The 70,466-nt window shown below is 43.5% G+C and overlaps 5 protein-coding genes and 1 pseudogene across 10 annotated transcripts; 2 read left to right on the top strand and 4 right to left on the bottom strand.

Annotated features, from left to right (window-relative positions):
- Positions 1–26,571: 26,571 nt before the first annotated feature.
- Positions 26,572–32,213, bottom strand: LOC136513321 (FACT complex subunit SSRP1-B). Of its 2 annotated transcripts, none has more exons than XM_066507311.1 (16): positions 31,830–32,213; positions 30,866–31,051; positions 30,557–30,662; positions 30,338–30,474; positions 29,857–29,940; positions 29,657–29,751; positions 29,443–29,551; positions 29,272–29,358; positions 29,099–29,191; positions 28,540–28,737; positions 28,313–28,464; positions 28,070–28,220; positions 27,884–27,982; positions 27,602–27,787; positions 27,203–27,281; positions 26,572–27,046 (listed from the first exon to the last, which is right to left on the bottom strand). In XM_066507311.1, the coding sequence occupies exons 1-16, from the start codon at positions 31,881–31,883 to the stop codon at positions 26,928–26,930; spliced, it is 1,935 nt and encodes a 644-aa protein (XP_066363408.1). In that variant the 5' UTR covers positions 31,884–32,213; the 3' UTR covers positions 26,572–26,927. The 2 variants fall into 2 exon arrangements, with proteins under 2 accessions (XP_066363408.1, XP_066363409.1); XM_066507312.1 differs by having other exon boundaries at positions 30,365–30,474.
- A 323-nt stretch (positions 32,214–32,536) lies between these two features.
- On the bottom strand, positions 32,537–38,011 carry LOC136511663 (protein SLOW GREEN 1, chloroplastic-like). 2 transcript variants are annotated; one of them, XM_066505709.1, is made up of 7 exons: positions 37,329–38,011; positions 36,301–36,447; positions 36,142–36,222; positions 34,315–36,044; positions 33,611–33,774; positions 33,283–33,386; positions 32,539–33,181 (listed from the first exon to the last, which is right to left on the bottom strand). In XM_066505709.1, the coding sequence occupies exons 1-4, from the start codon at positions 37,938–37,940 to the stop codon at positions 35,859–35,861; spliced, it is 1,026 nt and encodes a 341-aa protein (XP_066361806.1). In that variant the 5' UTR covers positions 37,941–38,011; the 3' UTR covers positions 32,539–33,181; positions 33,283–33,386; positions 33,611–33,774; positions 34,315–35,858. The 2 variants fall into 2 exon arrangements, with proteins under 2 accessions (XP_066361805.1, XP_066361806.1); XM_066505708.1 differs by having other exon boundaries at positions 32,537–33,181; positions 33,611–36,044.
- Positions 38,012–38,939: 928 nt separating this feature from the next.
- LOC136511664 (uncharacterized) lies at positions 38,940–41,760 on the bottom strand. Of its 2 annotated transcripts, XR_010772792.1 has the most exons (4): positions 40,818–41,760; positions 39,727–39,891; positions 39,261–39,449; positions 38,940–39,178 (listed from the first exon to the last, which is right to left on the bottom strand). XR_010772792.1 is itself a non-coding variant. In XM_066505710.1 (3 exons), exons 1-3 carry the CDS (start codon positions 41,334–41,336, stop codon positions 39,336–39,338), a joined length of 798 nt encoding a protein of 265 aa, XP_066361807.1. In that variant the 5' UTR covers positions 41,337–41,760; the 3' UTR covers positions 38,940–39,335. The 2 variants fall into 2 exon arrangements, 1 of the variants encoding a protein (XP_066361807.1); XM_066505710.1 differs by having other exon boundaries at positions 38,940–39,449.
- Positions 41,761–42,326: 566 nt separating this feature from the next.
- LOC136513200 (uncharacterized) lies at positions 42,327–46,070 on the top strand. 2 transcript variants are annotated; one of them, XM_066507188.1, is made up of 5 exons: positions 42,327–42,485; positions 44,689–44,746; positions 44,825–44,897; positions 44,984–45,049; positions 45,741–46,070. In XM_066507188.1, exons 1-5 carry the CDS (start codon positions 42,404–42,406, stop codon positions 45,813–45,815), a joined length of 354 nt encoding a protein of 117 aa, XP_066363285.1. In that variant the 5' UTR covers positions 42,327–42,403; the 3' UTR covers positions 45,816–46,070. The 2 variants fall into 2 exon arrangements, with proteins under 2 accessions (XP_066363285.1, XP_066363286.1); XM_066507189.1 differs by lacking the exon at positions 44,825–44,897 and having other exon boundaries at positions 42,328–42,485.
- A 3,310-nt stretch (positions 46,071–49,380) lies between these two features.
- Positions 49,381–52,229, top strand: LOC136512874 (embryogenesis-like protein). Of its 2 annotated transcripts, none has more exons than XM_066506886.1 (2): positions 49,381–49,896; positions 50,416–50,434. In XM_066506886.1, the coding sequence occupies exon 1, from the start codon at positions 49,454–49,456 to the stop codon at positions 49,883–49,885; it is 432 nt and encodes a 143-aa protein (XP_066362983.1). In that variant the 5' UTR covers positions 49,381–49,453; the 3' UTR covers positions 49,886–49,896; positions 50,416–50,434. The 2 variants fall into 2 exon arrangements, with proteins under 2 accessions (XP_066362983.1, XP_066362982.1); XM_066506885.1 differs by lacking the exon at positions 50,416–50,434 and adding an exon at positions 51,833–52,229 and having other exon boundaries at positions 49,382–49,896.
- Positions 52,230–52,476: 247 nt separating this feature from the next.
- On the bottom strand, positions 52,477–54,043 carry LOC136512873 (tyrosine decarboxylase-like; annotated as a pseudogene).
- Between the last annotated feature and the right edge of the window lie 16,423 nt (positions 54,044–70,466).

The raw sequence follows: 70,466 nt of genomic DNA, 5'->3' as shown, positions 1-70,466 counted from the left end.
TTCCAAACTGGTACTGACAAAGGTTGCAACATTCCTGTGGGTCTCATGTGAAGAGCTTTCACTCTACAACACATGTCGCAATGAGCAACATACGCTGCAATCTCCTTCTTCATCTTCGTCCACCAATAACGAGGTCTCAATTCTTGGTACATTTTGTTACTTCTAGGATGGATAGACAACTTAGAGCGATGAGCTTCATCCATCAATTTGTTCTTGAGCTCTCGATCCTTAGGTACAACCAGACGGTCCTTAAACCATAACACTCCTTGTTCATCCACTCTAAAGTGCTTGGTCGGTTCTTTCTTCATTTTCTCCTTGATATGGAATATTCCCTTATCTATTTTCTGACCCTCAATGATCTTGCTCTCCAAGGTACAACTAACCTGGATATTATGCAACATAGCAGGATGCAACAAATTGAACCCATCTTCAAACAATGGTTGCACAGCAAGAGAATGTGACTTCCTGCTTAAGGCATCTGCTACCACATTTGCCTTTCCCGGATGATAGTGCACATTCAGATTATAATCCTTTATCAGCTCTAACCATCTTCTTTGTCGCATATTCAACTCAGACTGAGTAAATATGTACTTGAGACTCTTATGATCTGTAAAGATATTGCACACATTCCCAAGCAAGTAGTGTCTCCAAATCTTTAGAGCATGCACAACGGCCGCAAGCTCTAAATCGTGCGTAGGATAGTTAACCTCATGCTTCCTCAACTGACATGAGGCATAAGTAATGACCCTTCCATCTTGCATTAGAACACATCCTAAACCATTCTTTGATGCATCGCAAAACACATCAAACAGCTTTTCTATATCCGATTGCGCCAGAACAGGAGCAGTGGTTAGCAAATTCCGCAAGGTGCAGAAAGCTGCCTCACACTCCTCTATCTAAACAAACTTATGATCCTTCTATAGCAAACTTATCATTAGCTTGGCAATCTTCGAGAAGTCTGGTATAAAACGATGATAGTAACCGACTAATCCAAGAAAACTCTGAACCTCATGAACTGTGCTTGGTGCCTTCTAGTCTATAACCTCTTGTACCTTACTAGGATCCACTAAGATTCCATTCTCAGAAAACACATGACCGAGAAAAGGAACTGTCTTCAGCTAGAACTCACATTTACTAAACTTAGCATACAGCTGGTGATCTCTGAGTCTAGTCAAGACAATTCTTAGATGCTCTTCATGATCCTGTTCGTTCTCTGAGTATACTAGAATGTCATCAATGAACACAATCACAAACTTATCCAACTCCAACATAAAGACCGAATTCATCAGATACATAAAGTATGCAGGAGCATTTGTCAAACCAAAGGGCATGACAAGATACTCGTACAAACCATATCTAGTGGAGAACATGGTTTTGGGTATATCTTGTGGTCTAATCTTGATCTAATGGTACCCTGATCTCAAATCTATCTTGGAGAACACCTTGGCTTTTGACAATTGATCAAACAAGATATCAATCCGAGGTAGAGGATACTTGTTTTTAATTGTCACTGCATTCAGTGGCTGGTAGTCCATGCACATCCATAAGGAGTTATCCTTCTTCTTCTTTACGAACAGGGCGGGACATCCCCATTCCGATGAACTTGGGCAAATTAAACCCTTAGTCAACAGATCTTGGAGTTGTTTCTTCAACTCGGCTAATTCATTGGAAGGCATCTGATAAGGCCTTCTTGAGATCGGTGGTGTTCCAGGGATTAACTCAATGGCAAACTCAACATTTCGGTCCGGTGGAAGACCGGGCAACTCATCTGGAAACACGTTCGGAAACTCGCACACTACTAGAATCTTGGCTAGAAGAGTAGTTTGGACTGCACATGTTGTACTAGCTAGATCTATTCTCTGAGGTAAGGTTACTTGAAATGTACCTTCTCCAACAGGTTCCTTGAGAGAAATGCTTCTTCCTCCAACATCAATTACTACTCCCATCTTATTCATCTAGTTCATTCCTATAATCACATCCAGAACTAGCCCTGGCATAACTATCAAGTTAAGCTTATACTGCATGTTTGCTATACATAGGGTTACCCCCTGGATTATCTGATTAGTTAACATATCAGCCCTAGCTGAACTTATCCGATAAGCACATTCCAATTCAATTATCTTTTGCTCATACTTTCTTGCAAATGCTTGACTTATGAATGAATGAGATGATCTAGAATCAAACAAAACGACTGCAGGATGATTGTTGATAGAAAACATACCGGCTATCACGGGCTCTCCTTCTGGGATGTCATCAATGGTGGTGTGGTGCACACAAGCTTGGTACTGATTCTGGTGCTTCTTAGGATATGGGCAAAACTTCGCAAAGTGCCTAGGTTGATTGTAGTTGAAACACAGTCCTCCTACTTGAGTAGTAGCTCTAGATGAACTGCCTTGGGCAAAACTTCGCAAAGTGCCCAGGTTGATTGTAGTCGAAACACGGTCCTCTTACTTGAGTAGTAGCTCCAAATGAACTACCTTGTCCAGTCTTGGCTTGTGGCACCGCCATCTTGAATGGCTTCTGATTCCTCTGAGGTTGCTGGGCATTCTGATTCCTCCACTAGGGTGGCCTGAACCTTGCACCAGGGGCAGGCGGACAATACGCCGAACAATTTGCCACCGGGGCCCTTGGCTGGACGGACCTGACTCAAAAACCCTCTTGCGAGTCTTGGATGTAGCATATACATTGTTGTTCTTTTCTTGCTTTAAGCAGTCACAAACAAAGTCATTGAAACCAGTTCTGGTGTTAGTACCCACGTGCTTCATCATCTTAGGATTCAGACCTCTCTTGAAACTAGCAATCTTTTTGGCATCAGTATTCACCATGTTAGGGCCATAGCGACTTAGATTATTGAATGCATGTAGATACTGTGTCATAGTCTTGGTGCCTTGATTCAGTGCTAGAAATTCTCCAAACTTCATTTCTATCAAACCAGGTGGAATGTAAATGTAACAGAACCGACCAATTATACGAAATTAAGTAAGAAAATCATCCGCTAGAGCAGATGATTTAGCAAACTTAAGCCCGTATAACCCGGTAGTCCGTGAAATCACGAAGGATTTCAAACCAACTTCCATTCTAGCCAAGATCGTAATAAGTTTAGTGTTCACCATCACATATTACATAAAAGTTTGCATCTCAGATACATCAGAGTTTAAACATAGTTATTACAAAACAAGTTCGAATAAAAGTAGCGGAAGCCAATTGTTCAAACCACACACACACTCACACGGAGTTCAAATATAGTGCCAACGAATGATCATCTCCAAGAAAAGCATCAGACGAGATGTAAGGAATGACCATGCCCATGGTCCTAAGCATCACCCATCGTAGGATAAAGGCAGTTGATACAGTAGCCGTAATACATCTGCCCATCTGCAACAAGTGGGAATAAAATCCTGAGTACAAGAAGGTACTCAGCTAGACTTACCCGACATAACCGAAAATAAGCGACACCAAGGATTATGAAGGGCTTTATAGTAGGGTAGCTGACTCATTTGCAAAAAGAAGCATTTTTAGCATTTCAAGACCCTTTTCAAAAGCATTATTGTTAAGTTAATTGTTATTAACCTGTCGACTAGATTTGCACCTATACTAGAGCAAACACATGATTAAGCAGATAATGATAACCAATGATCATTAAACAACTTCCATACTGTCACATTCATTATAACTGTCCAAGTGTTCCATAAACATTTACTATGATGAAGTCACTCAAGTCAAGTGCTCACTGTCCAGGAGCGATGGCGATTCGAATCGATTCCTAACCAGCTAGTGATTTATTCCTTACACAAACCTCACTCACCCGCTAAAGTGAGATATTGATCACCGAGTCAACTATCCAGGAATCTCGAGTTTGCTAGGAACCACATGTACCCGGGGGCCGACCGACTGCACTTTGGTCTTATCATCTCGCCCCCGTGTCCTATAACACCTACTCCGGCACAGTGCGTTGCGGGCAATCTACTTGGCCCGAATAATCTCCTAGCTTCACGGTCGGAAGGTACTTTATCCGGCCAGCTAAATGTAAGGCATGCGTTCAACATGACTCGAGGCCCAACAATGGTCGGTCCTTAATCGACACAGATGGAAAGCACTACAGTCCAAAACTCTGGTCTCAACTTCATTTAACACTTAGTTATACCATGACTTCATAGTCATCCAAGCAGATCCAGGTAACCACCTATAGCTCACAGGTGACAGGAAATCACCTGACTTCTACCGGTCTAAGCCACCTAAGCATTGACTCGACTACGGATACCAGGGTAACAAGGATATAGTATAACAAATATAACCAAGGTATAATGCAGCAATGGTTGCAAACAACTCCTGAACATAATGCATCAATTAAAGTAAAGCATTGAATTAATAATTGCAAACCAGGAGAAAATGCTCCGGGGCTTGCCTCTCTCGAAGGAGCTCGGGCGGTGATCAGGGCACTCCAGAAGTTCCTCAACGTCCTCCTCGTCGGCTTCGGGCACTTCCTGCGGCTGCACCTCGAGCTGCTCCTCGGGCTCCTCAGGTATGACGACTGGGTTCTAGGTTTGCGATCCTGTATGATGCAATGTGCATAAGCGCGTATGCAAACGGTGCATTGAATGAGATGAATACAATGGATATGTTTGAATGCAAGGTAGTCAACATCATCCAAGAACATATACTACAAGCACATGTCATTTACTGCATTCTCTGCTACTCCTAATATGCTAAATCAACACATCTTATTAACTGCTTCAAAGATACACCAAAGCTTTACTAATTTCTTAATCACAAAAAAAGCAACACTTAATTAAACCCTAATTAATAATAGGTTTGAATAGTAACATCTATTTTTATTGCTTAGAAAAATCTTAGAAAATTACTACAGCATAGTACTACCCTAAGTAGTCTACTATCAGATTTTCATGGTATTTGAATGAGTGGATTAGTCTACACAAAAATAACAAGCTATGGCATGATTATGAACATAAAAATACTTTGTACTGTGAAAAGTGTCAAACAACAGAGTTAGTATTTTTCCTATGTTCTTTATAGCATACAATTACTATACAAAAATTATCACATGCATGTTTTATACAAAGTTTGCTCTCTAGCTGAAATAACAAAAATCAGCCATTAAAGGTACTTGAACTACACCTCAAAATTTTTCTACAGTACATGCATGACACATATTTTTCCTAGGAAGTACATTACATAAGAAGATTAACAAACTTGAAATCATATTTTTATGAAGCCCATAGATTTTTCTACACATTTTTCAAGTTCTCAGCAATATCCATGATTAAATAAAGTCCTACAGAAAAGTATCCCAAAAATGACATGCAATAATTTTCCCAAGTAGATCTGGTGATAAGGAACCTAGAAAATTTATTTCAACAGATTTGGAGCAAATTTGAGTATCCAAACATTTTCCAAACCATTTCTATTTTCAAATAATAAAGAAAAAAATTGAAAACGAATCCTCCTATTGCTACTGGGCCGGCCCACGGGAATCAGTCGGCCCACGGCCACACTTGGCCTACGTGGCCCGAGCGAAGGGAAGGGGGAGGCGGCCCGGTAGGGCGTCGACCCATGGCCTCATTGGCCCAGCTTCGGCCGAGGCGAAGCCACGCCGGCGCTGTGACACCGCGGCGGCGCGGCTCGGCCAACGAGACCGGCGGCCATTGCCGGCCGTGACAGGGCAAGCTAGCGGGCGCATGCGGTTCGCGAGAAGCTGGCGAAGGTGGGAAGGTAGCTAGGCAGGGTGGAGAAGAGCAGGAAGGGTGCCTTCCACGGCGGCCGAGCACAGCGGCGCCATGGCCGACGGTGGCGAGGCGCGAGAAGGCGCTACCTGAGCTCGACAGTCAGCACAAGCGCGAGCACCATGTGTCGGAGAGCAAGGCGGAGCTACAGGCGCATGATTGCTGGTCGAGGTGGAGGAGAAGCACCGAATTTGGCCAGCGGGTGCGGTGGCGTGGCGAGGGGGAGAGTGGGTGAGCTCGGCGCTGGCGGAGAGGAGAGGCAGCGCGGGAGAGTGCAAGCGAGCGCAGTGGCTTCAGCAGAAGTAGGCGGGCGCGTGGGCGCGGGCCGGCTGCGACACGCGGCGGCGTCGACGGCGCATGGCTACCATGCGACGGGCGTGCTCTGCCGTGGTCGGTGCGTGTGCGAGCGGCGAGCAGGGGAACGGCGCGGGGCCGGGCCGAGGCGAGACGCGCACGGGATGGCGTGGCGCGTGGGCCGGCGCGCGGCAGGCGAGGACGCGGGCCAGGCCGGCTTCGGCCGTGGGCCGGGAAGCTGAGCGGCGGCCTATTAAGCGAAATGAAATTCTTTTCTTTTTATTTCTCAAATAAATAGAATTAAATTCCCAATTTTGAGCCATTTAAAAACATTTTCACAAATTGGTGCAAAAATGAAATTTGTTCCATTTTTCAATATCTACAACTTTGATTTTATGACCAAAGACAAATTCTTGATAGATTTTGAATGCTAAAATTAAAGTCAATTTTAACTCAAAACCTTAATTTTGGAGAATTATTTTTAAAGCAAAATTTTGAAATAATTTGAATACAACTTCGCTCCAAGAATTGAACTAAATAATCCTAGATGATTTACAAGCATAACCAAACAAGTTCTACTAACCTAGTAAGCAAAATCAGGGCAAAACAACTCTAACAAGTGTATGCAACATTCAGGTTTCACAACATGTTTCATATGTTTCGAAGTAGTGTTTTAGTTGTTCTTTACATGATTAGGCATGTATGATTAGGATGCTTGATGATGCATGATATGCATGATTTGCAGTGCCTAAATGCTAGCATAACACTAGGGTGTTATAGCCCTCCCCCCTTATAAAAATCTTGTCCCGAGATTTGGGTTACGAATCAATTGTTATAAAAATCTTCATAAGCTTTTTGTAGATACTCTCCCATTTCCCAAGTTGCATCTCCTTCATCATGATGATCCCACTGTATCTTGTATGTTTTTACCACACTATTCTGAGTAGCACGTTCTTTAGTGTCTAACACCCGGACTGGTTGCTCACGATACACCAAATCTGATTTGAGTTGGATACCTCGAGGTTCTATTCTTTCCTCCAGAACACGCAAACATTTCTTGAGATGTGATACATGGAAAACTGGGAAAACGGTACTCATTGTCTCAGGTAACTCTAACTTATAGGCTACTGGACCTCTTCGTTCTAGAATCTTGTATGGTCCTAGGAATCTCACGGCAAGCTTTCTTCGGACTCCGAACCTTTTCTTCTTCATTAGCGTGACCTTCAGATAAACATAGTCACCAACTTCAAACACAAGGGGTCTCCTTCTGTCTGCATAACTTTTCTGATGTGATTGGGCCGCTTTCATATTCTGCTGAATAATATGAACTTTCTTCTCGGCTTCTTCTACAAAGTCAATGCCATAATACCTTCTATCACCAGGCTCGACCCAATTCAATGGTGTTCTACATTTTCTGCCATACAAAGCTTCAAAGGGAGCCATCTTGATGCTTTCTTGATAACTATTATTATAAGAAAACTCAGCTAATGGTAACCATGACTCCCATGATCCCTTAGAAGACAATACACAGGCTCTTAACATATCTTCCAAAATAGCATTCACTCGTTCAGTCTGACCATCTGTCTGAGGATGATAAGCGGTACTACGAATCAAACTAGTTCCTAAGCGTTTGTGTAAATGTTCCCAAAAGTGAGACGTGAACTGTGAGCCTCTATCAGATACTATGGTCTTTGGTATACCATGCAACCTCACAATTTCTGTGATATACTTCCCGGCATATTGAGGTGGTCGATAAGTTGTCTTGACAGGTAGGAAATGAGCGGTCTTAGTAAGACGGTCCACAATTACCCAAATCGAATCATGTCCTTTTTGAGTAGTGGGCAAACCTGAGATAAAATCCATACTGATATCGTCCCACTTCCAACTAGGGACTAACAAGGGTTGCAACATACCAGCAGGTTTCATATGAATGGCTTTCACTCGACAACATGTGTCACATCTGGCAACATATGCTATAATTTCTTTCTTTATTTTGGTCCACCAGTGACGAGATCTTAGTTCTTGATACATCTTACTACTTTTGGGATGGATAGATAGCTTAGAAAGGTGAGCTTCATCCATGAGTTTATTCCTGAGCTCTCGATCCTTGGGAACCACAAGACGGTCGTCAAACCACAACACACCCTATTCATCCACTTTAAAGTGTTAAGATGACTTTTCTTTTATTTTCTCTTTGATGTGGAATATTCCCTTGTTGGTTTTTTGGCCTTCTATTATCTTACTCTCCAAAGAGCAACTAATCTGAATACTATGTAACATAGCAGGATGCATTAGATCAAACCCATCTTCAAGTAATGGCTGCACATTCAAGTAATGTGACTTTCTGCTCAAAGCATCTGCCACTACATTGGCTTTTCTAGGATGATATTGCACATTCAAGTTGTAATCCTTGATCAATTCCAACCATCTGTGCTGTCTCATGTTTAGCTCTGGTTGGGTAAAGATGTACTTAAGACTCTTGTGATCTATGAAAATGTTGCACACATTACCAAGTAGATAATGTCTCCAAATTTTTAGGGCATGCACAACTGCAGCAAGTTCAAGATCATGTGTTGGATAGTTGACCTCGTGCTTCCTCAATTGACGTGAGGCATAGGCAATGACTCTCCTTTCTTGCATAAGAACACAGCCCAATCTAGTCTTTGATGCGTCGCAAAACACATCAAATGGTTTCTCGATATCTGGTTGTGCTAGAATAGGAGCAGTGGTCAACAGTTTCCATAAAGTGTGGAAAGCTACTTCACACTCCTCTGTCCACACAAACTTATGATCCTTCTGTAGGAGACTTGTCATCGGTTTGGCAATCTTCAAAAAGTCTGGTATAAAGCGATGGTAATAACCGGCTAGTCCTAAGAAACTTCTAATCTCAAGAACTATGGTCGGTGCTTTCCAATTCATAACTTCTTGCACCTTACTTGGATCGACTGAAACTCCATTTTCTGATAGAATGTGACCAAGGAAAGGAACTTTCCTCAACCAGAATTCGCATTTGCTAAACTTAGCATACAGTTGATGATCCCTAAGTCTGGTCAAGACAGTTCTCAGATGCTCTTCATGATCTTTCTTGTTCTCGGAGTACACCAGAATGTCATCGATGAACACCACCACAAACTTATCCAATTCTGGCATGAAAACTGTATTCATTAAAAACATAAAGTATGCAGGAGCATTTGTCAAGCCAAAGGACATGACAAGATACTCATACAACCCGTATCTGGTGGAAAATGTAGTTTTTGGTATATCCTGTGGCTTAATCTTGATCTGATGATAACCGGATCTCAAATCTATTTTTGAGAACACCTTGGCCTTGGCTAACTGGTCAAACAGAACATCAATATGAGGCAAGGGATACTTATTCTTTATGGTTACAGCGTTGAGTGGCCTATAATCTACGCACATTCTCAACGTGCCCTCTTTCTTCTTCACAAACAAGGCGGGACATCCCCATTCAGACTTGCTTGGCCGAATAAACCCTTTTTTTGATAAATCTTCTAATTGCTTCTTCAGCTCAGCTAGTTCATCTGGAGGCATCCGATAGGGTCTCCTTGAAATCAGAGCTGTTTCGGGGATTAACTCAATTCCAAACTCAATCTCTCTATCCGGCGGAAGATCAGGTAGCTCATCCGGGAATACATCTGGAAATTCACACACTACCAGAATTTGATGAATAGGAATGACTGCCGTAGCACATGTAACACTTATAAGGTCTGTTCCTTGAGGCAATGGTACTTGGAAAGTACCCTCACCCAGGGGATCCTTAAGGGTAAGTACTCGACTTCCAGTATCTATGACTGCTCCCCAATCCTTCATCCAATTCATCCCTATAATGACATCCAAAACTAGTCTCACTCGGAACTTCCTGCTACCTAATTCAAGGGTTGCCCCTCGAACCATCTGGTTGGTCAAAACATCAGCCCCTGCTGAACTTATACGGTAACCATAACCCAATTCTGTGCATAGTTGTTCATGTTTCTGTGCAAATGCTTGACTCATAAAAGAATGCGATGATCCAAAATCAAATAGAACAACTATAGGGTTTTCGTTGATAGGAAACTTACCAGCAGTGACGGGCTCTCCCTCAGGAATTTCATCCACAGTCGTACTATGCACCCTAGCATTATAAGTCTGCTGCTTCTTCTTGGGCGGATACGGACAAAACCTCAAGAAATGGCCGGGTTGATCACAGTTATAGCAGGGTCCCCTCACTATCCTGGCAGATCCCACGGCTCCCTTGGAACTGCCTTGTACCACAGTTGCGGCTGCTTTGTTGGGCTATACTGTCATCTTGTAAGGCTTCAGGGGTCCATGGAAATTCTGACTTCTTTGCTGAGGTGGCCTGAACCTAGCGCCAGGTGCCGATGGGCGATATGGAGGACGACCTCCCATAGGTGCTCTAGCTTGAGATGGACCACCTTCAAGGGCTCTCTTACGTGTCTTGGCTACGGTGCTGGCATTGTTATTCTTCTCCTGCTTTAGACAGTCACTGATGAAGTCATTGAATCTGACGTGGTTGTTGGTACCAACATGCTTCATCATTTTTGGATTGAGTCCCCTCTTGAATCTGGCTATCCTCTTAGCATCTGTGTCAACCATGTTGGGAGCATAGCGACACAAGTTGTTGAAGGCATGCAGATATTGCGTCACGGTCTTGGTGCCCTGATTTAATGCCAAGAATTCTCCCAACTTTATCTCGGTCAGCCCAGGTGGAATATAGACTCCACGAAAGGCCTCAGCAAACTTTCTCCATGAAATCTGAGCATTTGGAGGGAAGGTGGTGCGATGGTGCTTCCACCACATTCTCGCTGGTCCTTGCAACTGAAGTGCAGCATACTCTGTTTTCAGCACCTCAGTCATCCTCAACACACGGAATTTATCTTCTATCGTGTTGATCCATTCTTCAGCATTGAGTGGCTCTATTGCTTCCTTGAATACTGGTGGCCTGGTGTCCATAAAATCTTTGAAGCTGCTATATTGGTTCACCCCAAGGCCACCACCCTGATTATTACCACGTTGAACGTTGTTGGCGATGGTGCGCAGAAAATCCTCCATGTTCTTCTGGGATTGTTCTGCGTTGCGCTGACTCCCGAGCAACTGTGTGAGAAACATCTTGGGGGTAAATGGGGGAGGAGGTGGCAAATGCGGTTCATGGGGAGGCTCATTGTTGTTGTTGTGGTTTCCACCACCACCACCACCGGTCCCCGCACCGTTAGCACCAGTCTTAGTGGCCTCATACGTGGTTCGGCGAGTGTTTGTCATCTGCATATTTTAGCAACAAGTAATGATTGAGTGAAGCTGTAATAATTGCGAATGAAGGAAAAATATGCCATACTGAATTTACTGGAGAGAATAAATTCATACAATAAAACAGAGGCACAACAATCGCATCCCAATTAAAACAACATCACTTAATCAAATTACTTCAACGGCAAACATCGCGTCCATACAACCAAATTGCCAGCATACATACACTGGACTTTTTTATGTGTTCAGATATCGCATTCGAAATCAAGTTCCAACCACATGCCAAGTGTCATACGTTCGAAGCAACATACAATAGGTTACATGCCAACAAAAGAAAGGTCATCGCGACAGGACCTAGATACTAGCGCAAGGCAACTAGCCTACTCCTTGGGGCCATCATCGGGATCGGAGATGTCATCATTGCCCCTAGGTGAAACTACAGGCTTGTCCTCGTTGTCATCATCGATGTCCATGCCAGCGATGTCTGGTGGAGCATATGGGTCCACCCCATTGTAGAGCGCATGAAACTCCTCGTGCAGGTTGCCATTGTATTCCTCTAGCTCATCGACCCTCTGCAGCAGAAGGTCCCTCTCATCCCAGGCTTCATTCCTTTCCTGAACCAACTGTCCTATCATGCGGTCTACATTGTTGTTGGCTTGAGTCAACGTATGCACCCGCTGCATAGCTCTATCACCTCTCTCAATCGCCTGGTCTCGCTGTAAGTTCATATCAGCCAACTGCTCCTACAAGCTAGCTATAGCACATGCCTGTCTCTTCTTCTGCTTTCTCCCCTTGAGCTTATCCTGACCACGCAAGCCAGTCAAAGTCTAGTAGGTACTCTCGAGACCCTCATACGCTCTGATGGTGGCGAACATAGCACTCATTGTTTGGTTGTCGCTAGCCTGTCCTTCAGCTGGACCTCTGACCAATGCACTTCCCTGAGGCTGAACCCAAATGGCATCACGAGGATCATCCCTAGGAAAAGTGCCAGCTAGAGCTACTACAAGCTCACTGGGAAATCTGCTCATAATATCCCTGATGACACAGAAGGCTGCTCCTTCTACACCCTTAGTAGGAGTGTGACCCTCAAACTCTAAGTGCCAACCATCCCAATCTGGAGCATCACCAAGAGCAGGAACCATGATTTCTACCACTGCGAGTCCATCTTCTACTAACTGGCTCTCATTCCAGGAGTACACTAGCTCTTGACCCTCTGGGTACCCCACATCATGGAGCACTCTCCAAAGCAAGGTCGGCATGCCAAACTCGCTCAAGAAGGTGTCTGTGGTGCGGTGCTCCCTCAGGGCCAACGGACGTCAAGGTGCTCTTCCTCTGGTGGACTTATGGGTGGTCTGCTTCGTGCGGGCTCTCTGTAGCAAAAGTTCTTTTATTACCCCGGGGAAAATATATTTTAGGTGATACAACTTTTATCAAAAGGAGATAATCAATTTATAAGGGGAGGAATGCATGACATGAATGAAATGCACAAGTAATATGATGTATGTACGCGCTGTACGTTCTCACAAACTTATGAAATGAATAATTTCTAACGACGAATTCGGTGGCATACACACGATCTCTCAAATACGTAGCTAATACGTTCTACACGATAGCGTTGTTATGTACCTGCAGAAGATTCATTTCAGCCCAATTCCTAATGAATGCATAAAAGCAGTAAATTTTATCTACACGCTCTACACGAATCCCCAGATATGTGTACAATGGTAGTAACTACCCGAACCATCATCCTATTGACGGCATCGCCTCAATAGACGGAAGACCCATACATGAGATACCTTTGTCAAACATGCAAAGAACATGTAATTACTCCAGCATCATATAAGCATTCACCCTAGATCGGTGGTGTATCCGATCATGCTCTCACAACTCACACTTACCGAGGCGTAGAGGCAATTGATCCATACATTACCACTCAAACAAGTGGCACTCATACCATAGCACGCCGTATGATCGATGAAAGAGAAAAATGATGCAAGAACCCCAAGTCAGTACTTAATTAAGCCACCTAGAGTCCTTAACTAGGCATAAAGGATATGACCACTGGCACACTTTATAGTTTGAAAATCACGTTTTCCAAATGCCTTTTTGTTTTAAATACACTTGTGAACAGTAACACACTAAACCATGCTCTGATGCCAGCTATAACAGAACCGACCAATTATACGAAATTAAGTAAGAAAATCATCCGCTAGAGCAGACGATTTAGCAAACTTAAGCCCGTATAACCCGGTAGTCCATGAAATCATGAAGGATTTCAAACCAACTTCCATTCCAGCCAAGATCGTAATAAGTTTAGCAGTCACCATCACATATTACACAAAAGTTTGCATCTCAGATACATCAGAGTTTAAACATAGTTATTACAAAACAAGTTCGAATAAAAGTAGCAGAAGCCATTTGTTCAAACCACACACACACTCACACGGAGTTCAAATACAGTGCCAGCGAATGATCATCTCCAAGAAAAGCATCAGACGAGATGTAAGGAATGACCATGCCCATGGTCCTAAGCATCACCCATCGTAGGATAAAGGCAGTTGATACAGTAGCCATAATACATCTGTCCATCTGCAACAAGTGGGAATAAAACCCTAAGTATGAGAAGGTACTCAGCTAGACTTACCTAACATAACCGAAAATAAGCGACACCAAGGATTATGAAGGGCTTTATAGTAGGGTAGCTGACTCATTTGCAAAAAGAAGCATTTTTAGCATTTCAAGACCCTTTTCAAAAGCATTATTGTCAAGTTAATTGTTATTAACCTGTCGACTAGATTTGCACCTATACTAGAGCAAACACGTGATTAAGCAGATAATGATAACCAATGATCATTAAACAACTTTCATACTATCATATTCATTATAACTGTCCAAGTGTTCCATAAACATTTACTACGATGAAGTCACTCAAGTCAAGTGCTCACTGTCCAGGAGCGATGGCGATTCGAATCGATTCCTAACCAGCTAGTGATTTATTCCTTACACAAACCTCACTCACCCGCTAAAGTGAGATATTGATCACCGAGTCAACTATCTAGGAATCTCGAGTTTGCTAGGAACCACATGTACCCGGGGGCCGACCGACTGCACTTTGGTCTTATCATCTCGCCCCCGTGTCCTACCACACCTGCTCCGGCACAGTGCGTTGCGGGCAATCTACTCGGCCCAAATAATCTCCCAGCTTCACGGTCGAAAGGTACTTTATCCGGCCAGCTAAATGTAAGGCATGTGTTCAACATGACTCGAGACCCAACAACTGTCGGTCCTTAATCGACACAAACGGAAAGCACTACAGTCCAAAACTCTACAAGTCTCCGTCCGGTCTCAACTTCATTTAACACTTAGTTATACCATGACTTCATAGTCATCCAAGCAGATCCAGGTAACCACCTATAGCTCGCAGGTGATAGGAAATCACCTGACTTCTACCGGTCTAAGCCAGCTAAGCATTGACTCGACTACGGATACCAGGGTAACAAGGATATAGTATAACAAATGTAACCAAGGTATAATGCAGCAACGGTTGCAAACAACTCCTGAACATAATGCATCAATTAAAGTAAAGCATTGAATTAATAATTGCAAACTAGGAGAAAATGCTCCAGGGCTTGCCTCTCTCGAAGGAGCTCGGGCGGTGATCGGGGCACTCCGGAAGTTCCTCAACGTCCTCCTCGTCGGCTTCGAGCACTTCCTACGGCTGCACCTCGAGCTGCTCCTCAGGCTCCTTAGGTATGACGACTGGGTTCTCGGTTTGCGATCCTGTATGATGCAATGTGCGTAAGCGTATATGCAAACAGTGCATCGAATGAGATGAATACAATGGATATGTTTGAATGTAAGGTAGTCAACATCATCCAAGAACATATACTACAAGCACATGTCATCTACTGCATTCTCTGCTACTCCTAATATGCTAAATCAACACAACTTATTAATTGCTTCAAAGATACACCAAAGCTTTACTAATTTCTTAATCACACAAAAAGCAACACTTAATTAAACCCTAATTAATAATAGGTTTGAATAGTAACATCTATTTTTATTGCTTAGAAAAATCTTAGAAAATTACTATAGCATAGTACTACCCTAAGTAGTCTACTATCAGATTTTCATGGTATTTGAATGAGTGGATTAGTCTACACAAAAATAACAAGCTATGGCATGATTATGAACATAAAAATACTTTGTACTGTGAAAAGTGTCAAACAACAGAGTTAGTATTTTTCCTATGTTCTTTATAGCATACAATTACTGTACAAAAATTATCACATGCATGTTTTATACAAAGTTTGCTCTCTAGCTAAAATAACAAAAATCAGCCATTAAAGGTACTTGAACTACACCTCAAAAATTTTCTACAGTACATGCATGACACATATTTTCCCTAGGAAGTACATTATATAATAAGATTAACAAACTTGAAATCATATTTTTCTGAAGCCCATAGATTTTTCTACACATTTTTCAAGTTATCAGCAATATCCATGATTAAATAAAGTCCTACAGAAAAGTATCCCAAAAATGACATGCAATAATTTTTCCAAGTAGATCTGGTGATAAGGAACCTAGAAAAATTTATTTCAATAGATTTGGAGCAAATTTGAGTATCCAAACATTTTCCAAACCATTTCTATTTTCAAATAATAAAGAAAAAAATTGAAAACGAATCCTCCTATTGCTACTGGGCCGGCCCGCGGGAATCAGTCGGCCCATGGCCACACTTGGCCTACGCGGCCCGAGCGAAGGGAAGGGGGAGGCGGCCCGGTAGGGCATCGGCCCATGGCCTCATTGGCCCAGCTTCGGCCGAGGCGAAGCCACGCCGGTGCTGTGACACCACGGCGGCGCAGCTCGGCCAATGAGACCGGCGGCCATTGCCGGCCGTGACAGGGTGAGCTAGCGGGCGCATGCGGTTCGCGAGAAGCTGGCAAAGGTGGGAAGGTAGCTAGGCAGGGTGGAGAAGAGCAGGAAGGGTGCCTTCCATGGTGGTCGAGCATGGCGGCGCCATGGCCGACGGTGGCGAGGCGCGAGAAGGCGCTACCTGAGCTCGACAGTCGGCACAAGCGCGAGCACCACATGCCGGAGAGCGAGGCAGACCTGCGAGCGCATGATTGCTGGCCGAGGTGGAGGAGAAGCAGCGAATTTGGCCGACGGGTGCGGTGGCGTGGCGAGGGGGAGAGTGGGTGAGCTCGGCGCTAGCGGAGAGGAGAGGCAGCGCGGGAGAGTGCAAGCGAGCGCAGTGGCTTCAGCAGAAGTAGGCGGGCATGTGGGTGCGGGCCGGCTGTGATGCGCGATGGCGTCGACGACGCATGACCGCCACGCGGTGGGCGTGCTCTGCTGCGGTCGGCGCGTGTGCGAGCGGCGAGCAGGGGAATGGCACGGGGCTGGGCCGAGGCAAGACGCATGCGGGATGGCGTGGCGCGTGGGCCGGCGCGCGAGGTGGGCTAGCACGCTGGGCTGGCGAGGTGCACGGCAGGCGGGGACGCAGGCCAGGCCGGCTTCGGCCGTGGGCCGGGAAGCTAAGCGGCGGCCTGTTAAGCGAAATGAAATTCTTTTCTTTTTATTTCTCAAATAAACAGAATTAAATTCCCATTTTTGAGCCATTTAAAAACATTCTCACAAATTGGTGCAAAAATGAAATTTGTTCCATTTTTCAATATCTACAACTTTGATTTTATGACCAAAGCCAAATTCTTGATAGATTTTGAATGCTAAAATTAAAGTCAATTTTAACTCAAAACCTTAATTTTGGAGAATTATTTTTAAAGCAAAATTTTGAAATAATTTGAATACAACTTCGCTCCAAGAATTGAACTAAATAATCCTAGATGATTTACAAGCATAACCAAACAAGTTCTACTAACCTAGTAAGCAAAATCAGGGCAAAACAACTCTAACAAGTGTATGCAATATTCAGGTTTCACAACATGTTTCATATATTTCGAAGCAGTGTTTTAGTTGTTCTTTACATGATTAGGAATGTATGATTAGGATGCTTGATGATGCATGATATGCATGATTTGCAGTGCCTAAATGCTAGCATAACACTGGGGTGTTACAGTAAACTCCACAAAAAGCCTCAGTGAATTCCCTCCAAGTAATGTGGGCATTGGGGGGGAAAGTGGTGAGGTGGTGCTTCCACCACATTCCTACAGGGCCTTATAACTGATGAGTTGCATACTCAGTTTTCAACACTTCTATCATCCTTAGAACACGAAACTTATCTTCCATGGTGTTTACCCACTCTTCTGCATCCAATGGCTCTGTTGCTTCTTTGAAAATTGGTGGTCTAGTGTCCATAAAGTCCTTGAAACTGCTATGCTGATTCGCTTCATGTCCACCTGGGTTTAACCCACGATGGGTGTTGTCAGCAATGTGGCGCAATGCAGCTTCCATGTTCTGCTGCATGCCCTCCATGTTGCGTTGACTTCCAAGGAACTGTGCGAAGAACTGTTCCGTGGTGTACGGTGGAGGAGGAGGTGGTGGTGGTGGATCATGGTTCTCATTCCCGATGGCACTGCCACCTACCTTAGTAGCGTCATACACGGTATGGCGAGTGTTCGGCATCTGCATATTTCAGCAATAGTAATTATTAGGCGATGTTGTAGAAATTATAGGTGAATGAAAAATTATGCCGTACTGAATTCACTGGAGAGAATAAATTCATACAATAAAATAGGGGCACAATAAGTCATTCCAATTAACACAACATCACTAATTAGATTACTTAAGCGCACACATCACGCCCATTACAACCAAATTGCCAGCATACATACACTGGACTTTTGACGTTCAGATATTGCCACAAACACATCCAAGTTTTCCAACATTACATCAAGGTCTTAGTCTTTCTACTAATGATTACATGCCAAACATGTCAACCATGCAAAAGGTCATCGCAAACGAAACCCTAGTAGCTAGCGCAACAACTACTAGCCTACTCATCGTGGTCGTTGTCTAAGTTGGAGATGTCGACATTGTCACTATCCACATCATCGTTGTCATCATCAGCTGGTGCCTCAGGCTCTTTGGGATCCTCATCCTCATCTAGATCCATCTCTGCTACTCCAGGCGGAATGTAAGGGTGGAGCTGGTTATTCAGCTAATGAACCTCCTCATGTAGGTTGTCGTTGTACTCTTCTGCATTGGCCAGCTGCTGCTCTAGCTCAACCTGTCGAGCTCTCAGAACATCTTCTACGGACCAGGCTTCATTCCTCTAGTGGAGCACATGGATCAACATGCGCTCAGCATTCCTATTGGTAGTGGTCAGACGCTCAACCTGCTCTCTCAGTGCACGTACATCTCCCTCATAGGCTCCAGTCCTCTAGGTTGCCTGATCCCTCTGACGAGTCAACTGAGCCATCTCTACACTAAGCCTCTCAATCTCAGCGTCGTGATCTCTCTGAAGCTGACGTCGGTCATCGCGGGCCTGACCAAGAGCACCAGACACACGTCTCAGGCTACCTTCTACTCCATCGAAAGCCTTCATCACTATGAACATGGCGCTCATAGTAGGGTTATCACTGCTCTATCCTTCTGCTGCACCGATCTCCAGAGATCTTCCTCTTGCTTGTTGCCATGAGTTAGTGGAGGGGTTGCCCCTCAGAAAGACTCCAACTAAAGCGGTTGCCAACTCCTGAGGAAAACGATCCATGATATCCCTCAGTATCTCAAAGGCTACCCTGTCCACTACTTCTTCAGCGGTCCTACCAGTTGACTCATAATGCCAACCAGTCCACTCAGAACCGTCACCTTGGGGATGAACAACGGCCTCTATAGTAACCAAGAGACCTTCCCCCAACTGCTCATTTGTCCAGAAATAGCGGGGCTCCATTCCATCAGGATAGCCTACATAGCTGAGCACTCTCCACAAAAGTGTAGGCATCCCAAACTCTCCAAGAAACGTGTGGTGCTGACGGGTACATGGAGCAAGTGGATGGCAGGGAGCTCTACCTCCGGTGGACTTGCGAGCGGTCTGCTTTGCGCGTTCCATCTGCAGCAAATTTTGTTTTATTACTCACGTGAGAACAAGGTTAAGTTGTCATTTTTATCAAAATGAGATAATCAACTTATAAGGGGAGGAACAATGCCATGAATGATATGTAACAACATGATGCATGCATGTTCCGTACGTTCTCACAAACTTAGGAAAAATAACAATTGCTAGCGGCATAGATGGTGGCATACAATGGTCTCTCATAACGTAGCTAATACGTACTACACGATAGCGCTGTTATGTACCTACAAAAGATCCACTTTAGCCCAAACCCTGACAGTATGAAAAATATGCACGAAAGCAGTAAGGTAATCTACTTGCTCTACACGCATCCCCAGATACGCGTACAACGGTAGCAACTACCCGAACCATCATCCTATCGACGGCATCATCACCACAGGATGGAATTCCCCACACATTGGATACCTTCATACAAACACACGTATGGCATGTAAATAATCTGGCATCATATAAGCACTTCCCTAGATCGGCAGTGTATCCGATCATGCTCTCACAACTCTCACTTACCGAGGTGTAGAGGCAATGGATCCATACATTACCACTCAAGTGAATGGCACTCACACAATAGCACGCCGTATGAGCAACGAAATAGAAATATGATGCAAAGACCCCCAAGTCAGTACTTAAATAAGCCACCTAGAGTTCTTAACTGGGCATACAGGATATGACCACCAGCACACTCTTAAGTTTTAAATTAGAGGTTGAAACACCTATATACTATAGTTTGCAACTAGTTTTGTAACACAAAACCCTTTTGTTTTAAATACACGCATGAACAGTAACCTACTAAACCTTGCTTTGATGCCAACTGTAACAGAACCGACCAATTATATGAGATTAAGTAAAGAAATCTTCTGCCGAAGCAGATAATTTAGCAAACTTAAGCCCGTATACCCCGGTAGTCCGTGAAACCACGAAGGATTTCAAACCAATCAACATACAAACCAAGATCGTACAAGTTTAGCAATTACCGTCACATGTTACATAAAGTTCACAATGACAGTTGGATACATCAGAGTTTAGAACATAAAGTTATTACAACCCAACTTCAAACTGAAATAGCGGAAGCAAATAGTTTTAAAGCCACACACACACTTTTGGTTCAGATACAGTGCCAGTAGGTAGTCATCTCCAACAAAAGCATCAGATGAGAAATACGGAGTGACCATTGCCCTTGGTCCTAGTTGTCACCCATAGCGGGGTACAGGTAGTTAATGCAATAACCATAGTACATTTGACCATCTGCAACAACAATGGGAACAACGCCCTGAGTACGAGAAGGTACTCCGCTAGACTTACCCGTCTTAAATCAAAATAAAGCGACACCAAGGATTATGCAAGGCTTTCTTTAGTGGGCTAGCTGAGTTGTTTGCGAAAAGCATAAGCTATCATGAAGAAACTATTTTAAGTACTTTGCATCATCTTTATTATGACCTATCCATCTAGGTAAGCACCTGTACTATAGCAATCACTTGATTAACCAATAACATCTAGTTACCAACTTAGATTTAGCATATCCCATACCATCTAGATAACCATCAGTGTTCCATCATAATTACTACGATGTTGTAGCTTGAGTCAAGTGCTCACTATCTAGGAGCGATGGCGATTTGAATTGATTCCTAACTAGCTGGTGATTTATTCCTCACACAAACCACACTCACCGATCAAGTGAGCTATAGATCACCAATGACACTTTTCCAAGTAGCCATGGGATAATAGTCAGGGATTGCACTACCAGGGACTGCCCGACAGCCAGGACGCACCTTGGGCTCACTCTTCGCGTCCCCATCATACCCCCTTCAGCACCAGTCTGCCAATCTAAGTTTATCCCGGCTTGAATAGTGTCACTAGCTTCGCGGTCGAAAGGTACTTTATTCGGCCAGCTAAATGTGAGGCATGCGTTCAACATGACAAGAGGGATGAGCAATGATCGGTCCTTAATCGACACAGACAGAAAACTAACAGCACCCTAGAACCCTGTCTGGTTTCCTCCAACTTTTTCCGTCCGGTCTCTAATTATCCTTCACACATGGTTAATTCTAGGATATCATTCTTTCCATAGCTAAATTCTTCCAGTAACCACCTATAATGTCGGTGACCAGAAATCACCGATCGCTACCGGTCTAAGCAGTTATTCGATCCTGTCCTAACAGGGTAATAAGGTAATAAGGTAGGCAAGGATAGTAATAAATGCATCAACGGTTTCAATCAACTCCTACAACTTAATGCAGCAATATATAAACTCATATATATAGAAAGAATTGCTTTTATAAAGTAGGAGACTTAGAATGCTCTGGGGCTTGCCTCGTTCGAACGAACTAGGTTGATGATCCACGCACTCGGGCAAGTCCTCTCCTTGCTTCTCTTCCTCTAGCACCTCCTATGCCTGGACTTCTTGTGGATCTGTCCCGATCTACTCTTCCTGAACTACTACTAGCAACTCCTCCTACGATCCTGTATGATGCAAATGTATAAGTGCTAATGCATAGGTGCATCGGAGAGATGACATGTAATGATCATGATGCATGAAATGTAGATGAACATGTTTAACTTTATTGGACATAGTAGAAGTAAAGCTCTTCTACAAGGTAGCCAACATCATCCAAGAACATGTACTACTATACTACTACTACAACCATTGTACTAACATGCCAAGTCACCATAGCAAGTTAAGATGCTTCAAAGATACAGCAAAGCAAACATCATTAACTAAACATGCATTAAAGAAGATTATTTTATTTCATTTTAAACTAGGGCTACAACAGCAACATATATTTCTGGTGCTCATAAAAATCTGAGAAAATTACAGTAGCATAGTACTACTCTAAGTAGACTACCATAAAATTTTCATGGCATTTGGATAAGTAAAATAGCCTACACAAAAATGACAAGCTATGGTTGATAATTAAGCATGAAAATACTTTGTACTATAAAAAGTGTCAAACAATAGATTTGGTATTTTTCCTATGTTCTACACAGTAAACAATCATTGCACAAAAATTATCATACACATGTTTTATACAATTTTTGCTCTCTATTAAAATAACAAAAATCGTCAATTAAAGGCACTTGAACTACACATCAATATTTCTCTATAGAACATGCAATACATATATTTTCCCTACAAAGTACATCTCAAGAATAGATCAACCAAATTGGAATCATATTTTTCTGATGTATATTCTATTTACTAGACATTTTCTAAGAAATCAGCATTTATTCAATTTAAATAAAGCTACACAGAAAAGTATCACAAATTTGACATGCAATATTTTTAACAGATAGATCTAGTCACAAGAAACCTAGCAAAATTTGTTTCAACAAATTTGGAGCTATTTTGAGCAAGTTATGAATTTCCAAAGCATTTAAACAAAATCTGTAAATCATTTCTTTCATTCTTTCTGAAAATCCCGGCTCAAAAATGCTAGATCCACCCGGATCTGAACACAGACACACACACCGAGCAACAAACAGGTGGGCTCCCGCGTTAGGCAGGCCCCACCTGGCAGCCACACGGGATAGAGGAGGCGGCGGACCGCCGAGATCTCACCGACGACGAGGTCTCCGGCCCGGTGAAGGTGACCAGCGTGCTCCCCACCCTCGTGCGAACCCAACGGTGCCCGTGGCATGGGCCAAGGAGCTCGGGAAGCCGGCTGCTGCCATGCATGGCGGAGCAGCGGTGCGGGTCGTCGCCGGTGAGGCGTCCCTGGCCATGGCACGGTGAGAGGAGGTGCTCGAGAGACTCAGTGACGCAGTGCGGTGCTCGTGTGCGAGAAAAGGAGGAGGGAGAGGAAGCGGAGCGGGGCTGTCCGCGCGGAGCCAAGCTCCGGCAAGGAGGAGCTCACTCCAGCGAAGGATTCCCGGCCGGTGAAGGCTTACCACGGTGAACCGACACAAGCACGGGGTGCACGAGGTGGAGGCGGAGCTCAGGGCGAGACGGAGCTAGCTCAGGCGAACTGGAGCGGCCGGAACGGCCAACTCCGGCGAGGAAGCTGGTGTGGGCGATGGCAGGCGCGTGCGCTGCTGCTGCTGCTGTCCGAGCGAGAGGCAGGGGGGTTGGAGTGCGGTGCCAGGGTGCGGCTAGTCGGGGCCTTGAAGGCAGCGCGGCCGGTCGGGACGGGGCAGGCCGATGGCGCCATGCGGCGAGCTCGCCGGCGCATGGCCACCACGTGACTTGCGTGCCCTAGCGCGGTCGGAGCGCGGGTGCGGGCGAGCGGACGGCAGGCGCGGAGGCAGGCCGGGCCGGCCTGTGCTGCTGGGCCAAAAGGGAGGCGGCGGCCCATTAAGGTGAAAATGTGATTTTCCTTTTTATTTCTTCTCCAAATTCATTCAAATGAAATTTTGAACCTTTTCAAAGTAGTTTCAAACTTTGGCCAAAAAATAAAAGTTGCTCTAAAATTTATTCTCTACAACTTTATCAAAAGGAGCTAGGGCTAATTCCCACTAGATTTTGAATTACAAAATTAAGGTCAATTTAATTTCAAAACCGTATTTTGGAAGATTATTTTCAAAAGCAAAATTTGAGAAAACTTTGAATATCAACCTTGCTCCAAAATGCATGTGAAATATTTCTAAGTCATTTGTACTCCCAAACAAACATGTTAAACATCACTACAAGCACAAACATGACCCAGGTTCATTTAAACAGTAATGCAACATACATGGTTCAATCCTATATTTCATGTCATGCTTATGAATGCAGGGTGGGGATTATGCTCATGATTTGCAAAATGTTAATGCATGCTTAACACCGAGGTGTTACAGAGTGTGGGTAGGAGACCGACGGCAGCGCAAAGGAGAAAATTGGCGGCGACAATGCAGAGGAGCACAAGGAAGATGAGCACTGCGCGGAGGACCGAGCTCAGCTACATTGTAGAGGAGCGCAAGGAGAAGGCAGGGAGGATTGAGCTCGGCAGCGGCGCAGAGGAGCGTGAGGCAGACCAATGCAACTAGGAGGAGCTCAGTGTTGAGGAGGAGCGCGGAGAGGAAGAATCGACACCATGATGAGGAAAAGCTTGAGACGAACCATGATGGCGAAAAGTCCCTTATACATTGCTCGCTGATGGCAATCGACTCAAAAGCAGTGTGCTTAGGGACAGGAATTTGCTTTTTTTGCAAGAATCGAGCATAGAAGATACCCCAAACAGGGCCTTCGTATAGTATCTGCTTTAGGCTCCGTTCGGTTCCCGGGATTCTATGCCCTGGAACCAATCCTACCAGGAATGGCCGTGTAATTTGTATAGCCAGATCTTCACCGGGAACCAAAAAAATCCAAACCGAACGGGCCCTTATTGGAATGAGTTTTCTATCGGGGCTTCTCCATCACTTCACCATAGCGTACTGCCTCATCCTTCAGCTTTGCAGTGAACATCCATATCACAGGCATCAGTAGCCTTGCAGGTTGTTAGAGAAGCCTACAGAGGACGCTATACTTTGTCTGACAAAAGTGGTAGACATTAAATGGAGAACATGTTGTAGCGAGGAAGCCCCACCCTCCTTTGGGATCACGTTCATATTCCCGTATTATTTCTATCGAGACCCTCATGGAATAATGCATTGATGTATGTTACCCCAAGTTAGACCTAGGAATTGGACGACTTGCAGCCTACGTTGGGAGTTTTGGAAATCCAAGCCCTTCATGCCTATATGGCATGTTGCTTTTGCCTCGAACATACGTTCATATTCCCGTGTTTGTGAAGCCCTACGTTAAAGTATTGATAAGTTAGCTTAAGATAGAGAAGCCTCTTTCACCGTCAACGGATCGGATAAGGTCTGACACATACGGATACGAGTATGGATAGCTAAATTAAACCTTAGAGATATTTTGGATAAGATATGAATGGATATCAATACTATATGTATCCAAAATTTGGGTATCAGAATAGGGTACAAATACTAAATCTACATATTCGGATATAATACATTTCATACGAATAAGCAAGACTTTCAATCGGTCAGAGAAATATCCGTACCGTTTACACCACATGCATGGGCATGCGGCACACCCTTGTCTCGCCGATTCTGTTGCTACCAAGACCATCCAGTTTCTTGTAGTTAATTTATTCACGAACATGGTGTTGTTGTGGCTCAATGACTCAGAAGCCTAGTTTACGACCGTCTTAGTCTAGCTTTTGTTCAGGCTAGTGACATGCTAATGGCTGGACATGCAATACCCATTGGAGGCAACACCATGTTCTAGTCCGTGAGCGGACGCTACAAGCTCATCAACTCCACTTGATGATGACACCTCTGCAGTATAGTGCCTAGGACCTACACCATCTAGGACACCTACCTTGGTGGCCAGTGGCGGAGCCACAGGGTATCGCCGGGTATGCCCGGGCATACCCTGTTTGACCGGCTAGGAGCTCTGCACCATCTAGGACACCTACCTTGGCGGAATGGCGGCCAAAATGGAGGGAGGGAAGAGATCTTTCATACCCCCTCTTTCTCTCTCTTCGGATTGATCATATGGTTATTCTAATGGCTGAAGTGTCCCACATAAGTGTACAAATTTAAGTGCTGGTGGTGTGTGTTAGCAAATTCCACATGAACTATGTCCACTAACAAAATTTGATTCTGTCATCTTGGCAAAATGCAGGAAGCACTTGCCCAAATAGATAGGAAAGGGTTTTAATTTGATTCTGTCGTCTTGGCACTATGTTTTCGTTGGAAGGAGCAGAATTCTCATGTTAAATGGCATGTCAACCATACCAACAATAGTAGTCTAACCTGAGTACTTGGATGGATTCAGAGTTTGCAAGGGTCGTTAGGCAGCTAGAAGGTTCTAATGGTTTTAGCATTGGTGCTAGGCGTTTTCTTTATTTTAGCCACTCGGGTTAGCCTATAGGTTGACGTTGTATTCTTATCCTAAATGCGTGCTCACAAAAACACACTCTGGACGTAACCATTAACATGCTGATGTGCATCTAGAGTACACATAAGATCATCTTTAAAATCATAAGTCAATTTTATGGAATAATACTATATTGACATGTATCCGAGAACTACAACTATTTTGGCGTTGGGTACCACATAACTAAAACTATTCTCATAGTATCAATCAAGTATCAAAGGAGTTGTATTTTCATGGTACCAAATGGGAAAGTAAATGTAGTTCTATGATACATATGTCAAAATAGTTGTAATTTTGTAGTTCTTATGCCAAAAATAGTTGTACTTGTCTGAAATCTTTTTAAAATATAGTTCAAACAAACTCAATAAACCTGCAGCTGCATTTTGTCCCTGTTCGGTGGGATTTGCTTAACTGTCAAAGGATGGCATTCAGCTTAGATTTTAGGGTATTCCAGTCAATACATATTAATAGTAACACTAGCTAAGATAGATTAAAAAAAAGAGATTTAACCTAGGAGGAATTAGGTGGTTTTTCATTAAGAGAAATAGGCACCCAAATTCAGTCAAGACGGGACTTGAACCTGGGTGGTTGGGTGCATTGCCACACCTCTCACCCAATCAGTTGTGCTAGGCTCACTTCCTCTAGCTAAGATAGATTCAAAAGCTAAGGTAAATATTCCCGGCCATTCTGATAACTTAATAATCCAGCCCTGCAGCTAACTATCAAAACGATTGAACCTTCATTCTGATCCAGCGCCAGAGCCCTGCTGAGCGGCTGCACCACGGTAGGCTGCAGACTCTTCTACGTAGCGTTGCTTGTCAACCTGGGACTGCTCCACATATGGCTGCCTTTCCTCAGCTGCAAAATTTAAATGGGTGGAAATGGTTATAACAGATGCTCACCAAATCTGTCTTGGTTTTTTCAGTAAACAAACATGATCACCTACAGGAAGGATCTATATGTGCAAGGAGACAATGGAGTCTTAAATAGTATGTCATAGAGCTAGACGGGTACCTGTCATCTTTTGCCACCTTTCTCCAAGCTTCTTTGCAATCTCTGTGGTAGCCAGTTCAGGATTGCTGCTCTTGATATTCTGCAATAGGGAAGTATCTGTTAATTTTTTGACACGTACGTCTATTATTTGTTCGATTTGCAAAATCCTAAGCTAAGTGCCTCATCAAGAGAATAAAAAACGTGCTCTTCATTGCAACCTAGCGTGTTTTGCATACAATAGAGTAGAAAAAAAATAGCAGAGATATAACCAAATGGAAAGTGAAATTCTAGGTCCTTGTGTTCTAAAAGAAACATAAATCAGGGGCTGGATAAATGAGAGGTTGAAAGTTTCTCCAACTATTTATATTCAGTTTTCTCAATATTGGGGCCTTCTGAAATTTAGGGTTATAAGTAACTTACAGCTCTCTCAGCCTTTGAGAAGTACATGAATGGGGCTATAGCTCTCTTAGGGGCATTGGGATCTTTCTTCTTCTTTGGCCTCTTTTTTTGAGAACCTTCATCAGGCCCACTCTTCTGCTTCTTCTTCACAGGCGGCTTTGAGCTACTAGCTTCCTTTGAGCTAGTAGCTTCCTTCTTGGAAGGTTTCTGGAAGAAGTTTGTTAGCACAGTGCATTCTATAGCTATTCTGATTCATTCTGAAACCATTGCTATTTTATATACTGTAAGAGAAAATTTAGTTACCTCCTTTTCTCCTCCACTCATGATAGCATCAGAGCCATCCGCATCGGAATCATCGGTTGGAGATCCACTATCGTCCTTGTCTGCCACAAAATCTTCATCCTAATTTGAAGAGAGATTACACAAAAATGTGCATGCAATTGACAGATGGTAACCTTATATTGAGTTATCGACTAAGGGAGGCAATACCTCTTCATCACTTTCCTCATTACCAGCCTGATTTTTTATCCGCTCCAGATGTGGATCAACAGAATCATCATCGGTGCTCTGAAAAACAGCAGTAACACCACTAGTTCTACCTTGGCCATCTCCAAGATTCAGAATTTTCAAATGCTTGCCACTTGAAAATTTATAAAGGAACAAGATGCTACTATCAGATTCATAAAAACACATTGGCTACAATTATATAAATCAACAAAAACATATAAAAACCTGATGAAGTTGAAGAGGTTATGGTATTCATTCCTTTGGATGTTTCTGAAGAGATGTTCTTGATCATTTGTGAGCTTGACCAAAAGGTCAAAGTAATGAGATGATATACTTGCACCTCCAGCACCATGACGCTCAAACTCAACATACTCAATCTACAGGAAGTAACAGCGAACCATGGGACAGAATAATTGAATGAAAAACTTTTATATTTCTTTAATAAAGCAGACCTCATCATGAGGAATTAGTGTTGGGGGCTTTGGCAGAAAGAAGAAGCCCTTTTCGAGTGGATAAAGCAAACCATCTTCAGCTTTAAGTGATGATTTGACTGCATATCCATCTTGGCAACTGCGGAATGTACTTGGCCTTGTCACTTTAGCACCAGATAAGCCACGAAGGAGCTTGGAGAATACCTCATGTATTAGACCCTACAAATAAATCAATAACCCAACAATTGAAGATGTAAGTAGATTGAAGATGTAAGTAGAAGGGATGATCAACATATTAAGACCCTGTAATGCAGTGAAAGATGAAAACAACATAACAGTCAACATAACGGTTTATTCAATTACATAACTTTGCCAAATAGAAGCTAACGACCACCCTACTTGCAAGGAGAACTGTACAGCTAGGAAGCTTAAACAACTTCATTAAATTAAAAATAATGCATGTAACTATGCAAATAAAATCCTATGAGAAATATGCAAACATACAACATAGATCATCTTGTGGTTTATGATCCATTTTTAGATGAATGAATGACTTTTTGAAAATGAGTAAATATATCACCCTGTAGGAGCTCTCAAGCCTATCCTTGTACTTCTCGGCCAAAACCTCACCACTTAATGCCAGTTCCCTTTCAACCACTGCCTCTGTCTCAAACTGTTCACACGGTAAGGAAATTAATTCTTTGGGATGAACATTTTATCCAATTAGGTGAAAATTGAAGTGTGGTATGGCACCTGAATAACAATGTGAGGATATAAAGTTTGTCCTTTGCGAATTGGTGGATCAAGTGTGATAACCACAAAGGTATGTGGATTGTGTGACTGCATAGGTGAAAAAGCAAGGATGGAACCATATGTTATTATGTACAATAAAAGATCTCAGCATGTATGTAAAATAAATACAACCTTTGGTAAAACAAATAGGCGAAGAATACTACTATATTGGATTTTGAAATCATTAGCTTGTCCTTGGAGTCGCAAGAATGACTGATGAAGCTCAACACTGTATCGGCCCCTGAATAGAAAAGGAGAAGCTAGCTATTTAGCAAAACAAAAAAGACATTCAACAATATCATATTTTTTATAAATAATATTCTACAGAGTTGTAGGATTTTCCCACCTTGGTGTAAGAATTGCAATTCCATCAAATGTAACAACAGCCATCTCTGAGGAGCCACCACCATCAATTTCAACCGAGATAGCCTGCCATAGCATCTAAAAAGGAGAAATTTCATCATTTCCGTCATGCATGGATGTGTTTTCCTTTTAAAAAAAACTGTTTTCTTTCCATTTTCATACTGTTCTTAACAACGATCTCACCTGAGCTGAGGTACGATGCTCATCTCCAATGAATTGAGTATTCGAAGTCGGAACATGAAAACTTAAATCCATCAATGAATCTTTCTGCAATCAACACGAAAGAAATGAGATGAACTCAGCAAACATGGATCATTAAAATTGTAGCTATTATTAACGGTTTGCAACTTAGCACAGCCAAATCCTTGAAAAATTTATGTAACACTAACCATGTGAACCATTAAATGAGATTGATAGAATATATATGGCAGAAAAATCATTTGTTACATAGTGGAGAAACAGATATAGACACTACACACTATGCAATATAAAATAGTATGATGGTTTTGTTACCATTCCATGATATCTGTATGCAAAAATAGTCCATTTATTATTTTACATAAAAAAAAACAGCAAGGTAGCCAAAAGCACATAGCACCAACAAGATTTAATAAAACTAAGGTAAACATGGACCAAAGGAAACACATTCGGGCAATTCACAGGCCTCATTAGCCCCAGTAGTATCATCTACATGGAACTCTAGGACAACATCTGTTTTCCCTTGCATCTGAGTCTGTGCCACATCTGCTAGAGAGACTTCAAACGCTTCCTTTGAACCAACATTAAAGCAAAGCATATTCCCTAAAATGGAAAGGATAGGAAAAAATAATCAAACCAAAACAGAGGAAACCATGAGGCAATGGATACAGAAATTTCGGCTAACCATTTATTTCTATTCCGCCCCAATTATGCCCAGTAACAGAAAGCTGCTTCTCTTCTGGTGTGATTCCAGTGCTCTTCTCTATGAAATTAGTTAGGTTACTAACATCCTGGAAAGTAAAGGAACAAAACTGGAGTTGCGACATGCAAAGATTTTAATTATCGGAGAGAAACATAGACACTGGCACATCTATCAGGTCTATTAGAAAACTATAAACAATTGTTGTCTTATTTTTCAACATCTCTTGAAACTAAAAATAGAAATCATGTACAGCTAGTTTTTTCCTTCAGATAAAACAGGAGAGAATATAACCTGTTCACGAAAGCCAAAAAATCTGTAACAGAGGCCCTCCTTCGTCCCAACACTAAGCTGATAAGATTTAGGAATCCTCATCCAAGCCACAGAAGTGATATCACCTTTATCAACCTCAATGATCTTTCCTCCTCCTTGCTTCTTCCACGCCAAGCCTCCTGTGTAAAGTTTGAACTGCCCAGGGTTCTACAACACAAAAGCCATCACATCACCACAAGAATTTCATCACTTGCAATAACAATCATAAATAAAATAAATCGAGAGTTTATCAGATTTGAACTACATTCCCTACTTTTTGTAGTGAAAAAAATGAAGCTGACTGCAAGATGCACAATTCTAACCGCAAAGATTGAAAAACAACTTTCTATGCCTAAGTATGACATATACTGATAAAGCTACTATGACAGGAATAATAATCTTTAAACAAGAGCATACGTTCAGACCAAAAGGATTATGAAAATTTGAAAACTATATATCTTAATGAAAGGTGCAACGGCAGCTCAATTATCACAAGTCGGTGCTCCTTTTGGCGAACATGGGACTGAGAGAATGCAATTATACACGACAAAAAAATTACTATACTATCTCATAATAGATAGAAGAAAACTAGAAATTCAGATTTGTTCCATTTAAGGAGGCTGTTTGTTCCCACAAGTCTGTTGTTACAAAATTTATCAAGGACCTTGTTCCCACAGAATTTCTCAAAATTCTAAACATACCACTCAAATAAAACCCTAACTTGTGATCTTGAATAAACCCTAACTTGTGATCTCTAGGTAAATCAACCACTGCAGGCTGAGAGCTCTGACCAACAAAATTCAAATAAAAAAAAACCAACAAAATTCCTGAACCCGACCCTCGGATCAGAGACATAGAGACGATCGCCATTAAATCAAAGCCAAACCCTAACGAGTGGATTGCTAAATCTCCACTTAGGGCGAAATGAATGGGATCGACAACTCACGCCGCCGCCACGGCCGCCGAGGGAGATGTTGTTAAAGTGGTGGCCGTCCGCCATCTCGGCGCACAGCGATCGCCGTCGAAAGTACAGGTCCCGATTCGTCTCGCCGCGCGTGGCCTCGCCCGGGTGTGTGCGCGTCACCTAGCGTGTGGCTCCATTTGACGTGGTTGTAATGCATGCGGCGGCTGCATACTTTCTTCTCCGATTTTCTCTTCCGTTTTTTTCCTTTGACCATCTGCATGCGGTGCATGCTTTGAGACGAGGCACCATACCGGGGGAACTGCCGTTTTCCCTACCACGCGCGCTGCGGCTATGTCGACGACGGTGTCCCAGCCGTACGTACCCGGCCGCCTCTCAGGACGTGGAGCTCCGTCTTTCACGTTCCGTGGCCTTCGCCTCTAAGGATTTCGTGTGCGAGGACAGCCGGCGTCTGCTGCGACGCCCTCCTAACTTCCTTCCCTTGCTCTGCCGTCTTAGGTAAAAAAAAAAAAAGGATTGAACTTAAAAATAACCTGCTTGTAGTGCTTGCGATTTAATTTCGTACATTGATCATCCAATGTCAGCGATCTCGATTATTTGAATGATAAAGTTGGCAGATTTTAGGTAGTTTGGGATCTGTGTGTGTGCACTACAAGTATACAAGGTGTGTTGTCTAATGTTATTTTACTGGTGGCCATGCCATTGCTCAGTACTTGGTTTGGTTTAGGACATACAAGCTAGTATGTGATTAATGCAAACGATGAGTACAAACTCTGCATTGGAGGCTATTTAGGAGCATTACAAATTTACAACGCAGAATGCGTTTTGTTTTGACAAAATGTGCAATTTTGCGTTGCATCACATTATCACGGGCATAAAGCAAGCTATTTATGACATGATTCTCGTTCTATTCCCAAAAGGGCAGGACAAAGGCAGTTCATTTTGCTGGTTCGGGGAGCCTCCTTGCTTTGCTGTTTGGACTCTGCCCTGCTACTGCTTAGCAATATGCCAATATTTGCTTTTCCTGCCTGCTCATGGTTTTCCACCTTGATGCCGTTGAACCAAAGGATTAATTAGGTTTGTTTGGGCGTGAATTATTTGGTCCAATACTCCAAACGATGCACTTCAAGGCAATTCCGTAGCTTTCTTGTAGGATCTGGAAGAGTGAAAAAATTGACCACCATGGGCCTGATACCCTTTTAAGTTGTGTATCCTACTCACACAGACTTTTGTATTTTTTTGGAAAGCAAGCATATCAGCTGCGCTCTGTCGCAGTTCTTAGAACCCTATAACTGAAGTGTGTGTTGCCAGCAATACATCTGCTAGAGAAACTTCAAATACTACCTTCCCACCAACATGAAAGGAAAGCCTAGTTCCTGAAATGGAAAGAATAGGGAAAGGAATAAAACCAGAAAGCTGTTATGAAAGGACAATGGAGTAAGGAGAACACTTAAATAGAATTGAAAACTTAGCTAACCATTTGATTTCAACTCCACCCCAATTATGCCCACAAATGGAAAGCTGCTTCTCCTGTGAGATTCCCATTCTCCTTTGTACGAGGTTAGTCAGGTTGCTAACATCCTAAAAGTAAATTAAATACTTGAGAGCTCTCGTGTTACAATATTGTCAATGTTCCAATTGTCAGATAGGGGTCTATGAAATGAAGTCTAGATGTGGTTGCATTCTTCTCTTATTTTTTTTTTTAACGTTGCTCCATTAAACAAAGATAATAGGAATACCTAATTTTCTTCAGGAAAAAAAAAAGCAATGGATTGAATATCTCCTGTTTATGGAAGCCAAAGAACCTGTAAAAGGAGCCCTCCTTCGTCTCAACCTCAAGCAGATAAGATTTGGGGATACTCATCCATGCAATGGAAGAGATATCAGCTTTATCAACCTCAATAACCTTTCATCCACCTGGTTTCTTCCATGCAAGCGCTCCTGAATCAAGTTTGAATTGTCCAAGGTTCTACAAGAGCACAAACCATCATATCACAGCACAAAAGCATTTCAGCAGTGCAATGGTAAATGGTTTCCTATAGTGAAAATAATCATGGATAAGATATTTTACCAGATTTCATACATATGTACTCCCTTTGGTACAATGAAATATGGAATTGGTTGTTTCCAAGTTCAACCATGATTAGAGAAAAGTGTACAATTTTAATCCACGGAAAAATGGTGTCAAAGCAAGTGTGATAAACACCGAAAAGTCTACATGACAAGAGGACTAATCTTTAGGCTGTGTTTGTTTGAGCTTTTGGCCACTTTTAGACTACTAGCTTTTGGACTTTCCAAAAACCAAACAGCTTCCATAAGCTAAATGCCCAAAAGCACGTTATAGTGAGCTTCTGGCTCTTGGCTTCCAGGAGCTTTTTGGTTTTTGAAAGGTCCAAAAGCTTCTAGGAAGCCCAAAGAAACATGCCCTTAAGCAAGTGACAAAATTGGAAAAAGTATTTTGAATGTCCTAAGATTTGTCAATGATGGAGGCCATGGGTTTTGATCTTACAAGATGGTGCAGTTGTGTTCGCGAAAAAACAAGATGGTGCAGTTGTAGCCCAATCATCACAAGCTGAAGGTTTGTCTGGAATGCAGGAAAGCATAAGTACAGGAGCAGGAGAAAACAACAATTGAAGTGCAATTCACATTATTCCATATGAATACTGAATGCAAGATTCTAACCTAATTACCCACAAGGAAAGAATTTGGGACCTTGGAAACAGACTATAAATAAAACGGAAACCGACTACTATCATATATAATGGTTTCTGGAGTAATTAATGCCGTAGGGAAAATCTGACTCCATTACATTGTTCCAAAAGGACTATCGCCTACGTTGGAACTTGCTAGGAGTCTGTCCAGAATTCCAATAAAATTCCCATACTGTTAAGCATAACTTGTCTGTGCACAAATTCCAATAAATTGGAGGCGCTTAGCATCACCAGAAGTTCAGAAGCTGTTTGGTATGTGATTGTACCAATGATTGCATTGATCAATGACTAGAAACTGTTCCACAATACGTTGTTCTATTTGATGCTCGTTACAGGTCCCAACACATTTGAGCTAACAAAAAAAGAAAAAAAATCAATCATCTTGCCTATATAAAATAAAATAGGTCCATTAAACAGCCTCAGCTCGTAAAATTTCCCCTTTGCTACTCATGGTTCTCGAAGGAACCCTAGCACATGTGTCAGGATCCTGCGAGGAACCGAGTATAACAGGGGGATCAGTAGGAATTTCAGAAGAAAATGAGTAGAAAGGAGAGGTAAGGGTTCAGGTGAAGAGGAAGGAAGTAATTTTTTTTTATTAATCCATTCTCACTTTCATAATGGGCGTACTGGGTACTTATACTGTTTTAGGCCCTGGCCAAAGAACACTGGGTGCAGAATAACACCCACATCCACCGGGTGTCGGGCCTACAGAAACAGCACCCACATCCACCGGTTGTAAAACCTATTAATCTGATTTTTATAAAAGCATTAATCTAATGGGACTGTAATTTGAATAACAGTGCATTTATGACATCATGCTTTCAATAAAATGTTCAAGATAACTTTTATATATCAGCATGAGACTAATCTATGACCGTGTTTACTTGTAACCAATGGTTATGGAAAATAAGCGTATTTGAACATTCTCACCACTGCTCAGGAAGATGCCTTGGAGCTGTAAGAATGTTACTTAAAATGGATGAAGTGTGCGTACAACATGAATATTATGCTGATAGTACAAAAAGAAGGGACGAAACATAAGCTTTACAATTTCTACATTTGTACAGCAACAACTCAATCCATCTGGTTGGCTACAACAGCTCTTTAACTTCAAGCAGAATTTGCTCTTCGCTATATTATACTTTACTGAGAAATGTCTGCAGAGACTGAGAGGGAGAGGAATGAGGAAAATTGGTGATAGCCTGATAGGAGAAACCTCTTTTCACTATGCTGTACTGTGTTGTATTTCATTAATAAGACCGGTGTGTTTCAGTGCACATCACTATGCAACTATTTATCCTACCAGGAGTATTTGGGCCTCATCAATTGAAATCTTAATGTATCATTTCTTTGTTTGAAACTCAGATTCAAATTCCTTTTGTAGCCGATCATGTGACTCCATTCTAGCCGCTAGTATAACATCACTGATAAAACTCTTATCTGGGAATTCATCTGGCACAAGGCTTCTGTATAAATCAAACTGCTTATCTGCGTCTTCTTTTCTGTCTAAAAGTGCATACACAATGCCCTGCAGAACCAACACCATAGACAGACAAAATGCACATTCAAAGTCAAAACGAAGGTACTTCAGGACAAATCAAACTCAACAAAATATCAGAGAGTACCTGGCAAAGATGAGACCGAAAATCTCGAGGATCCTCATTTATAAGATTTTGTAGTTTCTCAGATGCAACATCCAACTGACCCTGTGCCATCAAAATTTGAATTTAGATACCAAAAACTATCATGGTCTCAGATTTCCATCCTATTTGAATAAATGTTACCATGACAACATGCATTTGTGCGATCAAAAGCTTTATGTTGCGCTCTTCCGGGACCCTTTTCTCTGAAGTTGCAAGCTGCAAAGCATTCTCAAGCATTTCAAAAACGGTAGGGCCTTCAAGCTTCTTCTGCATACATAGTGCAAGTCCCTGCAAGACAGCAAGAGTGAAAGGTGTTACCAGACATGAGGAATTACTAAGTACTTAGAGAATGTCACAAGGATGGGATTCTAATAAAGAGCAAGTTTTAAAAGTCTAAGACAAGATTGGTGTTGAGAATTTGCTGCTCATGGCTGAACACAAAATGTCGAGCAGACACGTCAAGTAGTAAAGAGCTTGCTCTGCTTCATTCCTCATGAAATCAAGAAGTATATTATGGTTGCCATCAATCAAGTAAAAATTGCAACACTTAGCATAATCAGTTTTTGTAAAAACTTAATCTGTTAAATTTACGAAGCCTAACCTAATCAGTATACAACACTATATATCTACAACGTAATGCTGACAACAGCCCTCTACAATGTAATGCTGACAACAGCCCCTTGCATAGTTAGTACTTCCTACCATCTTAATGAATATTCCATTATGTGACTATTAAGAGTTAGGCTGTGGCATGAACCTCCCCCTGGATTCTTTTATATTAGAAATTGCTAGCAAGTGGGGCCAGCTGCCTAATGTATGGAAAAATGCATATTCTTTTCCTTTTGGAGAACGTCAAGCATCAAGCCATCAAGACAACTTTCTGTGAACTTTTAGGGACAACTCTAGCATAGCTTAGAAACAACTTGCAGCAAAATGCAGAATTTCATATGCACTGCTTCTCATCCCCTCACCAGTAATGCTGTATTTCAATTGCTACTGGTACCATCTTTAATTCCCAGTGTCTGAAAGACTGAAACATATATGATCCAATAACTGACCATTGATCACCACATCAACTGCGACGCCAGCAGTAACCACACCAACACGAAGAATTGCAGGCAAATTGCAGCTACTGAATAGATTAGAAAGAGGATGTACGCTATACCCACATGGAGAGCCCGGACGAGGAGGGGCTCCTCTGCCAGGAGCTCCCTGAACTGACGCTCAGCCTCGGCGAGGTCCCCCTTGAGCTCGTGCAGCTGCGCCACCATCAGCCGCCACTCCACCTCGCTGGGCTCGGCGTCACGCAGCCGTCGCGCGTACCGCAGCGCCCCACCCCAATCCGCGCGCCTCATCTTAGCATACAGAGCGCACTTGAGCGCGTCCACGTCGCCAGGATTGCGGCTCAGAATTGCCGAATACATTCGCACCTCCTCATCTTGCTCTTCGATTTCTTGGAGTTGCTGGGTCGGCGCGGGAGCGCAGGCGAGGGCGGGGAGTGAGCGGACGCCGGAGAGGGAGAGGAGGCCTGCGACGAGCACGAAAAGGAGGGTCCTCGAGGTGGAGACGACGGAAGAGAGAACGCTCTCGGTCGGGGTCTTCAAGGAGGAGGTGGAGAGGGAGGGGATTCGGGAGGAGTGCGGAGGTTTGAGATGAACTTGGAAGCGGTGGGGCTTGAGGGGGAAGGACAGGGAGGGGCCGGTGGTGCGCTGGCGGTGGATGGGGAGGAGGGATGCGGAGGCTGAAGGGGTGGTGGTAGGCAAGAAGAAGCTCATCGCCATGGCCGAGGATTTGCCGAGTGAGAGATGGGAAGAAGAGTGGATTGAAAAGAAAAAGAAAAACAGAAATGCTTGGCCTACTTTAAATGCATGGATTCAGAGAATAATACGGCGTTGTTTAGACTGCAAGTTTTTTCACTCTCTCTCTATCACATTAAATCTTTGGATATATACATGGAGTATTAAATATAGATAAAAAATAACTAATTATACAGTTTGATTATAAATTACGAGACGAATCTTTTAAGCCTAGTTAGGCTATGATTGAACAATAATTATCAAATACAAACGAAAATACTACGATACCGAATACTAATTCCTAACCGCGAACTAAACAAAGCCTATGAATATTTGTACGGAACAGTTTGGGTTTGTAGAGAATTGAAAAGTAACATTCATTTACAAATGTAAATTAAATGTTAGTCTAACGCATCACTGTAGCAACAGCTCCTGCTCCAGCAATTTAGCTATAGCAGATGAAGCCGAGTTTTCATTTTGCAAAATTTTTTAAGATTCCTCGTCACATCGAATCTTTAGACGCATGCATGAAGCATTAAATATAAATAAAAAAATAAAAGTAATTATACAGTTTAGATGAAATTCACGAGACGAATCTTTTAAGCCTAATTAGACTATGATTAGACACTAATTGCCCAATAACAACGAAAGTACTACAGTATCATTTCCCAAAAAATTTCGCCAACTAAAAAAGGCCTCAGAGGAGTTCCTGTTCCTGGATAAATTTCAATTTCAATGAATTTCGGAGGAGTTCCGGGATACACTTCAATTTCAATTGTTCAGGAAAGGTTCACTTGGGATCCTGACCATGCCCAACACACATCCTTCTAAACAAATTCGTTATGTGAGTGGGTGACGAAGGCCAGGACTTAAAAAGGTCGATAGTCACCTGAACTGATACGTTCAGTTTGACTGGTAGTATCCCTCCCAATCATCAGTTTGACTGGTAGTTTCCCTCCCAATCTGAAGTAACCAGGCCAGTGATCCAGAAAAATATTTTCAACGTAGGCAAGCCAAGTTCAATGGAATAAGATAACCACAAAGGAATCTCTCAGATGTAACTTCAAGGACACATCTCACTACGAGATAAGCTGTTCAGCCTATAAACTGAAAATGTAACATGTCACATGCAACCACATCTTTCCCTTCAGGGTTGCTGTTTGGTGACAAACAATAGCACATCTTGCAGTTATGCTACTGAAACTTGGAAAACTGCAGTTTTCCTGAACAGAAGAAAAGGGTAAACTAGACGTCTTTCTGCATTTTCCTTTTACAAAGTTATTAAGAAAGACTAGATCACTGTACCATTTGTAACTGAGATCTTTGCATCATTTGTAACTTTGATCTCTTGCACGTGGTGCAAGTACAGCCTCCTCAGGTCTAATTGCTTGAATCCTTTTTGTACATCTCGGGCTTGAGAACTCCGACATAAGGCAGGTTACGGTAGAGCTCCGCATAATCCAAACCATAGCCAACAACAAAGTAGTCTGGGCACTGAAATAAAAAAAATGGAATTTAGAACCTGGATGACACCGCGTGCCTCCAAGCTTAGGACCATCCATGCATTTTACTCATAATATAAAGGGCGGCTCAGGATTGCTTTTCATTTCAGTACTATAATTGTTTTTATTTTGAAGAAATTTAGTACTATGATTGTTACCAATGAAAGATGCAAACTACATACTTATGGAACTTGCTACTTAACAATAAACATTTTTGTGGAAATATTTTCAAGAAGTGCATGCAATACAGAGACAGGTGGTATTCGTACCTCAAAGCCTCGGTAGAATTTTCCATCCCCCACTAGCTGAAGACTGACTTTCCTTCTTGCTAGTTTGTCAAGGAAAGTGCAAACCGATATGGATGATGCACCTTTCTTCTCCAAATGAGCAATGAGACAGGACAGAGTATTCCCTGTGTCCACAATATCTTCAACCTACCGAGATACGAAATCGTTGTCAAATTCCATATACCAGCTCAAACAGACTCACCAAGATCTAGGAAGTCATCTCAGATGATTATAGGAAGTTAGGACTACAAAACAATAATAAGAAAGACTTATTAGCATAATCAAATTTATTTATTTATTTTCAAAAATGCGTTTCCCATAGTATCAATCTGACACAATGCAGACCAAATTTCTCAATAGAATACTATTCCTAGACATATAAAACATGAATCAAGCAACACATTAATAATTCCCATGGTGCCTATATTTTAGAGCCATACCACAACATTGCATACTAGTGGAAAATGTGAATGCTGTATTTACGTTTAAAGTTGGCATATGCTCTACACAAAACTACTTCATTCAGAGTAGCTGTAAATGTCCCACTTCAAACAGGCACTCTATAGTCTGTACAAACTGTATATGCCCTATGATATAGGTGGCCTTACCAGCTGATATTTATTCAATAGTTACAAACAGTGCTCAAATAATCTCATACGATTAAGTGTATATCCTCGCCTTTTCTCCTAGCCCTCCCCGAAAATATTGAACACTAGATCAATTTGAGATTATTAGCACCTTGTTAGGTCAATGATTTCTGTTCCTAGTGCAGACAAAAAAATAATTATGCAGTCATGTTTGGACAGCCATTCTAAATTTCTAGTACTCTCTGGGAACATGAAACATAGAAACAAGACTATCAACTGAATTACTGATTGAAGGTAAACAATCTAGACTCTAGAGGAGGTCACGTGAATTATCTTCCATCGAGTCTGTCCACAAGCAAATGGCGGGTACCAACCAAATGATCAAAGCCAACTAAAATTCTTGCTACAGGACACCACCACAGGATAATTGCAAAAGATACGCGAACCACACAAAAGCGATTCACGAGTAGGGGTCGAGCCGCTGACCACGACGACGTGCTTGCCGGCCACGTCGACCTTGAGGTCGGCCGTGATACGTGGCTTGCCGCTGGACTCTGTACCAGCCCCGTAGGACTCGACGCGCACGAAGTCGACCGCGAGCTGCACGTCGACGCGGCGGACGAGGTCGGCGAGGAAGAGGAACGCGCCCGTGGCGACGCCGACGACGACGGCGGGCTCCGGCAGCGCGCGCAGGTCGGCCGCGAGCTCGGCGGCGACATCGCCGACGCGGGCGGACACCTCGGCCTCCGTCCACAGCACGTAGTCGATGCCGGCCTCGGCGCTCACCATGGCGGCAGCGGCGGCGGCGGAGGAGGGGAGGGAGGCTAGGGTTGCGTGCCGGCGGACGCGGAGCGCAGGGGATTTATTGGGCCGCCGTTGGTGCGCGGGTTGCGTGGTGGAGGTGGCGCGGTCGCGCCGCGGATGGGATGCCGCGGGGTTGGTAAGGAACCGTGCCAGGATTCCGGAATCCTGCGTCGTCACCACGATCATGTTGGTGTCGGCCATGGGTTGTTATGGTACACTCCTGTTGCTGTTCGGCGTGACCATCAGCACCACCGCGACCAGCACCACTAGTACCTAACTTGGCTCGGCGGCGACGGTGGGGATGGGACACGAGGAGTGCCATGGCCACCGGGGTGGGGGGAGCTCAGTCACCGAGATGAGAGATGGCGCGGTCGGGGGTGTCGAAGGGCGCCGCGCGCGAGGTGGAGGAGAACCACCCACTCCCTTACAACACCGCTGCGCCGCCGCCATAGATCTCACGGGAGGTGAGTACATCCAGCTCCTGGCTCCTACTCCATGGCTCTCACCGAGGTGACAGATAGGATCGCCGGATCTGCGGACGTTAGGGGCACCCGGCGGGGAAGGACGTCGTGCGATGGTGCGCTGCTGCAGGAGATAAGGAGCGTGGAAGGAGTAAGAATGAGGAGCCGCGTTTGGACACGGGTCACATGACAGACGCCAGTGCCATAACATTATCGTTTATGACTTGATTAAGGGGGTGTTTGGTTTCACCTTCTAAACTTTAATCGTTGTCCCATCGGATATTTGAACACATGCACAAAGTATTAAATATAGACTATTTACGAAACTAAATGTACAGATTGAGACTAATTTACGAGACGAAATTTATTAAGCCTAATTAGTCCATGATTAGACAATGTGGTGCTACAATAAACATGTGCTAATGACAGATTAATTGGGCTTAATAAATTTGTTTCGCGGTTTATCAAGAACTTCTGTAATTTATTTTTTATCCACGTGACATTCAACATGACATCTCTTAAACTTTAGTCGTTGTGTCAACCACCCTTAAAACTTTCAGCCTGTTCGATTGTTGGTTTCAGCCAGCCCAAACCAGTCAGCCAACAGTGTTTTTCTCTCACAACAAACCAGCACCAGCCAGCCTAAACCAGGCCCAGAAACCATCCAGCGGATACGCCGTTTGTGGTGGTACAGTTGAGTTGTACTGCCTACTGGGCCAGGCTCCAGAGTCCAAACCAAACGTGCCTGTTCTTGCCTCGCCGTCGCTGGTCGCTGGTCGCCATCCGCCCTGGCGCCCTCCCAGCGTGATGGTCTTGTTCCCGCGCGGACACGGTAGAGGCTATAGGGTCGCCGCCGCAAGTCATACGCCGGTGCTCCTCTGCGGCCTTGGTGAGCTCCCCGCCCTCATCATCCCCAGGCGCTGTACCCTCTCCCTAAGGTCCTACCTCTCCCCCATCCTTACTGCGTTGCATAGCAGTCCGCCCGCTTCCTGTGCGGGGTTGCCTTCAGCCCTATAGCCCAAAGGAATTTAGGGACTTTTTTTTTGTGTTGATTGGTATGGGAGAAAATAGAGAGAACGAGATTGGGATTGGAGTTTGTGTTGATTTGGGATGGAAGACAAGGGGAAACGAGATTGAGATGGGGATTAATGTCGATTTGTGGAGAAGTGCTTCTTTGTTCTGCCTTGGGGAAGAACCGTGCTACTGCACTGATGGGGTTGGTCTGCTCCTATAGAGGATGGTCCATTGAGGAAGTGATTTTAGCACTGAAATGTCCATAATTGCAGCATTGAGTAACAATTTCAGCATAGAGAAAACGATCTTGTTGATGAATCAAAATACAGATGTGTTTTTTTTTCCTTCAAACCTGTATTTTGGTACACACACTACTAGATCTCAGTACTGTGTCAGTTCAACAAAAAAAAAATCAATTATTACCGTGTGCTCAATTGTTTCAGGATGTTGTAGGCAGTTGTTCCAAAAAGTACAGTGTGCTCAGGTTATGTATTGCCTGAACATAGAGTAGATGATCCATTCTAGAGACAATTTCTCTATCATGCCAAAGGTGTTGATGAATACTTCTAGTATTATGTTGTTGAATTTGATTCTACTAGGAGCTACGAATCAGTTTTACAAAGGTAACTAGATAGTTTACTGCTCCATCTTAAATTGTTCGAGACAATTACAAAATTTTGAATATCAACACAATGCAGACAAATAAGATTTGAAGGATGAGAATTGACTAGTCCGTTGGGGGTGTTAATTGATATGGAGGAGAAATATTTTAGAGTGCATAGCCGAATGAAGATATAGAAGGTGAAATTTGAAGTGTGTCCAGATGCTCTCACCAAATCTTAAAAGATTCGGACAGATGCCATGGGATATGGCCTGTGGAGTGACGAAGGGGCTGCTTGGTTCCTCTACTAGTCAACGTGTAGCCTTACCAAGCAAAGATAGGGAGCAAGCGTGCTTGTTTGGAAGCTTTATCTGAGCATCTTGGGACTTGTGCGGATGAGTTTTTCCTTGCCCGCCTGAGAGAGCCAAATTGGCTCCCCTGGCTAGGCAAGATTCTTTGCTTGCGCCAGCCAGGTCAGGCCAGGTCAAGCAGCCCCGAAGTATCCTACCCTTGCTGGCTGTATGTGTGTCCATTTTGGCCCTGCCAAGGTATTCAGGTCTAGTAATAATTAAGTGCTACTGCTCATTTCTATTTTTTTATTAAAATAATAAATAAATATGTTCCAAACTTGACATGGCCATCTGATATAAAAAAAACCAATATTACAAATCTCCGAGCCCTTGTCCTGTAGTTGTTCTTCTCCCCATTCTGCCTTTGTCTTGTCACACAAATCACATCGCCGGCAACCTGGTGTTCACTAGCTCCTTGGGCTCCTCCTCACTGCCCTTCTCGTGTCTTTGTCATACCCCGTATGGATCCGTCTGGGCTTGTACTGATTTCCTCTTTTCCTGGTAAGGAAACCCCTAGCTCACCAGGATTGATTGTTTCCAAGGAATAGTTTTTTTTTAAATTCTGTTCCTGCCTTTCTTTTCTGTCAATCAAATCCAAATCTTTATTCCAAACGCCGCTTAATTCATATGCCCCATTAAGTCAGCCCTCTGAACATTTGGCTTTCACATCTGTAAAAAAGCCGGCAAGAACCTGTTTCAAAAATGTGTTGTATGACTCTAGAAAAATAGAAAGTGCATCGTGCCAAGCCTTTCGTAGCTTAACCAACACTGAAGCTGACTTTTGTTGCTCATTTGATTGCCTGTTTCTTGAACAAAGAACTCCTCGTTTGTATGCACGGATTTGTTTGGTTCTACCATTTTTCAATAGTATTCATTGGTTGTTACTGCAAACTTCTTAATCTTTTTTCAATCTCAAACTTGAGTAATGGTCGATAGCAATAGTGCCATGGAGTAGTTTGTGCACTTTTAATGATATGCAAGGCGTTCTTCAGATAAAAAGACTTACATGTTACATGTGGCATGCACTTGTATATTTTATAGCGCAGTGTACCATGAAGGATCTGCTTACTGAACTCGGTAGCATCTTTTAGCTGATTTGGAATGATTGTCTGATGGATATTTTGCAGGAAGGAGTATCCAGGTCTTGATGATAATGGAACCAAAACATTCAGCTGAAATGTCCAAGTAAAATTTCTTGACTACCCTTTTGAGTAAAAGGGATTGTAACTTTAGCTCATTATATAAGATAAAAGAGAGATGCAGGCATCTGGAGAAGCAAAATCAAGCACTAATGGGAACATACCGAGCAATGTCTCACGAGTTGCATAAACTTCAAGTTTATCCCTAGATTGTATGAGCTTTTAAATACATCTAGAAGATTGATATGTGTGCATACTAATTTGTGTCTGCCATGTTATACAGGTACAAGAAGAAGCAATCATGCACAAACTGTATGAACTTATGTCTGCAGAAGGTCTCCTTCCAAAGGTACAACTCCTTTTTTAAAATTTCATCATATATGTATTATTCATAAAAAAATGATAAATGATTCCAAAGGCCGCTCTATCATCACCCAAACTGCTGCAATCTCATTCTGTACTGAAAAATATCATGGAAAAGACAGAAGATAAGGTGAAATTAACATGTCATACTGCCAAAAAAAAGAAGAAAAAATCTCCCATGTTCTGGTCATATGCCAGTCTGCGGTTCTTACCAAATTCTCTTCAGCTTAGTTCAGTCCTTCACTTCATGTTCAACTGCTAAATGAGTACAGCATAAAAATGGAAATGCATATTCCCCCCCCCAAAAAAATGAAATGCTGACATGTTTCGTCGATTAGTTCTCTGGACTAAGCTGAAGTACCATGTTCCTAACAATCATTTTACAGGCCTATATATATGAACATATGTTGCTGACATTCCCATAAAGAATCACTGATTCATAAAATAACTCCTGTAAAAAAAACTATGGTACTTCCAGTATCGTCCCTACATGCTTCTTTTTTCTATGGCACATTTTTTTTGTCGGACTACATGCTTGGTTTCGATTAAATTGCTTCTTAGGTGCTAAATGAACAGCTATTCCAGGATTTCTGGCAGCTTTGCCTCATTTTTCTATGTCACTCCATTTCAACGCTGCTCTGCCTCATTTAACCAGCTTATACTATTAAAAAATGCAGCACAAGAAAGAAAAGCATTTGGAGAGAGATGTCAAGGAATCAAATGTGGCAGGAAAACAAAGGACGGAACCATAGAAAGCAAACTTCAAATTGCAATATGATCTGACTTTGAGTTCAGCTGAAGACTAGATGGTGCCTATCTTCTCCAATGCCATACTCTGCCACCGCAGCTCAAGTTTCCTCTATGATTTAGAAATTTGGTGGAGACTTTAGATGTTTGTACGATCTAGTATTTTCCGAACTGCACGATGGAAACATGAATCTGATCATTTGTTTTGTGAGGAATCATTTTATCGTTTATCTGTTGCGACCAGATTCACGGTTTCCTTTCCACGCTTGTCATGAAAACTTTGAGTGTGATATATTTTTATGGATTTGTCAAGTTTGTATCTGTATAGTGCTATCAGAATCTTTAGATGCCAAATCCGAAATCAAGTGTTCAACTATGCTTTGACTATGCCGAAGCATTTTGAGCAGTGTTCTAATATTCTCTTGCCTTTACTTTGTCCATGCTAATTACGTAAAGATCAGTATTCAGCAGGCAGTCAGAGAACTTGAGGTTTCAGAACCAAAGAGGACACAATATAACAATAGATGTTACATTTAGTTACCTTTACTTTGTCCTCGCTAACGTAAGATCAGTAATCAGCAGTGAGAGCACTTGGTTTCAGAACCAAAGAGAAATCAATATATAAACATATAATTTGCTCCTGAACAACAACATAAGAAGTCCATATATAAAAGTATGATTTGCGCATTAACAGCCACATCAGAGTGGCGCAGCGGAAGCGTGGTGGGCCCATAACCCACAGGTCCCAATATCGAAACCTGGCTCTGATAAATTTCAGTGGGCTTCCTGATTTTTGCCTTTTTTCCCCTGAATTTTTCACTTTGCTGTTCAGTTCAGTGGGCTCACTTTGCTGTTTTAATTCAGTGGGCTTCCTGATTTTTACCTTTTTCTGAGGTTTTCACTTTGCTGTTCAGCAATACCATAAAAATGCAGGTGCTTATGATCATAAAGAGATGAAAATTTCACTTTGCTGTTCTAGGTCAGTGGGCTTCCTGATTTTTACCTTGTTTTTGCTGAAATTTTCACTTTGCTGTTCTAGCAATACCATAAAAATGCTGGTGTCCTAAATGCTCAGAAAGAGCAAGAATATTAACATCGCGTTGCACTTGCGTAGTTCACGTATAGCTGAATTATCAGTGAGTACCTTTTTGGAGAATCGCATCACATTTAAAAATGAGCAATGACCGCTTTGTTATTCCAAATAACTTTTCTATTGGATATTCTTTCTGCAACACGATTTTTATGGAACCAAGCTGCCAATTTGGGACCCAACATATCAACTGCCGTGTATCAATAAAGGAAAAAAACTGCCAAGTGTGGTATTGTATTTTTTTCAAGAAAATATTTAAAAGGGGAACAATTTTGAGTCACCCTTAACTTTCAACCATTATGGCAGATACATTGCTACATTCAGGAGTTTTAAACGCCAGTCTCGTGTAATGCCACATTAGAATTTTTGATGATGTGGAGGGGGGGGGGGGGGGGGGGGGGGGGGGGGGGAGGAAGGTGAGAGAAAGAAATAAGTTGTTCATGAAGCAATGATCTCATGAGAAAAATTATAAGACTATGAGACAACTATTTTGCATTATATAATTTAATATTGTCATACAAGTTACAAACTCTCCTTCGTTCATTGCACAAATTATGAATAATCAAATTACTGTAAGACAATTCAAAAGACAACATATTATATACGTTGATTGTTTAATCATCTCATAGTTACTTGGCACTGCATGAGGCTATGTATAAGACAACACCAATGTACCAACACATGGCATTTTTTTCTTTGGATTTTTTTATTGATGCCATTACAATTCTCTCAGATTGGAGAACTGACATTGCTATTTGCCTATTCTAAACTACGCCATTATATTTCTTCTGAACTCTGAAATATGCCACGCTCTAGGCCAGGCGAGGCCTTGGGATCACTTGCAAGTGTATGTGGCATACGGTGAAAACCGTATGGACCGTAATGCCCTTGTCCAAACAGGACAAATGGCACGGTCAGCTCGTCGTCTTCACTCGTCTCTCACTCCTAATCTGCTTCTCGCACGCTCCTCCAGCAAGAACCTTAAGTGGCGACAACAATTGGGACGACAATGATTCTCGACGGCGGCACACCAAACCAAGACGACGGGGACCATGCTTGGGTTGGAGAAATTGAAGCCCGTTGAAGGGAGGAGCTATGAGCTTGAGCTCGATGGCGGGCGGTAGCAGAAGGGGGCAATACCCCCTACAAGACTGCCTCCATTGCCATGTGCCTCTGATCCATATCAAGACCAAGCAACCGGGCTCCCTGAATTAGTGATTCATCAAGTGCCCAACAACGTCAAAAGTGAAGATTTGCAATGTTGACTTCATCTTTGTGATTTGGTTTGAATTAGACAAATTTATGTTTGAACCGAGGGTGATCTCAACACGTGTGGACGGATCCATTTTGAGGAGTATGTGGCCTACGTGTGTTCATTGGAACCACGTCAAGGGTAGCTGATGCAGCACCACTTTGACTCAGTAAGTGGAGAGGGTAGTGACGATTTGAAGCAAGAACTGAATGAGGTCAAGCAGACACTAGACAATGTTGTAAGTGAAGTTAGGAAATTGAAGAAACAATTTGGTGACATGTAATTTGGTGATCCTATTTAGGATTTGGGCATTAGGAAGACGCAACTTGTGTTGGATGTCTCTGTTGTAGCAGGTGTAGTTGTTGGTGTAGTATTAGGTGTTTTTGTTGTACAAATGTGGAAGTGAATGTAATGGAGACTCAATGTAATCCTAGGTGCCTTAGGGACTCAACGTAATGGAATGTGTTCTATATTTGCATGAAGGCTAACCCCTGAATGAATGAATGAAATATTCAAATATCTGAGCTACTTTGTCAATCAATAAGAGCATCGGTTTCTCTGATTTTGTGCTTCACTGAATAAGAGCTGCATTTTGGCAGAAACTTAGCTGCATTTTGTCTAGATCTTAGCAACATTTTGGCACAAGTTGACACACTTGAGCAGCATGTTCACTGAATATGAGCACAAGTTTGATAGAACCTAAAAATCTAAGGCCCTGTTTCATTGGGCTTTTGGCTGTGGCTTTTGCCCCCAAAAGCCAAAAGCTCAACCAAAGAGCTCAAAAGCGCCAGCTGCTTTGGGCCAAAAGCCTGGCTTTTGGCCCCTGGTGAGCTCAGGCATCCCCTGGTGGCGAGAGGAAGAAGAAGATTAAATGTGTGCATGACATGTGGGGCCTGCTTGTAAGTGAGACCAGCTTTTTCGAAAGCATAGCTGTTCAACCAAACAGGCTTTTTCAAAAACTACTGCTCATATTCCACAACTTCTTTTTCAAAAGCCATAACCTACAGCTACTTTTCTAAAAGCTACAGCTCAACCAAACATGGCCTAAGCACTAGTCCATTCACCAAATATGAGCAATGACCATAATAAACAAGTAGAAGTGGCAAATTTTTTTTTGATGGAAGTAGAAGTGGCAATTTGTTCCTCATTTTTGCTCCACCTACCATTCCACACACAAAGAATCACGTGTCAACGGAGCAGACGGTACTCCGTTGATCCTCTGATCTCCACCGTTGCTCTACACCTCCCAGACCGAAATTGCTGGACGGGGAAGGAACGCGAAACAAGCCACGCTACGCAAGATGCACCGGAACCCTCGCGCCGTCATCCGCGCCGCCGTCTCCCTCACCCTCCCGGCCGCCGCCGACGCGGCGGCCCTCCAAACCCTGCCTAAAGCGACGCCCTCGCCCGCGCTTGGAGCGTGGCGGCCACTCCCGGAGGCGGCGCCGTTGGGCAGCGTCAGCCGCCGACGTGCCTTCTCCTCCTCCGCGGCGGACTACGGCAAGGACGTGGACGACGTGAACCGCAAGTTCGCGGAGGCGCGGGAGGAGATCGAGGCGGCCATGGAGAGCAAGGAGACGGTCTACTTCAACGAGGAGGCCTCCATCGCGCGCGACGCCGCCAACGAGGCGCTCCTGGCGCGCCTCCCGCCCGCCGACGCCGACGCGCTCCGCCGCTCCATGGGGCTCAAGATGGAGCAGCTCAAGGCCGAGCTCAAGCAGCTCGAGGACTAGGCTGCCGAAAGGTTTGAGTTTTGGGTGAAAATTTGGGCGGAATGTTTGGTTATAGATAGACATGTTCTTTTGAGATTGAGATTCCTAGGTGTTCCGATTGGTGAATAAATTTAGCCCAACAATCTGTTGCATTGCCAGTTTGTTCTTCTTGGTGAGAGACCCGGAGCTAATTTGTCATGTGTGCCTGGTTTAACACCCTGCCCTGATTGGCCACCCTTACATTGATTATGATAGGAGAAGCTAAACTAATGCGTTCCTGTGTTCGGATTAAGCTTCATTTGCATTTATTCTTGCCTAATTAATGTCTAGTGCAACATGGATACTTCATTGCTCAGTAAAAGTTGCCCATGGTATTGGCAAAATTTTGAGCTACTTTGTCTTGTGTCCCTGAAATCAGGTTCTTCTAAACCTTACATCGATACACATTTTACTGAAAAATAGGAAAAGCTAGACCATTGATGCTTCTCCTGTGCAAACACTGAACTGCATTTGCATGCATGCTTGCTCTTAATGCTTCATGCTCTTTTCAGAACTTGAGGTATTTATCTTCAAGGCTTAAGTGAAGGAATGAAGCCATGTGAGATGATTTAAAGCTATAAGCACTTAAGTATCATGTATTTAAGTGATATATTGTTTGAAAAAACTGCTGATGAATCAGTGATTAACTTCTAATCAGCATTATAGATTTTATGCTATCAGCTCTAACTATCGTGGCTTCTTGGGCTATCGTTTGGACAAATTGGTATATGCATGAGTCATGATGCCTTGTGGTATCTATTTTTCAACTCTGGTTTTGTATAAATATGGTTACCCTTGGAATGAAGGCACCATTTTTTATATGCTGCTGCAGAACATTTGAATGATAAAGTTACCGATTTTAAAATGGAAATTTGTTACAACACCGGGCCTAAATGGTTTGCACATGTGCTACTCTAATCCTCAAATGGGATATTGCCTCTAGACTGTCTCTTCTCTGATTCTCTCTAACTCGAGCTATGCACATCGTCAAATGGCTCCGCTGGTAAAGCAAACCATCTAAGCCCTGCACCCTGACCAGAAGGCGTGAGCAACTTCTTTCTGGTTGAGGCTACACAGAGGTGTGTGGTTTGTGCAGCCAGGAGGGTGGATAGAACCATGGAGGTGTGACCAAAGAACATGGAGGGCATAGTGAAGGTGAAGATGCAGGGAGAAGGAGAGGGTGTGGACCTTAGAGATTAGATCAGCATGCTTATGGAGAAATCCCTTTTATAGCACCATTATGTGAATCACATGTGTTCAAGTGCATGTATTTTGTCTTGGCATGGAATGCAGGAGCTGAAGGTGGACAGTCTGAATTTCTGGATGCTACCTTTTCTTCTGAATTTCTGATTTCACAATTGGTTAGTCTGTAGTCAAGTTTCAGAACATGTGAATTTGACTGCAAACCTGCCCTTCAAGATGGCTGCAGATACTTCCTGAACTCTATGGTTCTAAAGATAACACTTATTGAACTGAGCCTCCTAGTACATGGGCACATGACTCGTAGTTTAGCTTTACTCAGGAAAAGATACAGCGATATAGTTTTGTATTTTCCTTCATCACAAAATGCCATGTGAAACTGCTTTGCTACAAAAACTTCTGTAAATCCGTTTTCCTTCATCACAAAATGCCATGTGAAACTGCCTTGCTACAAAAACTTCTGTAAATCTGTTTTCCTTCATCATAAAATGCCATGTGAAACTGCCTTGCTACAAAAACTTTTGTGAATCCGTGTACAACTCAGTTGACAGAGTGGCTCATGGGGATTAGTGAGCGCTCTCTTTACTCTTGAGCTCCATCGGTTGTTGATTAACAGAACTTGTGGCTCGGATGCTCTGAATTATACTGTCTGCTCGCATTCTCAAGGCTTCGGAGTTTTTTTTAGTAGAATAGTACGAGAATACTAAAGGAATTCCTTTGTTGTTCCAGCATTTAGATGCTGCTCCGTCTCAGCATTTGGAGGGATGTCAAGGAATCAACTCCTCTAGGAAAACTAAGGACGGAACAATAGAAAGCAAGTTTCAATCTGCAATATGATCTGACATTTATAGTTCAGCTGAAGAACTGGATGCTTCCTACCTTGTCCAGTGTGGTTATCTGTCACCACAGCTCAGTTTCCACTATGATTTTAGTAGAAATTTGGTGGCAACTCCAGGTGCTGTCATGATATAGTATTTGGATAACATTGGAATCTTGAATCGGAACGTTTGTTCTGCGAGAATCATTTATCGTTTACCTGCTGCGACTGGATTCATGATTCCAATGTACGCTTGTCATGAGATTGCTGTACTTTTGATATACGTTTGCTGTAGTGCTATTTGTTAGAGAGAATTCCTTATTTGACACCAGACAAATGACCCGTTCCTTTCTTGGCCCTCAAAAAATTTCCGTTCCCTATTTGACACCGAGTTCAACTTTCGTTCCTTATACGACACTCCGTCGGGTTTGTCATCCGTGAACCGTTAACTGACATGTGGGCCCCACCACCCTTCTCCCCTTAACTAACATGTGGACACCAGACAAAACGACGGCGGCGCTTGGACGGGGCACATCCACGCGTGGAGGTGGCGGCGCAGGCGCGCTCACGCGGCCAGGGGCGCGTCCCGTCCCCGCAGCTCACCCCGCACCCGCTCCCGTCGCTCCACTTCTTCCGCTCCCTGCCCAACGGCGCAGACCTCCTCGCGCACCCGCAGCACCTCCTCAGCTGCTACGTCTCCCTCCTCCACTCCTTCGCGCGCTCCAGGGAGACCGTCGGCCCCAACGCCGCCGGCCAGGCGCGGCAGCTCGTCGCTGAGCTGCGCGTGCACGGGGACGCTGTCCTGAGGCACCTCGCGCCGGCATCGTCGGCCTCGTTGATCCGCAGCCTCGCGGCGTTCGGACTCTCCGAGGAGCTGCTGTGGGTGTGGCAGGCCATGCGCCTCGCCGGCATTGAGGATGTACTCCTGCTCCGTGCTGAGCGCCGCGATGAGCAGCGATGGCTTCTTCACCCAGAGAACGCAGCAGTCGTTGTTGGCCAGAAGCCACTTGTGAGCATTCATGCTGAAGGAGTCCACGGCTTCGGCGCCGTCGATCAAGTGGCGGAACTCCGGGCAGACGAGCGCCGAGCCCGCGTAGGCCGCATCCACGTGGACCCAGACACCGTGCGTCGCCGCGACGGCGCACAGCTCTCGGATAGGGTCCACGGGCGTGGTCTGAGTGGTTCCGACCGTCGCACACAGGAAGAGCGGGACCAGCCCGGCGTCCACGTCCGCTTGCATGGCGGCCTGCAGCTCGGTTGGCGAGAGCGCGAACATCGCGCGGCGACAATGGCGCAGAGGATGGCCTCGCACGTGGTGCCGAGAAGCGTGCCTCCTCCGCCGCCGCAGAACATCAGGCTCTCCGGCAGGTGGACCGCCTTGCCGAGCCAGTCCACGACGACCATCTCCAGCTCCGTGGCGGCTGGCGAGGCGGCCCACGTGAAAGGAACAACGCTGATGCCGGCCGTGAGGGCCTCGCCGAGGGCACCGACGGTGCTGCTGGACGCGGGGAAGTGCGCGAAGTGGCGGGCGCTCTGCCAGTGCGTCATGCCAGGCAGGATAAGGTCACGGACGTCTCGCAGCGCGGTACTGAACGCGTCAGACTCCGGACGCGACGGTGCGTTCGCGGGGAGCTGGTGGTGCATGCAGGAAGCCAGGGTTGACGCTGGGGTGCACGGGGTAGTCGTCCATGCGGGCGTAGTAGTCGGCGATGAAGTCGATGACCTGGTGGCCCTGCCGGCGGAACTCGTTGGGGTCGAGCAAGTAGGAGTGCTTCTTCTCCGGCGGAACTCGGCGATGAAGACGGAGCACGGAGCAGGAGTACATCCTCAAAGACGCCCCCCGTGACGACGACGGCGGCGTTGGCGGCTTAGGCCTGCCGTTGAAGATGGCGTTGAGGAACCCGCGAGCCGCGCACTGAGGGACGCCGGCCTCCTTGGCAGCCTTCTTCTCCGGCGCGGGCTCGGACTTCGCGGCGGCGGCGACGACGCTCGAGACGAGAGCCCGTCATAGCTGGAGCACTCGGAGAGTCGGAGAAGCTCGACGTGGTGGCACCGTGCGGCCCTGGAGCCGCTGCCGCCGCCTTGCTGCCACGATAGCTCCTCGCCGCGGGGATGGGACGCGCCCCTGGCCGCGCGAGCGCGCCTGCGCCGCCACCTCCACGCGCGGATGCGCCCCGTCCAAGCGCCGCCGTCGTTTTGTCTGGTGTCCACATGTCAGTTAAGGGGAGAAGGGTGGTGGGGCCCACATGTCAGTTAACGGTTCATGCATGGCAAACTTGACGGAGGGTCGTATAAGGAACGAAAGTTGAACTCGGTGTCAAATAGGGAACGGAAATTTTTTGAGGACCAAAAAAGGAACGGGTCATTTGTCTGGTGTCAAATAAGGAATTCTCTCTATTTGTTACCTGACGCTCTGGATTTGTGAACTTTTCTATCTATGGTGATAAAAAACTTAGGATGAGAATTGAAAAATGCCAAAATCAAGAGTTGAACTATGCTTTAAGTGCACCAAAGCTTTGAACTAATCTTCTAATATTCTCCTTACTTTGTGCTTGTGAAGTACATAATCAGGCAGTCCAAATATCTGAAATCCTTCAAATGGTCACGCGCATTACGGACATAAAGAACCCTATTAGCACATGGTCAAGTGCATTCGTCATAGGAAAACCTATTAGCACCTGGACATCAAAATCGAAGTGGCGCAGCGGAAGCATGGTGGGCCCATAACCCACAGGTCCGATCGAAACCTGGCTTTGATAATTTTTATTTCATATGCTGTTTTTTTTTCATTTGGCTGGCTTCTTTCGTTTTGCTGTGGTCGTTTTTTTTTTCATTTTGCTCTCTTCTTTCGTTTTGCTGAGGTCGTAGGAAATATTTTTGGACTTCCACAATTTATTATTCTTTCTCATATGATGGAATTTTCTTTTTGCTGTGGTCGTAGGAGGAAAATCATCCCATGAATAGAATTAGATCAGCAGAAATATGAAGAAACACCTTTTATAGCACCATTATGTGAACCACATGTGCTGAAGTGGCATATGTTTTGTTTTGTTTTGCATGGAATGCAGGAGCTGAAGGTGGACTCTCTGAATATATGAAGTATGGGTGCTACTTTTTCTCTTGAATTTCTGATTTCACAATTTGTTAGTCTTTAGTCAAGTTTCAGAACACGTGAATTCAACAGCAACTTGTCCTCCAAACTGGTTGGTACGTTGTTGCTGATACTTTCAAAATTTTATGGTTCTATATATGAAGATAACACTTAATGAACTGATACATGGCTTGTTGATTTTATATTTGCTCACACAAATTAAAGATAACATCGCCAAAGCCTACCGCACCTCGGACACCTCACTTTTGTCCAGCGTTTTGCTTCGTAGCCAGAGTTGTGGCGTTGCCGCGGCTTATCAACACAAGGCCAAAACACACCAATGTTTGGCGGGCAATTTGATTGCCAAACTTTCTACGCGGCCGCAGTTTGGGCGTGGTGTGCCTAGGCGCCGTCCAAACAGGCCCTTCCTTCGTCACAATGCCATGTGAAACTGCCTTGCTACTAGGACTTTTGTGAATCGGTCCGTCAAGAATTCAGTGGCTCATACATGTAAGCGAACGATTTGAGCAATGACTAGTATTATACTCTTGAGCTCCCATGGATTGGTTAACAGAACGTAGTGAATCAGATGCTCAGAATTACATTATCTGCTCTCATTCTCCAATGTTCATACTTTCTATAGTAGAATAATACAAGAATACTAAATGAGCTCCACACTGCTTCAAAAAAAGAAAAAGAAAAAAGAGCAACCATATCAGCGGCGAGCCGGAATTGAGTGGACGGAGTTGTCCCCCTATCAGCGCCGTCGCTCTTCTGTTTCAGGCACTACCATATGTTAAATAGCAAAATGGTAGCCATCAGGGAGTCCGTACGCAAGATTAGTAAATTGAGGACAAGGGACGCCAGTGCCCGAGCAGCGAGCTTCAGCCACCGCTCCCTGCCGTGCTGGAGAGGCAGCAGCTGCCCCCGCGCATCCAGCCGCCTGGCGAACAACGTGAGCGCGACGACCGCCGCGTACGAGAGGGCGATGAAGGCCTGCAGCCACAGGCGCCGAGGCTCCTCGCTCACGCCGTTGCACGACAGCACGAACTGGCTCGCGACGAGCACGCACTCGGCCGTCGCCTTGATGACATGGAGCAGCTGCCCCCGGCCCTCGGACGCGGTCGCGGCGGCAGCGGCGGCGGCGTTGTTGGAGTCCATGGAAATCGATCGAGAGCTTGCCGTTTTGCGCTTGTGAGGCCACGGGCTCTGGATCGAACTGCTAGTTCATCTGATCATCTATATATAACATATACGGCGCCGGATTTAATCAACCAAGACTTTCGCCGTCGTCCATGTTTGACTATGATGATGGCAGCCGTAATTCGTTGCGGGCAGCTGGCGTACGTCTCCGATCCCACGCGGCATCGCTGGCAAGTCGTTCGTGGAGACGAGAAGATAGACCATGACGCACAACGTCGATTTTCCCATGTGCGGCGGTCTGATTATTCTTCCGTCTGTTTAGTGTAGTCGCAACGTAGAAGATATATTGCAGTTCAAAGCTACGACAAGACTTTCTCTTTCGGTGTCATCGATTATTGAAGAATTCAAATGTCCACGTCGTACATACGTACTCTCTTCGTTCTAAATTACAAGACGTTTTGGTTTTTAAAGACTTATGACTTTTGTTATATACTTAGATATACACTGTCGGGTTCATAAATCCAGGGTCCTAAATGGACCTGCTTCCCTGCAAAACTAGACCCAACAGGCGGCGCAGCGACAGCACGTACCTGGGCCCGTCCAGATACACAATGACAGATCAAGACCACGATCCGGTCCCCGACCAGCACCTCCGGCCAGGAGATCTGATCGGAGGTGTGACCGGAAGGCCTGGCCGTGGTGGGACAGCAGTCCGACTCCGACCGAGAATACGACAGGACCTCTGCTCGCTCCTCTTTCCTGACCGACACGGTTGGGGACGACTAGGAGCGACCGACCGGGGACGCTCGCTCGATATGGGCCCGGGGAGCAGGCGGAGCAGATAAGGTAAGACGCTCAAGTTAACCGCAATACCGAGAACCGTACCCTGCCATGCCCTGTGCACATGCAGGACGGTGCCATCGAGGCATGTCAGGCGAACATGGTAGAGCCTGCCAGATACGTCTGAACATAAACAGTATTATGGGCGCCGACGGCCATCCTGTACCCGATGACATGGACAACAAGACTAGACAGCGCCCGTATGAACTCTTTCTTTCTCTCTGAATTGTAAGGCCATTCCCTTCAACTATAAAAGGGGATGCGCTCTCTCCTACCAGAAGGACAGAAGCTTCGAACCCTCTGAAGCCCCGAAGACTCGAAGATTCGAGGACAACAGCACAACGGCTCTAGAGCTCGACAGCTACACAGTCTACACGCTCTCAACAATTGATAAGCTCGGATATACAGAGCATATGCTTCGATACTTAGCGCACGTTTGAGCATCCGTCACTCTCTTCCACTCGGCTCAGAGTCCGATCGGGCCTCTAACACCCCCTTCTCATTCCTTACTCGTTTGTAACCCCACAGCAAACTTCGACCACCTAGGCTCAGGAATAAAGTCAACGACCCACCTCAACTGGACGTAGGGCCTGTTGTCTGAATCATTATAAATCTTGTGTCATTGAGTGCTAGGCCACATCCGATTACAACGCACGGCAAAACTATAAATATTTACTTGTTGGCCACATTTCGCACCGACACATACTAAAAACAACATATCTAGAAAAGTTCAAACATCTTATAATTTATAACAGAGGAAATAGAAACTAATTTAGCATAATAGGATTTTAATCTTAACCTAAACATAACCACTAAGGTTGATAACAACCGGTAAATTAACCGTTTGATCATTAGCTTTTCTGCTAACTTAAACATAATGCGGAAAACTTAGAAGATGACTAACTAGCGGCTAGATGTAGATGCCATCTATATGCCTCTCAAGGTAACAAATAGCTGATTGCGAATAGCAGTTGCTATAACGGACAATAAGTTTCAATAACGAAATATTAAAAATGGTTAAAATTTGGAGCATTTGTCAATACTAACATTATGTTTCCTTCAAATAATTAGAATTTTAAGTTAAGTACTATATTCAATGACATAAAATCGCAAAGAAGCATATACATGAATAAGATATAAAATAGGCATATGAAGATAAATTATCATTAAATTCTTCTATCATTTGAAAAGGATATCATTAATCTTTATCATGGTCCAAATCACTATCTTAACATTTTATTACCAATAATGGAATCATCCATAGTGTCACTTGAGCCATTCACATAGCAAATAGCGGTCCAACAATAGCAATAGCGGCTTGCAACACTAGCACATAATAGAGCTTCCCAAGGCGGTCTAAATTGTTTTTCGGAGGTGGGCGGCAGGCCCACCTGCAACCAAAAGCCTGTGTTAATGGGAATCTATAGAGGCGGGCACAAATACCGCCTGCGTTAATCAAAATCAACGGAGGCGGGCACAAATGGTTGCCTACGTAAACAATTTAGGAATTAAAAGGGCTAGCGAGCCCGCGAGATCAGCCACAACCATCACTACAGTGACCTCCTCTAAAACCACAATGGGATGGTGATAGTGACGGAGATGAGAGGACGTCGTTCCAAGAAGGTCTCTCAAGACCGACCGACATGTAGGACCCTCACTCTCTTTTTTAACCTTGGTTCATCGACTATATAAAAGGTGGTAGGGGCTTCTTCTTCTTCTTAGTCCTTTGACACTTCATATCACCCTCTAAACCTTAAACTCTCTCACCCGTTTATAACCGCTACTGCAAATTTGAGTGTTTGAGCTGAAGAATATGATACACATCCTAATGAACTGGACATAGCGCCTTGGCTCGAATCAGTATAAATTCCGAGTTCTCCAAGTGCTAAGCCATCCGAACAAACATGTGAACACAAATTTACTAGGCAATACGAAACACCAACAAAGCCATATTCTAGTAATTACAAAATGGCAATAAAAACAAAAAGAAGTATTTTTCAATCTTGGTGAAGCCCACTAGCTAAGCACCGCAGTCGAGTGTCACAAGTCAATTGTGATCAAGTATTAGATGTTGTTCTTCTGTATTAACTTCTATGATTATTTTATCAAATATTTGGGGACCTAAATGTCCTCATATGAAAAAATAACAATCAACTATAGAGTTTTATATATTGTCCAACACTACAACTTTGATATAGAGCATATCTTCGTCTGTGGCCATTTGAAAAATTCAAAAGTTTGGATTTAAGAATATGAGAATGCATATTTACCCCCTAAATGATATAATAAGATAAAAAAAAATGTGAACTTGAAACTTTTAGATCTCATCAATCTCTACAGGTTTGGTATAAAGATTGTCTTCGTCTTACTACATTTGAAAAAAGTTATAATTTTTTATGCAGGAACTATTTTTAGGAACGGGCCACCTTACCAAGTGTTTTAAAAATTGATAGCATGGGTGGTTGGTAAGGGGTAATCTGTTAGTTAGGCCCTCTATAACCATTTCCGAGGCCATTTAGAATTACATCTGCCGCCTCTACAAAAGAAGATGAAACCTTTATTAAAAAATTGTTTATGTGTAGCAGCGACGATATGAGGCCTATGCAATCATATTAATGTATAAATTAGTGTAAGGATATTACACTTACAACGCTTTAATAGCCCGCTCTAAGCTAGCATTAGGTGCCACGTAAAAAAAAATGAAAGATAGAAAACCTTTGTGCCAACATAAATTGAAAAGTTAGACTAGCTATTTTACATGCCCAGCAGGGGCGAATCCAAAGAGGGGCTGCCGGGGTTACAACCCCTAGTGAGCCTGATTTATTCATTAGACCACGATTATTTAGCCTCAAATCATTATTAATCTCTAGCTCTAGCTCTAAATCTTCATTATTTAGCCCCCCTTTGTTCCCATCCTGCATCCGCCACTGATGTCCAGATGTACACATCCACAATATTTCTTGCATAGATGATAAAAAAAGAGGAAATTTATAGCAAAGGTGGCATGTCTCCACGGAAGAGTCGGCACCTGACCTTTACTTGCAGATGCCCTTATTAGCCACCAGTTGGAGGATACCTCCATTTGGCCTAATAAGGTCTATATATGGAAGTGGTTTTATTCACAAATCACACCTCAATACTTGATATTGCTTCTCTTCACCACTCTCTTCTTCCTTCTGCACCTTTATGTAAACTTGGTCACCTGACCTAACCCACATGAACATGAACAAAGCGCACGGTGTCACGGAGGACGAGTAGAACACCAACAGGTTGATGATGGTGTGGACCATGAACCGTGCGGCGAGCTTCACCCGCCCCTCCCAGCGTGCGTCGCGGTCATCGGCGGGCTGCAGCCGCCGCCGCTCCAGCCACCCGATGAACCAGATGAGCGCTGCGACCACCGCGTACGCGAGAGCAAGGAGGGCCGGCACGCGCCAGAGCTGGAGCAGCTTATCCTCGTCCGCGTCGCGCGACCCGTCCATGAGGTTCTGGCCGACGATCCTGCAGTAGTCAGAGAAGAGCGCAAGCGCGGCTATAGCACGCAGGCGCGTCCCCGTCAGAGTTCTCTGGCTTCCGCGGCCCTCAGGCGGTGCCAGTGCCGGCAGTTCGTTGTCGTCGGCATGTGGTGGTGGACGCTGCAACTTGGCGGCGGCGTTGCTATCCATGGACAGAGAGAGCGAGGGCGCTGTGCAGTGCAATGCTGTGTGTTTGCCGCGTGGTTTTTTTGGGAGGCCAGGCCACCCACTGGCTGCTGCAATTTATGCAGGTTCTGTTGCGTATCAACTAATCTTACGCTTCAACAGTTTGATTTGTTCGACTTCTTCGTTGTCCAGTCTGTGGACGGATTATCTGTGACAAGTACTAGCTCAGAAATTTTGTGACAAGTAGCGCAGAAACTGAGATAGGCGTCACTGGGTCAGCGTGTTTGTCCACGCGAAACCACGAGGATCCGTAGAATCCCCATGCCAGTACTTCCACAGGGAAATAAATTGGACAGAAGCTCCCAACAGCATCGTTGATTTGTCATGCCGACTTCGTTTGGACCAAAGGGTCTATAGACAGCAAAATTAAGCCTGTGACTCTTCTTCTGTTTATTTGTACCCACTTTATCTGTTTCGCTGATGGAGAGAGAGCGAGCATCTCAGCTTTGGACTTTATTGCTTTCTCTTTTTAATCTATTTTAGGCCTCAACTCAAGACCGAGTCTAGTTGAATCTCAACTGCAAATTAAAGCCGGTTTAGATTTTCAACCCTAAGTCACATAATCGTTTGTTTTTAAACCTTGACTCCAATTTAAAGTTAGAGGGCATGGTGCTGACGTGGCAATGTGCTAAACTGAACTTTGTAGGTAATTTCAAAAGGCTAAAAACATTTCTCACATGTACTAATAAGGAACATTTTTGTACACTAAATAACCTTATGCAAGTGAATTAAAAAAAATAACAATTAATATGGTGTTTAAAACTCAGTTCCATAGTTGAAAGGGCTTGTAGTACCTAGTATAATGTGGAAAAACAAACTCAGTCAACTGTTTGCAGTTGAATAAGAGTTTGAACCATTTTGGCCCTGCTAGACACCGATTTTTTTTTCCAGCTTTTGCTTCAAAATAAGCGGCTCCTGCTCCAAAAGGACCCAAACTTTGCGCTTCCAATGCGGCATAATTTTCAACGCTTATACCGATTCAAAGTTCGCAGCAGATAGCCAAAAGAGGTAGGGGAGCCACCTCTCCTAGCTATGGGTCGCTTCTTACTCCGCCGCTCCTCTCTTTCCACCAATGGCGACCATCATATCCCAGCTGCCACGAGCTCTGTATCATCCATGATTGCTTCCTCGCTCGAGCGCTGCGAGCCCCTTCTATTGGAGCTCCATTTATCGGCGACGAGCTCAAGCACCTCTCCCCTGTCAACCTCAATGTCCTCATCTATCCGCAGCTAGCTCCATCCTCCCAATAACGCTATCATCTTTGTTGCAAGCTGTTATCTTCTCTTGTCCAGCCTAGACAGAACTGGGCATTCCTTTTTTTGAAAAAAAAAATCGGACACCGGTCCTATAAGTGACTCGAACTTTTGGTTTAATCAGTGGATCAGTTTGGTGTCAGCTTTGATTTTGGACAGGATTGGTACTCGGTGTCACGTTGGTTTCGAAGTTTCACCGAACCAAACAACCGTAGATCGGTCAGACACCATAAGTAGCGGATAGCCAACAAGTTTTCACCGTAAAAAGCGGCAAGGTTTATAAGCAACTAGTTTTCAAGCAAACTGGTAAAAGAAACGTTGAGACACTCACTCGACCAAGACTGCACCCCCATTGGGGAAAGAACATTGGCAGGTTGCTCCAGGTTGGCTAGCAAAAGCCTAACGTGTTATCCTTGGCCGTTGTATTAAAAGACATGGAGATTGGAAAAGATTAGGGCAAAAGAGAGGTAGAGAGTACATTGGTATCCGTATCCGCAAAGAAAACAAGTTATCATGAATCTATTTAAAAGTTTTCTCTCCATAACAAGTGACCAATTATTTCATTTTATTATTAATAATGATGCATTGAAACCATTTAATAGTATATCTATAAATAAGTTTTAGTATTAATTTAAAACTATTAATAATACATAAAGATTAAAGTAATTTTAATATTTTTTTGATTTAGTTTAAACCTTATATATTTGTTGGTTTATCTATTATTGATGTGAATTATATTGTATAATTTATAATGTCATGATAAATATTTATATAAATATAAAGTTGATTGATTAACTTATATATTTAATTATTAAATAATTATCGAAACCTTATATTATTTTTATGAGCTATCCTTGTCTATATTATATACGTAAACACTACAGGAAAACGCCTCTTTGCCGACTGCTTGCCCCGGTCGGCAAAGGCATAAACCCAGTCGGCAAAGGCTTTGCCGACCGCAAAGCCACGTGGCAGTCGGCAAAGCCTGGGTCGGCAAAGGCGGATTTGCCGACTGCCACGTGGCACACAGTCGGCAAATCCTTTGCCAACTACCACGCCAGCAGTCGGCATAGCCACGTGGCGTCGTCAGCCCTGACGGCAGGCTTTGCCGACTGCTGGTTCCTCGGCAGTCGGCAAAGAATTTTTTTTTCAAAAATTGTTTGCCGACTGGCCGCTAGCTCGGCAGTCGGCAAAGAAAGAAATTTTTTTTTTTGAAATGTGGAGATGTCCAGGTTTTAGCCACCCGACGTCGCCACTTGCTCGAAACTTTCTCAAATTTTTACCACAGCCTCCGCATGCGATGACAAGACACGTCGTCAAGTTTCGTCATTTTCGGACTCTGTTTTGATTTTATAAAATTTAAAAACACTTTTCACGCGCGTGGCTCGGCGTGTTCTGACACCAACACGGTCGAAATTTCACGCGAGACCCCGCACACGGCCTCAACATGCTCCAAACATCATGAATATCATTTTCTGAATGGCCGGATTCTATTATTTCATGTACCTGCAGTTCAAATCTGGAGCTGCCGGAAAAAATTAAAGAAACAGAAAAAATCTACGGAATATAGCAAAATAAATCAAAATGATCCCAAACTTGGAATATATCATGTACTTACTGTATCAAGGCAACACAAAAAACTGGGATCGAAAATCAAAAAAAATAAAAATTCTTTGCCGACTGCCAGGTAGGATGGCAGTTGGCAAAGCCTGCGCCTTTGCCGACTGCTGATGGAGTGGCAGTCGGCAAAGGTGACGGTGTGGATGGGGTCAACCATGGCCTGCCTTTGCCGACTGCAATTCTTTGCCAACTGCCTGGCAGTCGGCAAATACTGCTTTGCCGACTGCAGGAAATTCCAGTTGGCAAAGGGACCTCTTTGCCGAGTGTCTAAAAAAAACAGTTGGCAAAGAAAATTGCAGTCGGCAAAGAGCCAGTTTCCTGTAGTGAAATACTTTAATCTCTACTTGTGCAATAAATTTTTAATTCCAAAAATATTGATAAAGCAAAATGGCAATTTGTTTTCTACCATTTTTGTTTGAATTTCTTCACTTGACCTATTATTTTATTAAATATTATCCATTACAATTTAGTTACTTCCATATTGGAGATTATTAGAAGTGTCCTGTCATTTAGTTCATTTTGGTTAACGATGATCTTTGTAGTAAAATTTATTCATGTATATTGAATTTAACAATATACACTTTGAGTTGAATTCAGTGAATATCTAAATAGAAATCCGAATCCAAGACACCTGTTTTGTATTCGTATTAAAAAATATCCATATCCGTATTCGTATTCGAATCAAAATATAGTAAAAGGTGATATCCGAATCTAATTCCATATGAACCCGATCCGTTTCCATCTATATTGAGATCTCAATGTTCATGTTCCCTAAAACACATGGACCAGCTGAGCTACAGAACATATGTGATCATGACACTATTTTTTAACTATACCATTTTGGATCTTATATTGTATATTTAGCACTCAAAATAATCTCAAATGAAAAAGTTTTTAACTACAAAGTTGTTGATCTCGTTGTGTACTACAACTTTGATGTTGACTTTGTCTGCATTCAACATTGTTAATCATTTCAAAATCTGATCCTAGCAGCTATTCACGTAAGACAAATCAGATGAGTAGCACACAAGACACAAGGATTATACTAGTTTAGGCACGTGGTGCCATCCGTCCAGTTAGGAGTAGCTTCTTCTCTGTATTCATATGCTAGGTTACAGGGGCTACTGCGTGTAGCTATGCGCTAGAATGTAGAAGATGGGGATCCCAATCAGGAGCCCCCTGGCCCTCCTTATATAGTCTGGGGGTAGGGTTACAGTAGATCCGATCAGTTAATAGATTGGATTCCTAGTTTATTGCATAGAAGCGCAACAAAATGATTCTATCCTATCGCCTATATATGATGGCGCCGGATATCCTCCGAATGACTTGATCTCCAAGCTAGTGGATTTGCCTGGCCTTCATGGGCCTCATCCCTCGTCGTCTTCAGCCCCATAGATAGGCATGGCTTAGGTTATACGGGCGATGAAGGTACTCGGGCCCATATATTTGACACTTATATTGAATATTTGGACTTGTAAACTATCTCTAATTAAAAAATTATCATCTACAAAGTTTTAGATCTCTTTAAACTCTATAATTTTTATATAAAGTTTATCTTAATCCGATTTCATTTGAAAAGTTATGAATTATGAATTCTTTTACAAAATAGTTATCGCTGTCAGTTTAAGCCACAAACCGACAGTGATAGCCCATCTATTACTGCCGGTTGAAGCTAATATTTAAAGAATACTTGATATGTTATATGCACAAATTATATACAATGGTGATATAGTACAAAGTATTTAGTCAATTCAGGGTAACATTGATTAGCAAAAATTTTCATTTATAATTCGATAAAACCATTTGCCAATTTGATAAATAATTAAAAATTTTACAACATAATTCAGTATATAGGCACTAAATAGCAAGTTAAGTTTTTATGGCCTGTTGGACCAGCTACGAGTAGTTATTAGCTACAGTAAAAATAGCTCAGATTTGTTGGGGTTGGCCAGCTAGTTGGCTAACAATGCAACTAGTTGAAGACTTCGCTAAGAAATTAAGGTATCTATTAGACCTATGTTTGGATGGGTTAGGGATAAAATTAGCTCACTAACAATTAGCCATATGTATCCAAATATGCTCTTAATTTTGAGATAAAGTTGAAAACTTCTATAAAGTAAAATAAAACTAGTTCAAATGATATACTCACAGTTCAAAATATGGACGTAAAATAGACTTATAATACTAATTGTTTGAATTTTTATGATGCTTAATAGGTTTTTTTTACAATATATAAATATACACACGCACTGGAAGCCAGTGTATGCCCGGGCATACCTGGCATGCTCCTTAGATCCGCCCATGATGCCATCCAGCTTGGACAACCACTACTACAGAAAAGGTTTGTAGCAACAGCTTAATTTTTTTTATAGGAGCGGCTGGGGATAGAGACGTCCCTATAGTGGACATGCTCGGGACCCACAAGACTAGCCGCCCCTACAAATGGCACAGTAGGGGCGGCTGGTGATATGAGATGACAAATAGGTCGATTTATAGGGGCGGCTCACTCACCAGCCGTCCTCGGTGTTGCGATTTGTAGGGGCGGCTCAATCACCAGCCGCCTTTACAAATGCTGCACGTACAAAAGGCTGTAGTCCCCTTCTTCCTCCTTGGGTCACTCACTCTTACCCGAGAAAAAAGGCTTGAGAGGCCTTAGGCACCTCCCAAAAATTTTTCTACTAAGGGGGGAAGGTTTTGGTCTTAAATCCTTTGTTGGAGAGGTTGTAGAAGATAAAAAAATGCTATTTCACACTTTTTTAAGGTTTTAATGGTTGGTTAGTGAGTAATTAGAGTTTTGCTTTTCTCTCTCTTCTATGGTGCTTGAGCTACTTATGAAGCAAATTAGAGCCAAGTTTTGAATGTACTAGGATAAATTTGGTAGGGGAACAAGATCATACCCTTATTTGGTCCATGTTTCTTGATTTTAGTGAACAATTAGTTAGTTTTATGGATGTTTCATATGCATGTAGATCTAGATCTAGATCTAGGTTTGGTTTTTTTTATTAATTTCATTTTTTTTTGTAAATTTATGTTTGATGAAATTGGACTAGGGTTTGCATGAAAGATATTGGGTAAAATATAATTGTTGCTAATTGTTGTCTTTAAAATTGTTTATTGTAATCAACAAATATGTATTTTAATTATTTATGGATAAATGGGCCTCCACGGGGAAAAAGAGGAATAAGAAGGGTACGAAAAAGGTGGTACAAGAATCTCAGCACCCAGAGGACACTCCATTAGGTAACGATGCAAAGCAGAGAAGAATTCCTGCCTTGGTAATGTGGTACCAGCTAATGACCGACCACTTGAGACGTATCTTCCTAAACCCTTAAGAAGTCGCACTCATGACATGGTGGGATGATGAGCGCAAGGCGGATGATGATAAGATTGCACACCCGGCTGATTATAGTTAGTGGCAAAGGATCGATGAGAAGCACAAAGAATTCAGCGATGACCCAAGGAATGTACAGTTTGGCTTGAGCACCGATGGAATGAATCCCTTCAATGAGAGAATGAGCGACCACAACACTTGGCCAGTGATCTTGACCATGTACAACATCCCAATGTGGTTGTGTCAGAAGAGAAAGTACCTTCTCCTCACTATTCTTATTTCTGGCCATAAACAACCAGACATTGATATAGACATGTTCCTCGAGCCTTTGATGCAAGAAATGGAGAGGCTATGGAGGCATGTGGAGCTAATGTACGATGCGCTCTGAAAGGACTTCATCTGTAGAGCAATAATATTTGTTACTACCAATGATTATCCCACGCTGTTTGCTTTGTCTAGACAGATCAAAGGGAAGACATGATGCTTAGTTTGCTTCGATGGTACTACATGGGTGTTCCTAGATGCATCTAAGAAGATAGTTTACCTAAGGAACTGGTGCTTCTTAAAGACAAGTCACAAGTACCATAGCAAATTATAATTTAGATTTTATGACAACACCCCAGAGATTGAACCCCCTCCGGAGAGACATCATAACGGAGAACACGTGTACAGAATGGTGAAAAACATACGCGTTGTCTATGGAAAGAAGAATTCGGATGGGATCAATAGAGATAGAAGCACACCTCCTATCGAAGGCATACCTTTCAAGAAACAATTGATCTTCTTTCAGTATCTGCCTTATTGGCCATACTTGGAGGTCCCCCATGCCATTGATGCTATGCACATGTAGAAGAATGTCTTTGAGAGTCTCATTGCTACCTTGATGGACATAGGTAAGTCAAAGGATAGTCTAAAATCATGGAAAGACATGGTGTAGCTAAATGTGATGTCACAGCTTCACCTGGTACCTGAGGCTAATGGTAAATACACTCTGCCCACGGCGTGCTTTAACCTAACACCAGAAGAGAAGAGAGCTATATGCACTTTCCTGAGGGGGTCAAAGTCCCGACTTGGTTTTCAGCAAATGTGAAGAAGCTAGTGTCGATGAAGGACTTGTCAATAACACACTGCAAGGTTCACGATTGTCATGTGATGCTGATAATGTTTCTACCTATTGCAATCAGGGCTATAAAGCTAGAGTTGTTGAAAATGGCCATCACCCGCATGTGCTACTTCTTTTCGAAAATCTCATAGAAGACGATTGGCAAGAAAGAGCTGAGTGACCTACATGAATTTGTGGTGGAGACACAAAACTAACTAGAGATGTGTTTACCTCCTGCTTTTTTTGATATAATGCCACATCTCATGATTCACATGGTTCATCAGATACAAGCGCTAGGCCCTTGCTACTTGCATGAAATGTGGTCCTATGAGCGGTTCATGTCGGTTCTAAGCCAATACGTACATAATCAAGCATACCTAGAGGGCTCCATGATATAGGGTTACAGTACTGAAGAAGTCATCGAGTGCTGTCAAGAGTACCTAAAAGTATAAAAAGGGATTGGTAAACCCGATTCTCTTCACAAGGGTAGGCTGACTGGGAAGGGCACTAGTGGTAGAAAAGTGTTCATCGACCATGATTACAAAGAAGTGAGTTGGGCGCATTATAGTGTCTTGCAGAGTACACAACTGATGCAACTATACATTGATGAACACTTGGCTATCATTATGGCGGAGAGAAATGGTCGTTCAGATGATTGGGTCATGAAATAGCACAAGCAACGACTAACTACAAGGTTGAAGGACCAAAACATACCACCTGGAGAAACCATAGACTCTATTACCATCAGTAGGTTGGTGGAGGGGCCATTGAGACAAGTGACATCTTGGAAAGCTTATGACATCAATGGGTACACGTACTATACCTACGCAAAGGATAGTAAATATGTGAACCAAAACAACGACGTTCGAATAGAAGCTCTCGATGGAGTGGGGCAAAAGATCCAATACTTTGGCATCATTGAAGAGATATGGGAACTTGACTATGGAAGAGATATAACGGTGGCCCTGTTTTGATGCTGCTGGATCAAACAACACCAACTGAATGAGATCGGATTGAGAGTCCTAGACCTCGAAAATCTAGGCTACCAAGATGACCCTTGGGTGCTCGCTTCATGTGTCGTACAAGTTTTCTATATGCTAGACCCACAAAGTAACCTTCCCTCGAAGAAGAAGACAAAGCACGTGGTTGCCTCTGGTGTAACACCCTAAAATTTGCATAATTTTGAAATAGGCAAAAATCATTAATTATGCATTTTTTGTGGGCATTTGAATTTAGGAAAATAATAAATTTCATCAAATTAAAATCAAATATAGGTTTACAACCATGTGTGTGCATTCATGCTGCTGCATAATGATTTTTGAGTGGTGTGATTTGAAATCAAACTTCAAATTGTTTTGAATTTGCATCTTGAGATTTGCTTTGGAAAAATTAGATAAAGAAAAAAATGAATTTCACTTCTCTTTTTCCCTTCCCCCGCTGTTGGCCCACTCGGCTTGCTCCTCTCACCGGCCTAGCTAGCTATTGGCCCTTCTTTCCCTCTCCTTCCCGCTCAGGCCGAAGCCTAGGTTGGCCATCTCCCGCGTCCACTCCTCCGCAGCGGCCCAGCCGAGTGCCCGACCCAAGTCTGCGCCGCGCCACGTCCCTTTCCTCCATTCTTCCTCGTGCCATAACCAAGCCGGAGACCACCACGCTGACGCCCATGTCTAGCTCTGCTACGCCACGGTGTTGTGCCACCCAAGCCGCCTTGACCCCCATAAATACCACCCGTGCCCACTGCCTCCAACCCCATAGCAAGTGCCACCCCTGCTCAAGGCGAGTCAGCCAACCCTAGTGCTGCTACAAGCTTGGAGTGCTGCTGCTGTTTCACCGAGCGCCGCACAGCCGTCGTCGCTTCCCGTCCATTCTTCTCGGTTCTGATGAGTTCCCCACCCTCTCCTCTCTCTCTCTCGGACTTTTTCGTTCGTCGAACCGAGCACCGTAGGCCCTAAACCGTGAGCTCCGGTGAGCCATCCATGGCACCGCTGCGGTCAACCCGCCGTCGGTCCTGTTCTGGCCAGTCAGGCCCTCTCTCTCCCCTCTGCTTCTATCAAGGCCATCCAATTCTAATCCAACGGTCCTAGATGAAGGATACCCCTTCGCTTTGGAATTTTGCAAAAGAGCCCTTATAAGTACTTGAGTCTTAACCCGCGGTCCATAGTGCCTTTTTAGATTCTATTTTCTTCTTTTGAAAGCGTATTTTGCTTCAGGTAGATCTAAAATACGTTTTCAGCTATTTATAGTTTTGCCACTAGATTTGTTTTAGCTATAAAATCTCCGTTTTAACTCCGATTTGATCCGTTCAAGTTGCGTTAGGTTCGTAATTAAGTAATCTACATGTTCATACTACCGTTGGACATGTTTTCAACTTTTAAAATTTGAGGTTAGATTTAATCTATTATTTTACTAAAGGAAAACTTGTTTAATTCATAACTTCTTCGTTTTAGCTCCGATTTTTGTGATCTTCG

This window comes from Miscanthus floridulus, chromosome 16 (genome assembly GCF_019320115.1).
Source record: "Miscanthus floridulus cultivar M001 chromosome 16, ASM1932011v1, whole genome shotgun sequence".
NCBI lineage: Eukaryota > Viridiplantae > Streptophyta > Magnoliopsida > Poales > Poaceae > Miscanthus > Miscanthus floridulus.
Note: the sequence above shows the minus strand (reverse complement) of the source record. Positions and strands in the feature narration are given on the sequence as shown.

Bases quoted from the DNA above. Each gene is read 5' to 3' on its own strand.
- LOC136513321 (XM_066507311.1), bottom strand. From the start codon at position 31,883: ATGGCGGACGGCCACCACTTTAACAACATCTCCCTCGGCGGCCGTGGC. The intron at 27,788-27,883 runs GTAACTAAATTT...AACTTCTTCCAG, and splicing joins TGAGTGGAGGAGAAAAGGAG to AAACCTTCCAAGAAGGAAGC. The intron at 27,047-27,202 runs GTACCCGTCTAG...TAAATTTTGCAG, and splicing joins AAGGTGGCAAAAGATGACAG to CTGAGGAAAGGCAGCCATAT.
- LOC136511663 (XM_066505708.1), bottom strand. From the start codon at position 37,940: ATGGCGATGAGCTTCTTCTTGCCTACCACCACCCCTTCAGCCTCCGCA. The intron at 36,223-36,300 runs GTAACATTTATT...TTGATGGCACAG, and splicing joins CACAAATGCATGTTGTCATG to GGTCAGTTGGATGTTGCATC. The intron at 36,045-36,141 runs GTACTCTCTGAT...TTGGTTCTGCAG, and splicing joins TTCGGTCTCATCTTTGCCAG to GGCATTGTGTATGCACTTTT.
- LOC136511664 (XM_066505710.1), bottom strand. From the start codon at position 41,336: ATGGCCGACACCAACATGATCGTGGTGACGACGCAGGATTCCGGAATC. The intron at 39,892-40,817 runs GTCAGCGGCTCG...GTATCTCGGTAG, and splicing joins CCGGCAAGCACGTCGTCGTG to GTTGAAGATATTGTGGACAC. The intron at 39,450-39,726 runs GTACGAATACCA...TTTTTATTTCAG, and splicing joins AATTCTACCGAGGCTTTGAG to TGCCCAGACTACTTTGTTGT.
- LOC136513200 (XM_066507188.1), top strand. From the start codon at position 42,404: ATGGTCTTGTTCCCGCGCGGACACGGTAGAGGCTATAGGGTCGCCGCC. The intron at 42,486-44,688 runs GTGAGCTCCCCG...GATATTTTGCAG, and splicing joins GGTGCTCCTCTGCGGCCTTG to GAAGGAGTATCCAGGTCTTG. The intron at 44,898-44,983 runs GTTTATCCCTAG...CATGTTATACAG, and splicing joins ACGAGTTGCATAAACTTCAA to GTACAAGAAGAAGCAATCAT.
- LOC136512874 (XM_066506885.1), top strand. From the start codon at position 49,454: ATGCACCGGAACCCTCGCGCCGTCATCCGCGCCGCCGTCTCCCTCACC.